This window comes from Pristiophorus japonicus, chromosome 3, assembly GCF_044704955.1.
Source record: "Pristiophorus japonicus isolate sPriJap1 chromosome 3, sPriJap1.hap1, whole genome shotgun sequence".
Taxonomy (NCBI): domain Eukaryota; kingdom Metazoa; phylum Chordata; class Chondrichthyes; family Pristiophoridae; genus Pristiophorus; species Pristiophorus japonicus.
The window spans coordinates 185,770,576-185,842,096 of record NC_091979.1 but is presented as its reverse complement, the minus strand read 5'-3'; the positions used below and the strand labels follow the sequence as shown (position 1 = coordinate 185,842,096).

Genomic DNA, 71,521 nt, shown 5'->3' with positions numbered 1-71,521 from the left:
AGGAGAGAGAGTGAACAGGAGAGAGAGAGAGTGAACAGCAGGGAGAGAGAGAGTGAGAGAGAGAGAGAGAGAGTGAACAGCAGAGAGAGAGAGTGAGTGAACAGCAGAGAGAGAAAGTGAGTGAACAGCAGAGAGAGAAAGTGAGTGAACAGCAGAGAGAGAGAGGGAGAGAGTGAGTGAACAGCAGAGAGAGAGAGAGAGTGTGAGAGGGTGAGCAGCAGAGAGAGAGAAAGACTGAAGAGCAGAAAGAGAGAGAGAGCAGCAGAGAGAGAGAGAGAGTGAACAGTAGAGAGAGAAAGAGTGTGAACAGCAGAGAGAGAGTGAGTGAACAGCAGAGAGAGAGAGAGTGAACAGCAGAGAGAGATAATGAGTGAACAGCAGAGAGAGAGAGAGTGAACAGCAGAGAGAGAGAGAGTGAACAGCAGAGAGAGAGAGAGAGTGAACAGCAGAGAGAGAGAGAGAGTGAACAGCAGAGAGAGAGAGTGAGTGAACAGCAGAGAGAGAGAGAGTGAACAGCAGAGAGAGAGAGAGTGAACAGCAGAGAGAGAGAGTGAACAGCAGAGAGAGAGAGTGAGTGAACAGCAGAGAGAGAGAGAGTGAGCAGCAGAGAGAGAGTGAGTGAACAGCAGAGAGAGAGAGAGAGTGAGCAGCAGAGAGAGAGAGAGTGAACAGCAGAGAGAGAGTGAACAGCAGAGAGAGAGAGAGTGAACAGCAGAGGGAGAGAGTGATTGAACAGCAGAGAGAGAGAGTGAGTGAACAGCAGAGAGAGAGAGTGAGTGAACAGCAGAGAGAGAGAGTGAGTGAACAGCAGAGAGAGAGAGAGAGTGAACAGCAGAGAGAGAGAGAGTGAACAGCAGAGAGTGAGAGAGAGTGAACAGCAAAGAGAGAGAGTGAGTGAACAGCAGAGAGAGAGAGAGAGTCAACAGCAGAGAGAGAGTGAGTGAACAGCAGAGAGAGAGAGTGAGTGAACAGCAGAGAGAGAGAGTGAGTGAACAGCAGAGAGAGAGAGAGTGAACAGCAAAGAGAGAGAGTGAGTGAACAGCAGAGAGAGAGAGAGAGTGAACAGCAGAGAGAGAGAGAGAGAGAGTGCAGCAGAGAGAGAGAGAGAGTGAACAGTAGAGAGAGAGAGAGAGTGAACAGCAGAGAGAGAGAGTGAGTGAACAGCAGAGAGAGAGAGTGAACAGCAGAGAGAGAGAGTGAACAGCAGAGAGAGAGAGTGAACGGCAGAGAGAGAGAGTGAGTGAACAGCAGAGAGAGAGAGAGTGAACAGCAGAGAGAGAGAGAGAGAGAGAGAGATAATGAGTGAACAGCAGAAAGAGAGAGAGTGAACAGCAGAGAGAGATAATGAGTGAACAGCAGAGAGAGAGAGAGTGAACAGCAGAGAGAGAGAGAGAGAGAGAGAGAGATAATGACTGAACAGCGGAGAGAGAGAGAGTGAACAGCAGAGAGGGAGAGAGAGAGAGGGAGAGAGAGAGAGTGAACAGCAGAGAGAGAGAGTGAGTGAACAGCAGAGAGAGAGAGAGTGAACAGCAAAGAGAGAGAGTGAGTGAACAGCAGAGAGAGTGAGAGAGAGAGATAATGAGTGAACAGCAGAAAGAGAGAGAGTGAACAGCAGAGAGAGATAATGAGTGAACAGCAGAGAGAGAGAGAGTGAACAGCAGAGAGAGAGAGAGAGAGAGAGAGAGATAATGAGTGAACAGCGGAGAGAGAGAGAGTGAACAGCAGAGAGGGAGAGAGAGAGAGGGAGAGAGAGAGAGTGAACAGCAGAGAGAGAGAGTGAGTGAACAGCAAAGAGAGAGAGTGAGTGAACAGCAGAGAGAGAGAGAGAGAGTGAACAGTAGAGAGAGAGAGAGAGAGTGCAGCAGAGAGAGAGAGAGTGAACAGCAGAGAGAGAGAGTGAACAGCAGAGAGAGAGAGAGAGAGTGAACAGCAGAGAGAGAGAGTGAGTGAACAGCAGAGAGAGAGAGTGAACAGCAGAGAGAGAGAGTGAACGGCAGAGAGAGAGAGTGAGTGAACAGCAGAGAGAGAGAGAGTGAACAGCAGAGAGAGAGAGAGAGAGAGATAATGAGTGAACAGCAGAAAGAGAGAGAGTGAACAGCAGAGAGAGATAATGAGTGAACAGCAGAGAGAGAGAGAGTGAACAGCAGAGAGAGAGAGAGAGAGAGAGAGAGAGATAATGAGTGAACAGCAGAGAGAGAGAGAGTGAACAGCAGAGAGAGAGAGAGAGTCAACAGCAGAGAGAGAGAGAGTGAACAGCAGAGAGAGAGAGAGAGGGAGGGAGAGAGAGAGAGTGAACAGCAGAGAGAGAGAGTGAACAGCAGAGAGAGAGTGAACAGCAGAGAGAGAGAGAGTGAACAGCAGAGAGAGAGAGAGAGTGAACAGCAGAGAGAGAGAGAGAGAGAGAGAGTGAACAGCAGAGAGAGAGAGAGAGAGTGAACAGCAGAGAGAGAGAGAGTGAACAGCAGAGAGATAATGAGTGAACAGCAGAGAGAGAGAGAGAGAGAGAGAGAGAGTAAACAGCAGAGAGAGAGAGAGTGAACAGCAGAGAGAGAGAGAGTGAACAGCAGAGAGAGAGAGTGAACAGCAGAGAGAGTGAGTGAACAGCAGAGAGAGAGAGAGTGAACAGCAGAGAGAGAGAGTGAGTGAACAGCAGAGAGAGAGAGAGTGAACAGCAGAGAGAGAGTGAGTGAACAGCAGAGAGAGAGAGTGAACAGCAGAGAGAGAGAGAGTGAACAGCAGAGAGAGAGAGAGTGAACAGCAGAGAGAGAGAGAGTGAACAGCAGAGAGAGAGAGAGAGAGAGAGAGTGAACAGCAGAGAGAGAGAGAGAGAGAGAGAGTGAACAGCAGAGAGAGAGAGAGTGAACAGCAGAGAGAGAGAGAGAGTGAACAGCAGAGAGAGAGAGAGTGAACAGCAGAGAGAGAGAGAGAGTGAACAGCAGAGAGAGAGTGAGTGAACAGCAGAGAGAGAGAGAGAGTGAACAGCAGAGCGAGAGAGAGTGAACAGCAGAGAGAGAGAGAGAGAGAGTGAACAGCAGAGAGAGAGAGAGAGTGAACAGCAGAGAGAGAGAGAGAGTGAACAGCAGAGAGAGAGAGTGAGTGAACAGCAGAGAGAGAGAGAGAGAGTGAACAGCAGAGAGAGAGAGAGAGTGAACAGCAGAGAGAGAGTGAACAGCAGAGAGAGAGTGAACAGCAGAGAGAGAGAGAGTGAACAGCAGAGAGAGAGAGTGAACAGCAGAGAGAGAGAGAGAGTGAACAGCAGAGAGAGAGAGAGTGAACAGCAGAGAGAGAGAGAGTGAACAGCAGAGAGTGAGAGAGTGAACAGCAGAGAGAGAGAGAGTGAACAGCAGAGAGAGAGAGAGAGAGAGTGAACAGCAGAGAGAGAGAGAGAGTGAACAGCAGAGAGAGAGTGAGTGAACAGCAGAGAGAGAGAGTGAACAGCAGAGAGAGAGAGAGAGAAAGAGAGAGAGAGAGAGTGAACAGCAGAGAGAGAGTGAGTGAACAGCAGAGAGAGAGAGAGAGTGAACAGCAGAGAGAGAGAGAGTGAACAGCAGAGAGAGAGAGAGAGTGAACAGCAGGAGAGAGAAGTGAACAGCAGAGAGAGAGAGAGAGAGAGAGTGAACAGCAGAGAGAGAGAGAGTGAACAGCAGAGAGAGAGTGAGTGAACAGCAGAGAGAGAGAGAGAGAGAGAGAGTGAACAGCAGAGAGAGAGAGAGTGAACAGCAGAGAGAGAGTGAGTGAACAGCAGAGAGTGAGTGAGTGAACAGCAGAGAGAGAGTGAGTGAACAGCAGAGAGAGAGAGAGTGAACAGCAGAGAGAGAGAGAGAGAGAGAGAGTGAACAGCAGAGAGAGAGAGTGAACAGCAGAGAGAGAGAGTGAACAGCAGAGAGAGCGAGAGTGAACAGCAGAGAGAGAGAGAGTGAACAGCAGAGAGAGAGAGAGAGAGAGAGAGTGAACAGCAGAGAGAGAGAGAGAGAGAGAGTGAACAGCAGAGAGAGAGTGAGTGAACAGCAGAGAGAGAGAGAGTGAACAGCAGAGAGAGAGTGAGTGAACAGCAGAGAGAGAGAGAGAGAGAGAGTGAACAGAGAGAGAGTGAGTGAACAGCAGAGAGAGAGAGAGTGAACAGCAGAGAGAGAGAGTGAACAGCAGAGAGAGAGAGAGTGAACAGCAGAGAGAGATAATGAGTGAACAGCAGAGAGAGAGTGAACAGCAGAGAGAGAGAGAGTGAACAGCAGAGAGAGAGAGAGAGTGAACAGCAGAGAGAGAGAGAGAGTGAACAGCAGAGAGAGAGAGTGAGTGAACAGCAGAGAGAGAGAGAGAGTGAACAGCAGAGAGAGAGTGAACAGCAGAGAGAGAGAGTGAACAGCAGAGAGAGTGTGAGTGAACAGCAGAGAGAGAGAGAGAGAGTGAGCAGCAGAGAGCGAGTGAGTGAACAGCAGAGAGAGAGAGTGAGCAGCAGAGAGAGAGAGAATGAACAGCAGAGAGAGAGAGAGAGTGAACAGCAGAGAGAGAGAGAGTGAACAGCAGAGAGAGAGAGTGAGTGAACAGCAGAGAGAGAGAGTGAACAGCAGAGAGAGTGAGTGAACAGCAGAGAGAGAGAGAGAGTGAACAGCAGAGAGAGAGAGAGTGAACAGCAGAGAGAGAGAGAGAGTGAACAGCAAAGAGAGAGAGTGAGTGAACAGCAGAGAGAGAGAGAGAGTGAACAGCAGAGAGAGAGAGAGTGAACAGCAGAGAGAGAGAGAGAGAGTGAACAGCAAAGAGAGAGAGTGAGTGAACAGCAGAGAGAGAGAGTGAGTGAACAGCAGAGAGAGAGAGTGAGTGAACAGCAGAGAGAGAGAGTGAACAGCAGAGAGAGAGAGAGTGAACAGCAGAGAGAGAGAGAGAGAGAGAGAGAGAGAGAGTGAACAGCAGAGAGAGAGAGAGAGAGAGTGAACAGCAGAGAGAGAGTGAACAGCAGAGAGAGAGAGTGAGTGAACAGCAGAGAGAGAGAGAGAGTGAACAGCAGAGAGAGAGAGAGAGTGAACAGCAGAGAGAGAGTGAACAGCAGAGAGAGAGAGAGAGTGAACAGCAGAGAGAGAGAGAGTGAACAGCAGAGAGAGAGACAGTGAACAGCAGAGAGAGAGAGAGAGTGAACAGCAGAGAGAGAGAGAGTGAACAGCAGAGAGTGAGAGAGTGAACAGCAGAGAGAGAGAGAGTGAACAGCAGAGAGAGAGAGAGAGAGAGAGTGAACAGCAGAGAGAGAGAGAGAGTGAACAGCAGAGAGAGAGTGAGTGAACAGCAGAGAGAGAGAGAGTGAACAGCAGAGAGAGAGAGAGAGAAAGAGAGAGAGAGAGAGTGAACAGCAGAGAGAGAGTGAGTGAACAGCAGAGAGAGACAGAGAGTGAACAGCAGAGAGAGAGTGAACAGCAGAGAGAGAGAGAGAGTGAACAGCAGAGAGAGAGAGAGAGTGAACAGCAGAGAGAGAGAGTGAACAGCAGAGAGAGAGAGAGAGTGAACAGCAGAGAGAGAGAGTGAACAGCAGAGAGAGAGAGAGAGAGAGTGAACAGCAGAGAGAGAGAGAGTGAACAGCAGAGAGAGAGTGAGTGAACAGCAGAGAGAGAGTGAGTGAACAGCAGAGAGAGAGAGAGAGAGAGAGAGAGAGAGAGTGAACAGCAGAGAGAGAGAGTGAACAGCAGAGAGAGAGTGAGTGAACAGCAGAGAGTGAGTGAGTGAACAGCAGAGAGAGAGTGAGTGAACAGCAGAGAGAGAGTGAGTGAACAGCAGAGAGAGAGAGAGAGAGAGAGAGAGTGAACAGCAGAGAGAGAGAGTGAACAGCAGAGAGAGAGAGAGTGAACAGCAGAGAGAGAGAGAGTGAACAGCAGAGAGAGAGAGAGTGAACAGCAGAGAGAGAGAGAGTGAACAGCAGAGAGGGAGAGAGAGAGAGAGAGTGAACAGCAGAGAGAGAGTGAGTGAACAGCAGAGAGAGAGAGAGAGAGTGAACAGCAGAGAGAGAGTGAACAGCAGAGAGAGAGAGAGAGAGAGAGAGTGAACAGCAGAGAGAGAGAGAGAGAGAGAGAGTGAACAGCAGAGAGAGAGTGAGTGAACAGCAGAGAGAGAGAGAGTGAACAGCAGAGAGAGAGTGAGTGAACAGCAGAGAGAGAGTGAGTGAACAGCAGAGAGAGAGAGAGAGAGAGAGTGAACAGCAGAGAGAGAGTGAGTGAACAGCAGAGAGAGAGAGAGTGAACAGCAGAGAGAGAGAGTGAACAGCAGAGAGAGAGAGAGTGAACAGCAGAGAGAGATAATGAGTGAACAGCAGAGAGAGAGAGAGTGAACAGCAGAGAGAGAGAGAGTGAACAGCAGAGAGAGAGAGAGAGTGAACAGCAGAGAGAGAGAGAGAGTGAACAGCAGAGAGAGAGAGTGAGTGAACAGCAGAGAGAGAGAGAGAGTGAACAGCAGAGAGAGAGTGAACAGCAGAGAGAGAGTGAACAGCAGAGAGAGAGAGTGAACAGCAGAGAGAGAGAGTGAACAGCAGAGAGAGAGAGTGAACAGCAGAGAGAGAGAGAGAGTGAGCAGCAGAGAGAGAGTGAGTGAACAGCAGAGAGAGAGAGTGAGCAGCAGAGAGAGAGAGAGTGAACAGCAGAGAGAGAGAGAGAGTGAACAGCAGAGAGAGAGAGAGTGAACAGCAGAGAGAGAGAGTGAGTGAACAGCAGAGAGAGAGAGTGAACAGCAGAGAGAGAGAGTGAGTGAACAGCAGAGAGAGAGAGAGTGAACAGCAGAGAGAGAGAGAGTGAACAGCAGAGAGAGAGAGAGAGTGAACAGCAAAGAGAGAGAGTGAGTGAACAGCAGAGAGAGAGAGAGAGTGAACAGCAGAGAGAGAGAGAGTGAACAGCAGAGAGAGAGAGAGTGAACAGCAAAGAGAGAGAGTGAGTGAACAGCAGAGAGAGAGTGAGTGAACAGCAGAGAGAGAGAGTGAGTGAACAGCAGAGAGAGAGAGAGAGAGAGAGAGAGAGAGAGAGAGAGAGAGAGTGAACAGCAGAGAGAGTGAGAGTGAACAGCAGAGAGAGAGAGAGAGAGAGAGTGAACAGCAGAGAGAGAGAGTGAACAGCAGAGAGAGAGAGAGAGAGTGAACAGCAGAGAGAGAGAGAGAGAGTGAACAGCAGAGAGAGAGAGAGTGAACAGCAGAGAGAGAGAGAGAGAGAGTGAACAGCAGAGAGAGTGAACAGCAGAGAGAGAGAGAGAGAGAGAGTGAACAGCAGAGAGAGAGAGAGAGTGAACAGCAGAGAGAGAGTGAGTGAACAGCAGAGAAAGAGAGAGAGAGAGAGAGATTGAACAGCAGAGAGAGAGAGTGAACAGCAGAGAGAGAGAGAGAGTGAACAGCAGAGAGAGAGAGTGAACAGCAGAGAGAGAGAGAGAGAGAGAGAGTGAACAGCAGAGAGAGAGAGAGTGAACAGCAGAGAGTGAGTGAGTGAACAGCAGAGAGAGAGTGAGTGAACAGCAGAGAGAGAGAGAGTGAACAGCAGAGAGAGAGAGTGAACAGCAGAGAGAGAGAGAGAGTGAACAGCAGAGAGAGAGAGAGAGTGAACAGCAGAGAGAGAGAGAGAGAGTGAACAGCAGAGAGAGAGAGAGAGTGAACAGCAGAGAGAGAGAGAGTGAACAGCAGAGAGAGAGAGAGAGAGTGAACAGCAGAGAGAGAGTGAGTGAACAGCAGAGAGAGAGAGAGTGAACAGCAGAGAGAGAGAGAGAGAGAGAGAGTGAACAGCAGAGAGAGAGAGAGAGAGAGAGTGAACAGCAGAGAGAGAGTGAGTGAACAGCAGAGAGAGAGAGAGTGAACAGCAGAGAGAGAGTGAGTGAACAGCAGAGAGAGAGAGAGAGTGAGTGAACAGCAGAGAGAGAGTGAGTGAACAGCAGAGAGAGAGAGAGTGAACAGCAGAGAGAGAGAGTGAACAGCAGAGAGAGATAATGAGTGAACAGCAGAGAGAGACAGAGTGAACAGCAGAGAGAGAGAGAGAGTGAACAGCAGAGAGAGAGAGAGAGTGAACAGCAGAGAGAGAGAGAGAGTGAACAGCAGAGAGAGAGAGTGAGTGAACAGCAGAGAGAGAGTGAACAGCAGAGAGAGAGAGTGAACAGCAGAGAGAGAGAGTGAGTGAACAGCAGAGAGAGAGAGAGTGAGCAGCAGAGAGAGAGTGAGTGAACAGCAGAGAGAGAGAGAGTGAACAGCAGAGAGAGAGAGAGTGAACAGCAGAGAGAGAGAGAGTGAACAGCAGAGAGAGTGAGTGAACAGCAGAGAGAGAGAGTGAGAGTGAACAGCAAAGAGAGAGAGTGAGTGAACAGCAGAGAGAGAGAGAGAGTGAACAGCAGAGAGAGAGAGAGTGAACAGCAGAGAGAGAGAGAGTGAAAAGCAGAGAGAGAGAGAGTGAACAGCAGAGAGAGAGAGAGAGAGTGAACAGCAGAGAGAGAGAGAGAGAGAGTGAACAGCAGAGAGAGAGAGAGTGAACAGCAGAGAGAGAGAGAGTGAACAGCAGAGAGAGAGAGAGTGAACAGCAGAGAGAGAGAGAGAGTAAACAGCAGAGAGAGAGTAAACAGCAGAGAGAGAGTGAACAGCAGAGAGAGAGTGAGTGAACAGCAGAGAGAGAGAGAGAGAGAGAGTGAACAGCAGAGAGAGAGAGAGTGAACAGCAGAAAGAGAGTGAGTGAACAGCAGAGAGTGAGTGAGTGAACAGCAGAGAGAGAGTGAGTGAACAGCAGAGAGAGAGAGAGAGTGAACAGCAGAGAGAGAGAGAGAGTGAACAGCAGAGAGAGAGAGTGAACAGCAGAGAGAGAGAGAGTGAGCAGCAGAGAGAGAGAGAGTGAACAGCAGAGAGAGAGAGAGTGAACAGCAGAGAGAGAGTGAGTGAACAGCAGAGAGAGAGAGAGAGTGAACAGCAGAGAGAGAGAGAGTGAACAGCAGAGAGAGAGAGAGTGAACAAGAGAGAGAGAGAGAGAGAGAGAGAGTGAACAGCAGAGAGAGAGTGAGTGAACAGCAGAGAGAGAGAGAGTGAATAGCAGAGAGAGAGTGAGTGAACAGCAGAGAGAGAGAGAGAGAGAGAGAGCGTGAACAGCAGAGAGAGAGAGAGTGAACAGCAGAGAGAGAGAGAGTGAACAGCAGAGAGAGAGAGTGAACAGCAGAGAGAGAGAATGAGTGAACAGCAGAGAGAGAGAGAGTGAACAGCAGAGAGACAGAGTGAACAGCAGAGAGAGAGAGTGAGTGAACAGCAGAGAGAGAGAGAGTGAGCAGCAGAGAGAGAGTGAGTGAACAGCAGAGAGAGAGAGAGAGTGAGCAGCAGAGAGAGAGAGAGTGAACAGCAGAGAGAGAGTGCAGCAGAGAGAGAGAGAGTGAACAGCAGAGAGAGAGAGAGAGTGAACAGCAGAGAGAGAGAGAGAGAGTGAACAGCAGAGAGAGAGAATGAGTGAACAGCAGAGAGAGAGAGTGAACAGCAGAAAGAGAGAGAGTGAACAGCAGAGAGAGATAATGAGTGAACAGCAGAGAGAGAGAGAGTGAACAGCAGAGATAGAGAGAGAGAGAGAGAGGGAGATAATGAGTGAACAGCAGAGAGAGAGAGAGTGAACAGCAGAGAGAGAGAGAGAGAGAGAGAGAGAGATAATGAGTGAACAGCAGAGAGAGAGAGAGTGAACAGCAGAGAGAGAGAGAGTGAACAGCAGAGATAGAGAGAGAGAGAGAGAGAGAGATAATGAGTGAACAGCAGAGAGAGAGAGAGTGAACAGCAGAGAGAGAGAGAGAGAGAGAGAGAGAGATAATGAGTGAACAGCAGAGAGAGAGAGAGTGAACAGCAGAGAGATAATGAGTGAACAGCAGAGAGAGAGAGAGAGAGAGAGAGTGAACAGCAGAGCGAGAGAGAGTGAACAGCAGAGAGAGAGAGAGTGAACAGCAGAGAGAGAGAGAGTGAACAGCAGAGAGAGAGAGAGTGAACAGCAGAGAGAGAGAGTGAGTGAACAGCAGAGAGAGAGAGTGAGTGAACAGCAGAGAGAGAGAGAGTGAACAGCAGAGAGAGAGTGAGTGAACAGCAGAGAGAGAGAGAGTGAACAGCAGAGAGAGAGAGAGTGAACAGCAGAGAGAGAGAGAGAGTGAACAGCAGAGAGAGAGTGAACAGCAGAGAGAGAGAGAGAGAGAGTGAACAGCAGAGAGAGAGAGGGGGGGGGAACAGGGGGGGAGACGAGATGTGAACAGCAGGAGAGAGAGAGAGTGAAACAGCAAGAGAGAGAGAGAGAGTGAAACAGCAAGAGAGAGAGAGAAAAGAGAGAGTGAGTGAACAGCAGAGAGAGAGAGAGTGAACAGCAGAGAGAGAGAGAGTGAACAGCAGAGAGAGAGAGAGAGTGAACCAGCAGAGAGAGAGAGAGAGTGAACAGCAGAGAGAGAGAGAGTGAACAGCAGAGAGAGAGAGAGTGAACAACAGAGAGAGAGAGAGAGAGAGAGAGAGAGAGTGAACAGCAGAGAGAGAGTGAACAGCAGAGAGAGAGTGAACAGCAGAGAGAGAGAGAGAGAGAGAGAGAGAGTGAACAGCAGAGAGAGAGAGAGAGTGAACAGCAGAGAGAGAGAGTGAGTGAACAGCAGAGAGAGAGAGAGAGTGAACAGCAGAGAGAGAGAGTGAACAGCAGAGAGAGAGAGAGTGAACAGCAGAGAGAGAGAGAGAGTGAACAGCAGAGAGAGAGAGAGTGAACAGCAGAGAGTGAGAGAGTGAACAGCAGAGAGAGAGAGAGTGAACAGCAGAGAGAGAGAGAGAGTGAACAGCAGAGAGAGAGAGAGAGTGAACAGCAGAGAGAGAGAGAGTGAACAGCAGAGAGAGAGTGAGTGAACAGCAGAGAGAGAGAGAGTGAACAGCAGAGAGAGAGAGAGAGAAAGAGAGAGAGAGTGAATGAACAGCAGAGAGAGAGAGTGAACAGCAGAGAGAGAGAGAGTGAACAGCAGAGAGAGAGAGAGAGAGAGTGAACAGCAGAGAGAGAGAGAGAGAGAGTGAACAGCAGAGAGAGAGAGAGTGAACAGCAGAGAGAGAGAGAGTGAACAGCAGAGAGAGAGAGAGTGAACAGCAGAGAGAGAGAGAGAGTGAACAGCAGAGAGAGAGAGAGTGAACAGCAGAGAGAGAGAGAGAGTGAACAGCAGAGAGAGAGAGTGAACAGCAGAGAGAGAGAGAGAGTGAACAGCAGAGAGAGAGAGAGAGTGAACAGCAGAGAGAGAGAGTGAACAGCAGAGAGAGAGAGAGAGAGAGTGAACAGCAGAGAGAGAGAGTGAACAGCAGAGAGAGAGTGAGTGAACAGCAGAGAAAGAGAGAGAGAGAGAGAGAGAGAGATTGAACAGCAGAGAGAGAGAGAGAGTGAACAGCAAAGAGAGAGAGTGAGTGAACAGCAGAGAGAGAGAGTGAGTGAACAGCAGAGAGAGAGTGAGTGAACAGCAGAGAGAGAGAGAGTGAACAGCAAAGAGAGAGAGTGATTGAACAGCAGAGAGAGAGAGTGAACAGCAGAGAGAGAGAGAGAGAGTGCAGCAGAGAGAGAGAGAGTGAACAGCAGAGAGAGAGAGAGAGTGAACAGCAGAGAGAGAGAGAGAGTGAACAGCAGAGAGAGAGAATGAGTGAACAGCAGAGAGAGAGAGTGAACAGCAGAGAGACAGAGAGTGAACGGCAGAGAGAGAGTGAGTGAACAGCAGAGAGAGAGAGAGTGAACAGCAGAGAGAGAGAGAGAGAGAGAGAGATAATGAGTGAACAGCAGAAAGAGAGAGAGTGAACAGCAGAGAGAGATAATGAGTGAACAGCAGAGAGAGAGAGAGTGAATAGCAGAGAGAGTGAACAGCAGAGAGAGAGAGAGAGAGAGAGAGAGATAATGAGTGAACAGCAGAGAGAGAGAGAGTGAACAGCAGAGAGAGAGAGAGAGACAGAGATAATGAGTGAACAGCAGAGAGAGAGAGAGAGTGAACAGCAGAGAGAGAGAGAGTGAACAGCAGAGAGAGAGAGAGTGAACAGCAGAGAGAGAGAGAGAGAGGGAGAGAGAGAGAGTGACCAGCAGAGAGAGAGAGTGAACAGCAGAGAGAGAGAGAGAGTGAACAGCAGAGAGAGAGAGAGTGAACAGCAGAGAGAGAGAGGGAGTGAACAGCAGAGAGAGAGAGGGAGTGAACAGCAGAGAGAGAGAGAGAGAGACTGAACAGCAGAGAGAGAGAGAGAGAGTGAACAGCAGAGAGAGAGAGAGAGAGTGAACAGCAGAGAGAGAGAGAGTGAACAGCAGAGAGATAATGAGTGAACAGCAGAGAGAGAGAGAGTGAACAGCAGAGAGAGAGAGAGAGAGAGAGATAATGAGTGAACAGCAGAGAGAGAGAGAGTGAACAGCAGAGAGAGACAGAGAGTGAACAGCAGAGAGAGAGAGAGTGAACAGCAGAGAGATAATGAGTGAACAGCAGAGAGAGAGAGAGAGAGAGTGAACAGCAGAGAGAGAGAGAGTGAACAGCAGAGAGAGAGAGAGTGAACAGCAGAGAGAGAGAGAGTGAACAGCAGAGAGAGAGAGTGAGTGAACAGCAGATAGAGAGAGTGAGTGAACAGCAGAGAGAGAGAGAGTGAACAGCAGAGAGAGAGTGAGTGAACAGCAGAGAGAGAGTGAGTGAACAGCAGAGAGAGAGAGAGAGAGAGAGAGAGAGTGAACAGCAGAGAGAGAGAGAGTGAACAGCAGAGAGAGAGAGAGAGAGTGAACTGCAGAGAGAGAGAGAGTGAACAGCAGAGAGAGAGAGAGAGTGAACAGCAGAGAGAGTGAGTGAACAGCAGAGAGAGAGTGAACAGCAGAGAGAGAGAGAGAGTGAACAGCAGAGAGAGAGAGAGAGTGAACAGCAGAGAGAGAGAGAGAGTGAACAGCAGAGAGAGAAAGTGAGTGAACAGCAGAGAGAGAGAGGGAGAGAGTGAGTGAACAGCAGAGAGAGAGAGAGAGTGTGAGAGGGTGAGCAGCAGAGAGAGAGAAAGACTGAAGAGCAGAAAGAGAGAGAGAGCAGCAGAGAGAGAGAGTGTGAACAGGAGAGAGAAAGAGAGTGAACAGCAGAGAGAGAGTGAGTGAACAGGAGAGAGAGAGAGTGAACAGCAGAGAGAGAGAGAGTGAACAGCAGAGAGAGAGAGAGAGTGAACAGCAGAGAGAGAGAGAGAGTGAACAGCAGAGAGAGAGAGAGTGAACAGCAGAGAGAGAGAGAGTGAACAGCAGAGAGTGAGAGAGTGAACAGCAGAGAGAGAGAGAGTGAACAGCAGAGAGAGAGAGAGAGTGAACAGCAGAGAGAGAGAGAGAGAGTGAACAGCAGAGAGAGAGAGAGAGTGAACAGCAGAGAGAGAGTGAGTGAACAGCAGAGAGAGAGAGAGTGAACAGCAGAGAGAGAGAGAGAGAAAGAGAGAGAGAGAGAGTGAACAGCAGAGAGAGAGTGAGTGAACAGCAGAGAGAGAGAGAGTGAACAGCAGAGAGAGAGTGAGTGAACAGCAGAGAGAGAGAGAGAGTGAACAGCAGAGAGAGAGAGAGAGTGAACAGCAGAGAGAGAGAGAGAGAGTGAACAGCAGAGAGAGAGAGAGAGTGAACAGCAGAGAGAGAGAGAGAGTGAACAGCAGAGAGAGAGAGAGAGTGAACAGCAGAGAGAGAGAGAGTGAACAGCAGAGAGAGAGAGAGAGAGAGTGAACAGCAGAGAGAGAGAGTGAACAGCAGAGAGAGAGTGAACAGCAGAGAGAGAGACAGTGAACAGCAGAGAGAGAGAGAGTGAACAGCAGAGAGAGAGAGAGAGAGAGAGTGAACAGCAGAGAGAGAGTGAGTGAACAGCAGAGAGAGAGAGAGAGAGTGAACAGCAGAGAGAGAGAGAGAGAGAGAGAGAGAGAGAGAGAGTGAACAGCAGAGAGAGAGAGAGAGAGAGAGTGAACAGCAGAGAGAGAGAGAGAGAGAGAGTGAACAGCAGAGAGAGAGTGAGTGAACAGCAGAGAGAGAGAGAGTGAACAGCAGAGAGAGAGTGAGTGAACAGCAGAGAGAGAGAGAGAGAGAGAGTGAACAGCAGAGAGAGAGTGAGTGAACAGCAGAGAGAGAGAGAGTGAACAGCAGAGAGAGAGAGAGTGAACAGCAGAGAGAGATAATGAGTGAACAGCAGAGAGAGAGAGAGTGAACAGCAGAGAGAGAGAGAGTGAACAGCAGAGAGAGAGAGAGTGAACAGCAGAGAGAGAGAGAGAGTGAACAGCAGAGAGAGAGAGAGAGAACAGCAGAGAGAGAGAGAGAGTGAACAGCAGAGAGAGAGAGTGAGTGAACAGCAGAGAGAGAGAGAGTGAGCAGCAGAGAGAGAGTGAACAGCAGAGAGAGAGAGAGAGTGAGCAGCAGAGAGAGAGAGAGTGAACAGCAGAGAGAGAGAGAGAGTGAACAGCAGAGAGAGAGAGAGTGAACAGCAGAGAGAGAGAGTGAGTGAACAGCAGAGAGAGAGAGTGAGTGAACAGCAGAGAGAGAGAGAGTGAACAGCAGAGAGAGAGAGAGTGAACAGCAGAGAGAGAGAGTGAACAGCAAAGAGAGAGAGTGAGTGCAGAGCAGAGAGAGAGAGAGAGAGTGAACAGCAGAGAGAGAGTGAACAGCAGAGAGAGAGAGAGTGAACAGCAAAGAGAGAGAGTGAGTGAACAGCAGAGAGAGAGAGTGAGTGAACAGCAGAGAGAGAGAGTGAGTGAACAGTAGAGAGAGAGAGAGTGAACAGCAGAGAGAGAGAGAGAGTGAACAGCAGAGAGAGAGAGAGTGAACAGCAGAGAGAGAGAGAGAGAGAGAGTGAGTGAACAGCAGAGAGAGAGAGTGAGTGAACAGCAGAGAGAGAGAGTGAGTGAACAGCAGAGAGAGAGAGTGAGTGAACAGCAGAGAGAGAGAGTGAGTGAACAGCAGAGAGAGAGAGTGAGTGAACAGCAGATAGAGTGAGTGAACAGCAGAGAGAGAGAGAGAGTGAACAGCAGAGAGAGAGAGTGAGTGAACAGCAGAGAGAGAGAGTGAGTGAACAGCAGAGAGAGAGAGTGAGTGAACAGCAGAGAGAGAGAGTGAGTGAACAGCAGAGAGAGAGAGAGAGTGAACAGCAGAGAGAGAGAGAGAGTGAACAGCAGAGAGAGTGAGTGAACAGCAGAGAGGGAAAGAAAGAGAGGGAGAGAGGGAGAGAGTGAGTGAACAGCAGAGAGAGAGAGTGATCAGAGCGAGAGAGAGTGTGTGAACAGAAGGAGAGAGAGAGAGAGAGAGAGAGAGAGAGAGAGAGAGAGAATAGCAGAGAGAGAATGAACAGGAGAGAGAGAGAATGAACAGGAGAGAGAGAGAATGAACAGGAGAGAGAGAGAGTGAACAGGAGAGAGTGAACAGGAGAGAGTGAACAGGAGAGAGAGAGTGAACAGGAGAGAGAGAGTGAACAGGAGAGAGATAGTGAACAGGAGAGAGAATGAGAGAGAGTGAACAGGAGAGAGAATGAGAGAGAGTGAACAGGAGAGAGAATGAGAGAGAGTGAACAGGAGAGAGAATGAGAGAGAATGAGAGAGAGTGAACAGGAGAGAGAATGAGAGAGAGTGAACAGGAGAGAGAATGAGAGAGAGTGAACAGGAGAGAGAATGAGAGAGAGTGAACAGGAGAGAGAGACAGAGAGTGAACAGGAGAGACAGAGAGAGAGTGAACAGCAGAGAGAGAGAGAGAGAGAGAGAGAGAGAGTGAACAGCAGAGAGAGAGTGAGTGAACAGCAGAGAGAGAGTGAGTGAGCAGCAGAGAGAGAGAGTGAACAGCAGAGGGAAGGAGAGAGAGTGAGTGAACAGCAGAGAGGGAGGGAGGGAGAGAGAGAAAGAGAGAGAGAGTGAGTGAACAGCAGAAAGAGAGAGAGAGAGAGATAGAGAGTAAACAGAGAGAGAGAGAGAGTGAACAGAGAGAGAGAGAACAGCAGAGAGAGAGAGAGAGAACAGCAGAGAGAGAGAGAGAGAGAGAGAGAGAGAACAGCAGAGTTGGTGAGGACAGGATAGCAAAGTAGAACAGGTCCCAGTGACCCAAAAGCCTGGGAAAAGAACAAGATCCTTGTTTCAATGACTAACATCTACCCACTTTGTGTACTGATCCAGAGTGAATCAGATATATAAAATAAATGATACAGTTTTAAAGGTGCAGGAACAGAGAGACCTGGAAGTGTACGTACACTTGCCGAATGGCCTCCTCCTGTGCTGTATCATTCTATGATGTGCACAATGCTCATTCACAATTGTTGCTCTGTTTATTGCTCATTTCACACTTTAAAAGATACAACCACAAATAAGCATTAAAAGTGAGAGAGTTACTTTCAAGATTTATTTTTGATCATTTACTGTCACTGAGGACTCGTGAGCAACTGAGTGTAAGCACAAGCTTAAAATCCAAGAACGTGAACAACACTAGAGGTCTCCAGTAATCAAGTGTTGAAGAGAATCACCCAAACTTTCGCCAGGTAATAAACTTATTCATTTAAAATTTACAAACCTCTTTTCATCTTTCTGTGCAAGGACTCAGCAAGCAACAACAGCACGAGATTATCTCACAACCACAGAGGGAAGAACAAAACCAGAGCAGGTGCAAAGAACCTTTAACAGAATAAAATACCTCACTCCAACCCCCTCCGACTTCATTTATATTTTCATTTATATAAAATATTTTAAAAATTTCTAGAAAATACTGCCAAGTTTTGATCGTAATCTGTGGAACGATGTAAAATATAAAGGGCCGAAATTGCCCACCACTGGGAATGGGGTGAATCTACCGTGTTTCGTCTGTTTTTACCGATGCAGTGGCTTCTTGAGCGAAATTCTGCTCTTTGGCTTTTGTTTTTCCAGCAGACACTCTCTCTCTGCTGTTCACACTCTGCTGCAGCAGGTCCTCCCCTTTAATGGCTGCCGCACCGCCATTTTAGAAGCACTGCAAGCACAGTGCACCGGAAGAAAAAGCTGTTGATGGCACCGGGCGGTGGCAGCAAGATTTTCTCGGCGGAATTGCGCTCTGATGACGCACTTAGGATGGATCGGCGGCAGCGGAGCAATAGTGGGGGGGAGCGGGTCACCGCCAGATACCACAGGAGTGGAATTTTCAAAATGGCGGCCATTCCACGAAAAATCGACGGCCATTCCACTCCGCAGCGTGGCCGCTGATTTCCATTGGGAATGGGCAATTTCGGCCACAAACTGTTCACTGTGGCTCAGAGCAGACCCAGACGCAGATCCCGGGATTAATGAGCAACATTCACATTGTAACAGAGGGTCCCTCAGACAGAGAGGATCACACAGCACCCCAGGGGCACTAGTAAACTACCCTGGCACCGCCCCACCCCCCATTCGCGACATCCAGCACCCCTGGGACCATCAGCACCCGAGACCCTGGTCCCCAGAACCCCCAGGACTCCAAGCACTCCCCGGGACCCCAGCAGTTGATACCTCCGTGACTGCCAATACTCCTGGGACCCCCGAGACACCCAGCACCTGAAACCCCTAGGACCCCTAGCAACTGAGACACCCAGCACCTGAGATCCCTGAGACACCCAGCACCTGAGACCCCTGGGACCCCTAGCACCTGAGACCCCTAGGATCTCCAGCCTCCCTCACCCCGGGACACCCAGCACCCGAGATCCCTGGGACCTCCAGCAGCTCCCACCACCCCCCTCTCACCCCGGGACCCCCCTCCCGGGACCATGGCTCCAGTGTGCAGACTTCATGAGGAATTATTGAACTCAGCGAAGCTTTGGGTCACGGGGAAGTAAAGCTTCTTCCTGAGGGTGTAACTGGGCTGCGGCATCTGCGTCTTGTCCTTCTTGTCCTTTTTCTCACTGACGTCTTTGTTGACGATGGTCAGAATGCTCAGGAGGTCTTCGCTGGAGAGGTGCAAAGAGACAAACCCGTCAGTTACAGTGGCTCTTATCAACACAGGCACGCCCAGCGCATCAAGGCCAAGCCTGGCGAGTGAGGGGGCCTGGAACTTGGGTTGTGAATAGCTGAAAACGACAGACCCCCTGTTCCCTTCAACCCCTCCCCCACCCCCACCAGTCCCATTCTCTCTCTACTGTTCCTACCCCCGTGTTCCCCACTTCCCCCCCCCCACCACATGTTCCCCTTCATGCCTGTGTTCGTCACTCATTCCTCCCCCCTCCATGTCCCACACTCCCCCCATCACCATGATCCTCCCCCACTTCGACGTGTTTCCCACTAGCCCCCCAATCCCCCTTCCCGTGTTCCCCCCGTGTCCCCCCCATGTCCCCCCATGTTCCCCCCCCTCCCGTGTTCCTCCCCGTGTGTCCCCCCCCCCAACCCCATGTTTCCCCACCTCCCGTGTTCCCACCATCACTCAGGGCGGAGTGCCTACCTGGCGCAGTATTTCTTCAGGTTCTCGCAGAGTGACTGAATGTACCAGGTGCCCTGTTCAACATGTCGGAACGAGACGTATCCCTCCACCGTCGCCATGCCCAGCAGGAAGTCCGCCTCGTCGGGGATGGTGGCACCGGTGGCACTGACCGCATCCTCCTCCAGTTCGGGGCTGATGCTCTCGGCCTCGATCCCAACGCTGTCCTGCTTCTTGGAGCCCTGGCACGCCTGGATGAAGAAGAGCTTGGGCTTCTGCCGGAGGGAACGACACCGCGAAGCTGAGAAGGCCGAGGTGATGTCGCGAATGGCGACCTGCTGATCGTCTGTGCCACACATCACGCCCTGCTTGCCATGGGTCAGGATGCAGCAGGTGAAGCAATCGTGGAGCGTGTGATCAGCCTGCTGATATTGCTCCATTGTTGCCCGCATTGCCGCAGCAGAAAGATCCTGGAACAGGGTCACCTTGAATCCCAGCCACCTGAAGGTCTCCTCCAGCCGCGCTGTGGGGACACAAGTTAAGCCGATGATGAAAGGGCTGTAGCCTCAATCACCGGGGCAGAGCTACACAAGGCTCAAAGATAAGTTAGTAATTCCAATAATTACCTGCGTCCACATTGGTTCCTCTGCGCTGCTGCATCTTTTGAAAGTTAAGGTTGTTAATTATGACACAGTCGCCCCTTGGAATGCTCTCCATTTTGTAGCTGTCCAGACTCTGTTACAGACAAACAAGGGATTGTGAGATACCTCATCGAACATTACCCGCTGCATCCAGTCCCCAACACTCTCCTTCATTCAGTATCAGTCACACACTGAGCGCGCCTCGCTTCCATATCCCTTAATACCCCTGCCTCACAAAAATCTGTCAATCTCAGTTTCGGTATTTTCGGCTGACCCCCAGCCTCAGCAGTTCTTTGAGGAAAGTTCCAGATTTCCACGATCCCTTGTGTGAAGAAGTGCTTCCTGACATCACCTCTGAATGGCTTAGCTCTAATTTTAAGGTTATTCCCCTTTGATCGAGACTCTCCCAACAGGGAAAATAGTTTCTCTCTATCTATCCCATCAAATCCTTTAATCATCTGAAAGACCTCAATTCGATCACCCCATAATCTTCTATACTTGGTAGAATCCAACCCAAGACTGTGCAACCTGCCCTCAGAATTTAACCCTTTTATCCCCGGTGTAATTCTGGTGAAGCTGCACTGCACCCCCTCCAAGGACAATATATCCTTCCTGAGGTGCCGTGCCCAGAACTGAATGCAATACACCAGATGGATCTAACAAGAGCTTTATATAACTGTAACGTAACTTCTATTCAGTTGTATTCCAGTCCTCTTAAGATAAAGACCAACATTCCATTAGTATTTTTAATTATGAGGACCCGACTGAAATACTGAAAAATCAACAACAACAACAACAACAACTTGTCTTTAAAATAGTAAAACATCCCAAGGTACTTCTCTGGAGTATTTTAAGAGTTTCTATAGATATATAAAAAGGAAAAGCGTAGCTAAAGTAAATGTTGGTCCCTTAGAGGACAAGACCGGGGAATTAGTAATGGGGAACATGGAGATGGCAGAAACTCCGAACAAATATTTTGTATCAGGCTTTACGGTAGAGAACACTAACAATATTCCAACAGTGGATAGTCAAGGGGCTGTGAGGGGGGGAGGGGGGAGGAACTTAACACTGAGGTGGTACTCAGTAAGATTCTGGGAATAAAGGCAGATAAATCCCCTGGACCTGATGCCTTGCATCCTAGGGTCTTAAGAGAAGTAGCGGCAGGGATTCTGGATGCATTGGTTGTAAATTCCCTAAATTCTGGGGAGGTCCCAGCAGATTGGAAAACTGCAAACGTAACGCCCCTATTTAAAAAAGGAGGCAGACAAAAAGCAGGAAACTATAGACCAGTTAGCCTAACATCTGTGGTTGGGAAAATGTTGGAGTCCATTATTAAAGAAGCAGTAGCAGGACATTTGGAAAAGCAAAATTCGGTCAGGCAGAGTCAGCATGGATTTATGAAGGGAAAGTCATGTTTGACAAATTTGCTGGAATTCTTTGAGGATGTAATGAACAGGGTGGATATAGGGGAACCAGTGGATGTGGTGTATTTGGACTTCCAGAAGGCATTTGACAAGGTGCCACATTAAAGGTTACTGCACAAGATAAAAGTTCACAGGGTTGGGGGTAATATATTAGCATGGATAGAGGATTGGCTAACTAAAAGAAAACAGAGAGTCGGGATAAATGGTTCATTCTCTGGTTGGCAATCAGTAACTAGTGGGGTGCCACAGGTAATATGTCCTTACTATACAGTATAAATGCACACGAGGCCCATACTTGAGAGAAGGTCACTCTGTGACCAGTTACCTTTATTACCAAGACCTCAAGTGATGAAGGTGGGTGGAGCTTCCCCTTTTGTACCTGAGAGTCCAGGTTAGGAATGTCTCCCACAAGTTCACCCCTTGTGGTCAATGTTCTCAAGGTGTACAACTTAGATCAGCTTATACATGGGTTACAATGATAGTTGAATACATGACATCACCTCCCCCCCCAAAGTCTTATTGGGATCACAGGTTAAGTCTCTCTGGTGGTTTACGCTCCCTTGTAGAGCGCCTGAGTTGGGGCTCCGGTTGTGGGGCGCTGGCCTGAGTGTCTGCTGTTTGCGGTGCCTCAGGCCTGTCCGGACTGCCCACAGTGACTGGGCTCTCCTCCACTTGGTTCCGGTGTTCGGCCACCTGTGGTGGAATAAACTCTACATCATGTTCTTCCTCTGCTTCTTCGATGGGGTTGCTGAACATCCTTTTAGTTTGATCCACGTGTTTGCGGCAGATTTGTCCATTGGTAAGTTTAACTACCAAAACCCTATTCCCCTCTTTGGCAATCACAGTGCCTGCAAGCCATTTGGACCCTGCAGCGTAATTAAGGACAAAAACAGGCCATTGACATCAATACATCGCGCCCTCGCATTTCTGTCATGGTAGTCACATTGTGACTGATGCCTGCTCTCAACAATTTCTTTGATAGTAGGGCGTATAAGGGATAACCTGGTTTTGAGCGTCCTTTTCATCAGCAGCTCTGCGGGTGGAACCCTGGTGAGCGAGTGTGGTCGGGATCCATTGACCAACAGGGGGCGTGATAAGCGGCTTTGTAGGGAACCCCCTTGGATTCTGAGCATCCCCTGTTTGATTATCTGCACTGCTCGTTCCGTCTGGCCGTTTGAGGCCGGCTTGAACGGTGCCGTTCTGACATGGTTGGTTCCATTGCCTGCCATGAAGTCCTGGAATTCAGTGCTTGCAAAGTACGGGCCATTGTCGCTGACCAAGCCATCCATTAGACCATGGGCGGCGAACATTACCCGTAGACTTTCTACCGTGGCAGAGGATGTGCTTGAATTTAAAATAGCACACTCGATCCATTTGGAGTTGGCGTCTACTACAACCAAAAACATTTTTCCCAAGAAAGGCCCTGCGTAGTCCACATGGATGCATGACCATGGCTTGGTGGGCCAGGGGCTAAGGGGGGCTTCCCTGGATGCGTTGCCCAGCTGAGCACACGTGTTGCACCTACGAACACAAAGTTCCAGTTCAACATCTATCCTTGGCCACCAGACGTGTGACCTGGCAATTGCCTTCAGCATGACAATGCCCGGGTGCTCATTGTGAAGTTCTCTGATAAACACCTCTCTGCCCCTCTGGGGCATGACTACTCGGTTTCCCCACAGTAGGCAATCGGCCTGAATTGAGAGTTCAGCCTTGTGCCTATGGAATGGTTTAAATTCCTCAGGGCATGCCCCGTACGTGGTTGCCCAGTCCCCATTCAGGACACATTTTTTAACTAAAGACAGTAGTGGGTCTTTATTTGTCCAGACTTTAATCTGATGGACTGTCACAGGTGAGCCTTCGCTTTCGAAAGCTTGAACAGCCGTGACCATTTCAGCATTATGCTCAGTTGCCCCCTCAGTGGTGGCTAGTGCATCGTGCATCGGCGCAGTTTTCAGTGCCCGGTCTGTGCCAAATAGTCATAGGTTGCTAACGTAAGTGCCCACTTCTGTATGCGGGCCGATGCATTCGCATTTATGGCCTTGTTGTCAGCCAAAAGGGACATTAGGGGTTTGTGATCTGTCTCCAGCTCAAATTTCCTGCTAAACAGGTACTGGTGCATTTTTTTTTACTGCATATACACATGCTAGCGCTTCCTTTTCTATCATTCCGTAGCCCCTTTCTGCCTGGGACAGACTTCTGGAGGCATAAAGCTACCGGCTGTAACTGACCATTGGTATTCACATGCTGCAACACACACCATCGGACAACGCATCGCACGTTAGAACAAGTTTCTTACACGGGTCACATAACGTTAAGAGTTTGTTGGAGCATAACAAATTGCGTGCTCTATCAAAAGCCCTTTCTTGGCTGCCCCCCAGACCCAATCGCGACCTTTGCATCGGAGCACGTGTAGCGGCTCTAACAGCGTGCTCAATTTGGGAAGAAAGTTACCAAAATAGTTCAGGAGCCCCAGGAACGAACGCAGCTCCGTCGTGTTACGGGGTCTGGATGCTCTCTGGATCGCTTCCATTTTGGACGCAGTCTGATCCCGTCCACAGCTACCCTCCTCCCCAGGAATTCTAACTCTGGAGCTAAGAAGACGCACTTCGCCTTTTTCAGTCGCAGCCCTACCCGGTCCATTCTGCGTAGCACCTCCTCCAGGTTGTGGAGGTGTTCTTCAGTATCGCGACCTGTAACGAGGATGTTGTCTTGAAAAACCACCGTCCTTGGAATCGACTTGAGGAGGCTTTCCATATTTTGCTGAAAGATCGCAGCGGCCGAACGAATCCCGAATGGACATCTATTATACTCAAACAACCCCTTGTGTGTCATGATGGTGGTCAGCTTCTTCGACTCACTCGCCAGCTCCTGGGTCATGTAAGCTGAGATCAGGTCCAATTTTGAAAAAGGATTGCCACCGGATAGCGTCGCAAAGAGGTCCTCCGCTCTCGGTAGTGGGTACTGGTCTTGGAGTGACACCCGATTGATGGTGGCCTTGTAATTGCCACATATCCTGACCGACCTATCCGCCTTGAGCACCGGCACGATCGGGCTTGCCCAGTCACTGAATTCGACTGGCGAGATGATGCCTTCCCTCAGCAGGCGGTCCAATTCGCATTCTATCTTTTCCCGCATCACGTACGGCACCGCTCTGGCCTTGTGGTGTACTAGCCAGGCGTCCGGCTTTATGTGGATCACTACCTTGGCCCCGATGCCGGGTTGAAATAATGAGTCAAATTTGTCCAGGACCTGTGAGCATGATACTCGCTCCACAGAAGAAATTGCATTGGCATCGCCCCATTTCCAGTTCATGACAGCAAGCCAACTCCTCCCCAGTAATGCGGGACCGTCCCCCGGGACAATCCAGAATGACAACCTGTTCTCCGAAACTTTGTGGGTCACAACTACCGTGGCGCTGCCTCGCACCGGAATGATCTCCTTTGTATATGTCCGTAGCTGTGCGTCAATCAACAATAATTTTGGCCTCCTGGCCTTGGACATCCACAACCGTTTGAACTGTTTGATACTCATCAGGGACTGGCTGGCCCCCGTGTCTAGCTCCATTAATACTGGGATGTCATTGAGGAGCACTTTCATCATTATCGGTGGCGTCCTGGTATATGAACTGTATATGTGCTCCACATGAACTCGCTGAACTTCAGCTTCCAGCGATTTCCCCCAGTATTCATTTGGCCTCGTAGGGCTTACATCGGGCCCATCCTCCTCGTACATCAACCTGGCTGCAGGCTTCCTGCAGATACGCGCCAAGTGACCGCTGACGTTGCAGTTTCTGCAGGTATATTGCTGATACCTGCAAGCTCTGGCTGGGTGTTTGCCTCCACATCTCCAGCATGAGCTGGAGGCCCCGTTGTTGGAAACAAAAGGTCCATTACCAGTCGATCGTCTCTGACTGTCTCTGTAACTGTCCTTAAGCGCACCATTAACAGGTGTTGATGGCCCCATTACTGGCCGCATTGTCCATTGCGATGACATGAATCGCCGTTCAGCTAGCCACTGTCTCTGTTGAATTCCCCCTTTGTGTTCGACTACATGCTGGTGCTTGTCCGACTGCCCTTGTCTGCCTAGAGAACTGTGTGCCACGTTAACAATGTTGACTCCCTGGTCGTTTGCCACATTTGAGCCAAGATTTTTGTCATACATCATTCTAGTCTCTTCCTCCCGAGATAAATGTCTGGGCTATCAGAGCCGCCGCTTCCAAGGTCAAGTCTTTGGTCTCAATCAGTTTCCTGAAAACCCCAGCGTGCCCGATGCCCTCAATAAAAAAGTCTCGCAGCATCTCCGCTCTGCATGCATCTGGGAACTTACATAGGCTCGCCAGTCGCCGGAGATCTGCCACAAAGTCTGGAACGCTTTGCCCTTCTCGCCGCCGGTGCGTGTAAAACCAGTGTCTCGCCATGTGCATGCTGCTCGCCGGTTTAAGGTGTTCCCCGATCAACTTACTGAGCTCTTCGAACGTCTTGTCTGCTGGCTTCTCTAGCGCTAGAAGGTCTTTCATCAGGGAGTACGTTTTGGATCCACAAACCGTCAGGAGATGAGCCCTGTGTTTGTCGGCCGAATCCTATCCCAACCATTCCTTAGTGACAAAACTTTGCTGTAGTCTCTCAATAAAGTCATCCCAATCATCACCAACACAGTACCTCTCTTCTGTGCTGCTAGTGGCCATGCTCGCGTGGTTTAAGTCCCAGTTTCTCGTCGCCAATAATATGTCCTTACTATACAGTATAAATGCACATGAGGCCCATACTTGAGAGAAGGTCACTCTGTGACCAGTTACCTTTATTACAAGACCTCAAGTGATGAAGGTGGGTGGAGCTTCCCCTTTTATACTTGAGAGTCCAGGTTAGGAGTGTCTCCCACAAGTTCACCCCCTTGTGGTCAATGTTCTCAAGGTGTACAACTTAGGTCAGCTTATCTATGGGTTCCACTGATAGTTGAATCCATGACAGCAGGGATCAGAGCTGGGACCACAACTATTTACAATCTATATTAACGACTTGGAAGAAGGGACTGAGTGTAACGTAGCCAAGTTTGCTGACAATACAAAGATGGGAGGAAAAGCAATATGTGAGGAGGACACAAAAAATCTTCAAAAGGACATAGACAGGCTAAGTGAGTGGGCAAAAATTTGGCAAATGGAGTATAATGTTGGAAAGTGTGAGGTCATGCACTTAGGCAGAAAAAAATCAAAGAGCAAGTTATTATTTAAATGGAGAAAGATTGCAAAGTGCTGCAGTACAGCAGGACCTGGGGATACTTGTGCATGAAACACAAAAGGATAGTATGCAGGTACAGCAGGTGATCAGGAAGGCCATTGGTATCTTGGCCTTTATTGCAAAGGGAATGGAGTATAAAAGCAGGAAAGTCTTGCTACAGCTATACAGGGTATTGGTGAGGCCACACCTGGAATACTGCGTGCAGTTTTCATTTCCATATTTACGAAAGGATATACTTGCTTTGGAGGCAATTCAGAGAAGGTTCACTAGGTTGATTCCGGAGATGAGGGGGTTAACTTATGAGGAAAGGTTGAGTAGGTTGAGCCTCTACTCATTGGAATTCAGAAGAATGAGAGGTGATCTTATCGAAACGTATAAGATTATGAGGGGGCTTGACAAGGTGGATGCAGAGAGGATGTTTCCACTGATAGGGGAGACTAGAACTAGGGGGCATAATCTTAGAATAAAGAGCCACCTGTTTAAAACTGAGATGAGGAGGAATTTCTTCTTTCAGAGGGTTGTAAATCTGTGGAATTCGCTGCCTCAGAGAGCTGTGGAAGCTGGGACATTGAATAAATTTAAGACAGAAATAGACAATTTCTTAAATGATAAGGGGATAAGGGGTTATGGGGAACGGGCGGGGAAGTGGACCTGAGTCCATGATCAGATCAGCCATGATCTTATTGAATGGCAGAGCAGGCTCGAGGGGCTGTATGGCTTACTCCTGTTCCTATTTCTTATGTTCTTGTGTTCTTATGTAAAACATTTGACACTGAGACATTCAAGGAGAAATTAGGGCAGATGACCAAATGCTTGGTCAAAGACATAGGTTTTAAGGAGTGTCCTTAAGGAAGAAAGAGAGACGGAGGAAATTCCAGAGCTTAGGGCCTAGGCAGCTGAAGGCACGGCCACCAATGGTGGAGCGATTATAATCAGGGATGTTTAAGAGGGCAGAATTAGAGGAGCGCAGATATCTCAGAGGGTTGTAGGGCTGGAGGAGATAACAGAGATAGGGAGGGGCGAGGCCATGGAAGGATTTGAAAACAAGGATGAGAATTTTGAAATCGAGGCGTTACTTAACCGGGAGCCAATGTAGGTCAACGAGCACAGGGGTGATTGGTGAACAGGGCTTGGTGCGAGTTAGGACACGGGCAGCTGAGTTTTGGATGACCTCAAGTTTATGTAGGGTAGAACATGGGAGGCCGGCCAGGAGTGCGTTGGAGTAGTCAAATCTAGAGGTAACAAAGGCATAGATGAGGGCTTCAGCAGCGGATGAGCTGAGGCGGAGACGGGCGATGTTACGGAGGTGGAAATAGGCGGTTTTAGTTATGCTGTGGATGTGCGACCGGAAGCTCATTTCAGGGTCAAATATGACACCTAGGTTGCGAACAGTCTGGTTCAGCCTCAGACAGATGTTAGGGAGAGGGATGGAGTCGGTGGCTAGGGAACATAGTTTGTGGCGGGGACCGAACACAATGGCTTCTGTCTTACAAATATTTAGTTGGAGAAAATTTCTGCTCATCCAGAACTGGATATCAGACAAGCAGTCTAACAATTTAGAGACCGTGGAGGGTTTGAGAGAAGTGGTGGTGAGGTAGAGCTGGGTGTCGTTAGCATACATGTAGAAATTGACGCTGTGTTTTCGGATGATGTCGCCGAGGGGCAACATGTAGATGAGAAATAGGAGGGACTAAGGATAGATCCTTGAGGGACTCCTGAGGTAATGGTGTGGGAGCGGGAAGAAAATACATTGCAGGTGATTCCCTGGCTACGATTAGATAGATAAGAATGGAACCATGCGAGTGCAGTCCCATCCAGCTGGACAACGGTGGAGAGGCATTGGAGGACGATGCAAAAACAAAACATAAAAATATTGACAAGAACAGAGAATTGGCAAACTGTGCAGGTGAGTGAATCGCTCTCACGTGGAATTCAGAATCCAACCGAATACTCTGGCTGTAGGAAGTATTGCCATCCTGCTCCTTCATATCTACAGAAACACAAACGGACAGATTATCAATAAATGCTGCACCTCCGACTAGATTAACAGCGCTGCAATATAAAGTCAATGTTACAATTTTAAAGGGAATGCAGGAAAATAGAGACCTGGGGGTTCATAGACATAAATCTTTGAAAATGGCAGCACAAGTTGCTATTAAAAAAAGCATATGGGATCCTGGACTTTATAAATTCCCTATTTACCTTTGGCAACTTTAACTTTAATCTCTGTCTCGAGTCCTTGTGCCTGCAATCAATAGAACTTTCCTGGATCCGAATTATCCAGACCCATGAAAACTTTAAATCCCTCTGTGGGGCACTGCATGCAATTTGGAGTCACCCACAATCAGCGGAAAATATTCCAGCCTCTCTGTCACTTTATAGAAATTATAATCAGCACCCATTCCAAGAAGACGCCACTGGCAGCTGGTTTCCACTTTGATACCTCCCCACACACTATTGTTTACATAGGAGCAGGAATAGGCCATTCAGCCCCTTGAGCCTGTTCCGCCATTCAATGAGATCATGGCTGATCTGTAGCCTAACTCCATCCACCCGCCTTGGTTCCATATCCTTTAATACGCTTGCCTAGCAAAAATCTATCAATCTCAGATTTAAAATTATAATTAAGCTAGCATCTACTGCTTTTTGTGGGAGTTCCACACTTCTACCTTTGCGTGAAGAAGTGTTTCCTTACTTCTCTCCTGAAAGGCCTGGCTCTGATTTTAAGATTATGTCCCCTTGTCTTAGACTCCCTCACCAGCAGAAAATGTTTTACTCCATCTATCCTATCAATTTATTTCAAAATCCTAAAATCCTCAATCAAATCTATATTCCACAGAAAGGAAACCTAGTTTATGTAATGTCTCCTCATAAATTAATCCTTGGAGCCCTAATAACATTCTGGTTATCTGCACTGCACTCCTTCCAAGGTGTCTAATCAGACAAATATTGCGCCATCTATCCTAGGGCCATGCACTCTGTCAATCAGTCAGTTACGTGGCAATGTATCTTCCTGAAACCTAACTGATACCATCCATTGCCTCACCCACCAGCTCTGCATACTCCAGTATACTGGGGAGACCTGACCTGACCCTCCTGAACCCAAGCTGTCTCTCGTTAATCACACGCTGCCCTTCCCAATATTCCCTCATTGATCCCTCATCATATTCTCAAACACCTTCCGCAGCCAGGGCAAGACTTCGGTCCGTAATTTGAGGACACTTCGCTTGTCTTTTTTTAGAAATGGGAGTCATATTCGTTACTTTCCAACAAATCTCCCACTCTCTGTCTGCCTTTCTCTCTCCTTCCCGCTGCTTCTCGCCTTTCTCTTTCCCCATTTCTCACTACATCTCCTCTATCTTCCACGATTTCAATCTCTCCCACTGTCTTCCTCTTTCGTTCAATCTCGTTCTCACCAACTGTTTTCTCTCGCTCACACTCCTCCATCTCTCACTTGCTCATCTCCTCACCCCCAACATTTCTCTAACTCTCTGTTCCTTCACTCTTTTTTCTCCGCTCGTTATCAAGTCTCTCTTTCTCTCCATCACTATCCATCTCCCTTCCCTCTTCAGATGTAGATGGTTACCTTGAATCACCATGTGGCTGACACTTGCATCCTGTACAGGAGTTTGCTGATCTTGTGAGACTGAAATATGAACATAAAACAGAGGGAAGTTTAGAGGCAGAGTCTGCAGACCAAGGCTGTCACTGTCAGCTAACCGGGGTAGGGGTCAGAAGGACAACTCGTTCAAGTGATTTTCAGTTACCACTGCACAGTGTTACAGTGACAAACCTGTCCCCACCAGTACTGTACCACAATGTTATACAGTGACAGACCTGTACCCACCGGTCCTGTACCCCAGTGTTATACAGTGACAGACCTGTACTGACCAGTACTGTACCCCAGTGTTATACAGTGACAGACCTGTACCCACCTGTACTGTACCCCAGTGTTATACAGGGACATACCTGTACCAACCAGTACTGTAACCCACTGTTACAGAGACAGATCTGAACCCTCGAGTACCGTACTCCAGTGTTAGTGACAGACCTGTATGCACCAGTACTGTACCCCAGTGTTATACAGTGAGGTTTTATACAGTGACAGACCTGTACCCACCGGTACTATACCCCAGTGTTATACAATGACAGACCTGTATTGACCAGTACTGTACCCCAGTGTTATACAGTGACAGACCTGTACCCACCAGTACTGTACCCCAGTGTTATAGAGACAGACATGTACCCACCAGTACTGTATCTCAATGTTATACAGTGACAGACCTATTACGACCAGTGCTGTACCCCAGTGTTACACAGTGACAGATCTGTACCCACCAGTACATTACGCCAGTGTTACACAGTGACAGATCTGTACCCACCGGTACTGTACCCCAGTGTTATAGAGACAGACATGTACCCACCAGTACTGTATCTCAGTGTTATACAGTGACAGACCTGTACCCACCAGTACTGTACTCCAATGTTATACAGTGACAGACCTGTACCCACCAGTACTGTATCTCAATGTTATACAGTGACAGACATGTATCCACCAGTACTGTACCCCTGTGTTATACAGGGACAGACCTGTCCCCACCGGTACTGTACCCCAATGTTATACAGTGACAGACCTGTACTCACCGGTACTGTACCGCAATGTTATAGTGACAGACTTGTACCCACCAGTACTGTACCCCAGTGTTATACAGTGACAGACCTGTACTGACCAGTACTGTACCCCAGTGTTGTACAGGGACACATCTGTACCCACCAGTCCTGTACCTTAGTGTTATACAGTGACAGGCCTGTACTGACCAGTATTATACCCATGTTATACAGTGACAGACCTGTACCCACCAGTACTGTACACCAGTGTTATACAGTGACAGACCTGTACCAACCAGTACTGTACCCCAATGTTAGTGACAGACCTGTACCCACCAGTCCTGTACCCCAGTGTTATGCAGTGACAGACCTGTACCCACTGGTACTGTACCCCAATGCTATACAGTGACAGACCTATTACGACCAGTGCTGTACCCCAGTGTTATACAGTGACAGATCTGTACCCACCAGTATTGTATCCCAGTGTTATACCGTGACAGACTTATTCCGACCAGTACTGTATCTCAGTGTTATACAGTAACAGACCTGTACCCACCAGTACTGTACCCCAATGTTATACAGTGACAGACCTGTACCCACCAGTACTGTACCCCAGTGTTATACAGGGACAGACCTGTCCCCACCGGTACTGTACCCCAATGTTATACAGTGACAGACCTGTACTCACCGGTACTGTACCGCAATGTTATAGTGACAGACCTCTACCCACCAGTACTGTACCCCAGTGTTGTACAGTGACACACCTGTACCCACCAGTCCTGTACCTTTGTGTTATACAGTGACAGGCCTGTACTGACCAGTACCATACCCATGTTATACAGTGACAGGCCTGTACCCACTGGTACTGTACCCCAATGCTATACAGTGACAGACCTATAACGACCAGTGCTGTACCCCAGTGTTATACAGTGACAGATCTGTACCCACCAGTATTGTATCCCAGTGTTATACCGTGACAGACTTATTCCGACCAGTACTGTATCTCAGTGTTATACAGTAACAGACCTGTACCCACCAGTACTGTACCCCAATGTTATACAGTGACAGACCTGTACCCACCAGTACTGTACCCCAGTGTTATACAGGGACAGACCTGTCCCCACCGGTACTGTACCCCAATGTTATACAGTGACAGACCTGTACTCACCGGTACTGTACCGCAATGTTATAGTGACAGACCTCTACCCACCAGTACTGTACCCCAGTGTTGTACAGTGACACACCTGTACCCACCAGTCCTGTACCTTTGTGTTATACAGTGACAGGCCTGTACTGACCAGTACCATACCCATGTTATACAGTGACAGGCCTGTACCCACTGGTACTGTACCCCAATGCTATACAGTGACAGACCTATAACGACCAGTGCTGTACCCCAGTGTTATACAGTGACAGATCTGTACCCACCAGTACTGTATCCCAGTGTTATACAGTGTCAGATCTGTACCCACCAGTACTGTAGCCCAGTGTTATACAGTGACAGACCTGTACCCGCCAGTACTGTATCCCAGTGTTATACAGTGACAGACCTGTACCCACCAGTACTGTACCCCAGTGTTATACAGTGACAAACCTGTACCCACCAGTGCTGTGCAACAGTGTTATACAGTGACAGACCTGTACCCACCAGTACTGTACCCCAGTGTCATAGTGACAGACCTGTACCCACCAGTACTGTACCCCAATGTTATAGTGACAGACCTGTACCCACCAGTACTGTACCCCAATGTTATACAGTGACAGACCTGTACCCACCAGTACTGTATTTCAATGTTATACAGTAACAGACCTGTCCCCACCAGTACTGTACCGCAATGTTACAGTGACAGACCTGTACCCACCAGTACTGTACCCCAATGTTATACAGTGGCAGACCTGTACCCACCAGTATTGTACCCCAGTGTTATACAGTGACAGACTTGTACTCACCAGTACTGTACCCCAGTATTATACAGGAACAGACCTGTACCCACCAGTGCTATACCCCAGTGTTATACAGTGACAGACCTGTACCCACCAGTACTGTACCCCAGTGTTATACAGGGACAGACCTGTCCCCACCGGTACTGTACCCCAATGTTATAGTGACAGACCTCTACCCACCAGTACTGTACCCCAGTGTTGTACAGTGACACACCTGTACCCACCAGTCCTGTACCTTTGTGTTATACAGTGACAGGCCTGTACTGACCAGTACCATACCCATGTTATACAGTGACAGGCCTGTACCCACTGGTACTGTACCCCAATGCTATACAGTGACAGACCTATAACGACCAGTGCTGTACCCCAGTGTTATACAGTGACAGATCTGTACCCACCAGTACTGTATCCCAGTGTTATACAGTGTCAGATCTGTACCCACCAGTACTGTAGCCCAGTGTTATACAGTGACAGACCTGTACCCGCCAGTACTGTATCCCAGTGTTATACAGTGACAGACCTGTACCCACCAGTACTGTACTCCAGTGTTATACAGTGACAAACCTGTACCCACCAGTACTGTACCCCAGTGTTATACAGTGTCAGATCTGTACCCACCAGTACTGTACCCCAGTGTTATACAGTGACAAACCTGTACCCACCAGTACTGTACCACAATGTTATACAGTGACAGACTTGTACCCACCAGCACTGTACCCCAATGTTATACAGTGACAGACCTATAACGACCAGTGCTGTGCAACAGTGTTACAGTGACAGACCTGTACCCACCAGTACTGTACCCCAGTGTCATAGTGACAGACCTGTACCCACCAGTACTGTACCCCAAAGTTATAGTGACAGACCTGTACCCACCAGTACTGTACTCCAATGTTATACAGTGACAGACCTGTACCCACCAGTACTGTATTTCAATGGTATACAGTAACAGACCTGTCCCCACCAGTACTGTACCGCAATGTTACAGTGACAGACCTGTACCCACCAGTACTGTACCCCAATATTATACAGTGGCAGACCTGTACCCACCAGTATTGTACCCCAGTGTTATACAGTGACAGACTTGTACCCACCAGTACTGTACCCCAGTATTATACAGGAACAGACCTGTACCCACCAGTACTGTATCCCAGTGTTGTACAGTGACAGACCTGTACCCACCAGTACTGTACCCCAATGCTATACAGTGACAGACCTGTACCCACCAGTACTGTACCCCAGTGTTATACAGTGACAGACCTGTACCCACCAGTACTGTACCCCAGTGTTATACAGTGACAGACCTGTACCCACCAGTACTGTATTTCAATGTTATACAGTGACAGACCTGTACCCACCAGTACTGTACCCCAGTATTATACAGGAACAGACCTGTACCCACCAGTACTGTACCCCAGTGTTGTACAGTGACAGACCTGTACCCACCAGTACTGTATCTCAATGTTAGTGACAGACCTGTACCCACCAGTACTGTACCCCAGTGTTATACAGTGACAAACCTGTACCCACCAGTACTGTACCACAATGTTATACAGTGACAGACTTGTATCCACTGATACTGTACCCCAATGTTATACAGTGGCACACCTATAACGACCAGTGCTGTACAACAGTGTTATACAGTGACAGACCTGTACCCACCAGTACTGTACCCACCAGTACTGTACCCTAGTGTCATAGTGACAGACCTGTACCCACCAGTACTGTACCCCAATGTTATACAGTGATAGACCTGTACCCATCAGTACTGTACCCCAATGTTATACAGTGACAGACCTGTACCCACCAGTACTGTATTTCAATGTTATACAGTAACAGACTTGTCCCCACCAGTACTGTACCGCAATGTTACAGTGACAGACCTGTACCCACCAGTACTGTATCCCAATGTTATACAGTGGCAGACCTGTACCCACCAGTATTGTACCCCAGTGTTATACAGTGACAGACTTGTACCCACCAGTACTGTACCCCAGTATTATACAGGAACAGACCTGTACCCACCAGTGCTATACCCCAGTGTTGTAGTGACAGACCTGTACCCACCAGTACTGTACCCCAAAGCTATACAGTGACAGACCTGTACCCACCAGTACTGTACCCCAATGTTATACAGTGACAGACTTGTACCCACTGATATTGTACCCCAATGTTATACAGTGACAGACCTATAACGACCAGTGCTGTGCAACAGTGTTATACAGTGACAGACCTGTACCCACCAGTACTGTATCCCAGTGTTGTACAGTGACAGACCTGTACCCACCAGTACTGTACCCCAGTGTCATACAGTGACAGACATGTACCCACCAGTACTGTACCCCAGTGTTGTACAGTGACAGACCTGTACCCACCAGTACTGTACCCGTGTCATACAGTGACAGACCTGTACCCACCAGTACTGTACCCCAATGTTATACAGTGACAGATCTGTACCCACCAGTACTGTACCCCAATGTTATACAGTGACAGACCTGTACCCACCAGTACTGTATTTCAATGTTATACAGTGACAGACCTGTCCCCACCAGTACTGTACCACAATGTTAGTGACAGACCTGTACCCACCAGTACTGTACCCCAATGTTATACAGTGGCAGTCCTGTACCAACAGTATTGTACCCCAGTGCTATACTGTGACAGACTTGTACCCACCAGTACTGTACCCCAGTATTATACAGGAACAGACCTGTACCCACCAGTACTGTACCCCAATGTTATAGTGACAGACCTATAACGACCAGTGCTGTGCAACAGTGTTATACAGTGACAGACCTGTACCCACCAGTACTGTACCCCAGTGTTATACAGTGACAGACCTGTACCCACCAGTACTGTACCCCAGTGTTGTACAGTGACAGACCTGTACCCCACCAGTACAATGACAGACCTGTACCCACCAGTACTGTACCCGTGTTATACAGTGACAGATCTGTCCCCACCAGTACTGTATCCCAGTGTTACAATGACAGACCTGTACCAACCAGTATTGTACCCCAATGTGATAGTGACAGACCTGTACCCACCAGTACTTACCCCAGTGTTATACAATGACAGACCTGTACCGACCAGTACTGTACCCCAGTGCTCTGCTGAGCTGACCAGATACTTTAGATTGATTCAATCCAATCAGAGGGAAGATAAAAGCTTCCAAGCTACTAAGTGAATACCGGCAGTGTAATTATACGCACCAGAAAGTTGCTCCAACAACATGAGGGGTCCCAAATGTTCCTGCATTGAAGAGAAAGCAAGTACGTTTGAGGATATGATGAGTGTCAAATTTAAAATATAAACTTAAAACATTGGATACACAGAGCGGGACAGTGCACAGATGAAAGCACAAAGGGCATGCTAACACTTCAGAACTCTCTGTGCGCCCAAAGTCTTTGGGTCCTCTGACTACTCCAGCACGTATCACTCGGACCTGAATATGGGCCATAGTCTCGACAACACCCTATCCCCCAGGGGACGCGCTGTTCCATGGGCCAGGGTCTCTCCACGGCCCACCTCCCCAACACCCTGTCCCTCCGGGGTTAGACACTGCTCCATGGGCCAGGGTCTCTCCTCGGCCCACCTCCCCAACACCCTGTCCCTCCGGGGGTGGACACTGCTCCATGGGCCAGGGTCTTTCCTCGGCCCACCTCCCCAACACCCTGTCCCTCCGGAGTTAGACACTGCTCCATGGGCCAGGGTCTCTCCTCTGCCCACCTCCCCAACACCCTGTCCCTCCAGGGGTGGACACTGCTCCATGGGCCAGGGTCTCTCCTCGGCCCACCTCTCCAACACCCTGTCCCTCCGGGGGTGGACACTGCTCCATGGGCCAGGGTCTCTCCTCGGCCCTCCTCCCCAACACCCTGTCCCTCCAGGGTTAGACACTGCTCCATGGGCCAGGGTCTTTCCTCGGCCCACCTACCCAAAACCCTATATACCCCCCAGGGGAAACTGCTCCATGGGCCAGGGTCTCTCCTCGGCCCACCTACCCAAACTCTGTCCCCCAGGGGACTCTGCTCCATGTGCCTCTGTATCTCCACTCATGGACTGTCCAGCCCAAGGATGGTGACTGAGCTGGGATTATTCGGGGTAAAGTTACCGCAGCTCCCATACAGTGAGCGGGAGGGCCTGTCATTAACAGCAGGGTTATCCCAGTTTCCATTCAGTGAATGGGAAGAACATGTTATTAGGGAACACTCCCCTTCCCTCCCTCGCAACCCTTACCAACCCCTTCCTCCCGTAACCTACCACTCCCTCCACCTCCTACACATCACCTCCCCCAACCACTTAACTTCTCTTACTGTCCCCTCCTCTCATTGAACTCACGGCTGGTGCCTGTCCACCATATTCCCTTCATCAGATTATGCACACTGAACAGGAGGCGTACTTACAGCAGGTGGCAGCTCTCGAGCCAAACACTCAGCTACGGGCTCCGCACTTCGTGCAACTAAGATCCCAGAATGATAGAGGGTCTCGGGAGTCGGAGCCAGCACCAGAGCAGATTCCTCACCCTGCCCGCTTCCTAAATTAACAAAGGAACAAATCAGCAGAGTAACGGTAATGGGTCACAGAGCCACGGGGTCACAGTTTAAAAGGGTCGTAGCGTCACGAGTTTTGGAATAAACCGCCCATTTGTGCTGGGGTAGCTGATCTCTGATGGGAGCAGTTGTCTCGACAGTTAGACTCAGCATCCATTGACTTTCAAAAGTCAAAAACGGTGTAGACACAGGCGGAATGGCCCCTTTATCCAGCACATCTGGGCCCTGATGAGAGGACAGGAAAGGAATGCCTGCTCTGACTTGGGCTATCACCGGATCTTCGCTGCTCCAATCTCACCCATTTTGAATGGAGGGTTGGACCGCTATCAGGCCTGTAGATGACCTGCTCACTGACCACCACCCATGCATTGGTATGAGGGGCACGCTAACTAAGGTAGATTGGGAAACTACATTAAAAGCTTTGATGGTAGACAAGCAATGGCTAGCAGTTAAAGAATTAATACATAATTTACAACAAATATACATTCCTTTAAGGCACAAAAACCACACAGGAAAAATGGTTGAAAAGTGACTTACAAGATAAGTTAAAGATGGTATTATATCAAAAGAAAAGATTTATAATGTTGCCAAAAAGTGTAGTGAGCCTGAAGATTGGGAGGGTTTTAGAATTTCAGGACCAAGAAATTGATAAAGAAAGGGAAAATAGAATATGAGAGTAAACTAGCGAGAGACATAAAAACAGACTGTAAAAGCTTCTGTAGGTTTGTCAAAAGGAAAAGATTAGCGAAAGTAAATGTGAGTCCCTTACAGGCTGAGACAGGAGAAATTATCATGGGGAATAAGGAAAAGGCGGAGAAATAAAAAAATACTTTGTGTCTGTCTTCATGGAAGAAGACGCAAGAAACTTCCTGGAAATAGTGGCATCCCAAGGATCTAGCAAGAATGAGGAACTGAAAGAAATTAGTATTAGTGAAAAAATAGTACTTGAGAAATTAATAGGACTGAAAGCTGATAAATCCCCTGGACCTGATGGCCTACATCCTTGGGTTTTGAAAAAATTGGCTATAAAGATAGTGGATGCATTGGTTGTTCCAAATTCCATTGATTCTCGAACGGTTCTCGCAGATTGGAAGGTAGCAAATGCAACCCTGATATTTAAGAAAGGAGGGAAAGAGAAAACGGTGAACTACAGACCAGTTAGCCTGACATCAGTAGTAGCGAAAATTCTAGAATCTATTATTAAGGATGTGGTAACAGGACACTTAGAAAATAATAATAGGATTGGGCAGAGTCAACACGAATTTATAAAAGGGAAATCATGTTTGACAAATCTGTTACAAGTTTTTTCAGTTGTACCTAGCAGAATAGATAAGGGGGAACCAGTGGGTGTGGTGTATTTGGATTTTCAGAAGACATTCGATAAGGTGTCACAGAAGAGGTTATTAAACTAAATTAGGGTTCATAGAAACATAGAAAATAGGTGCAGGAGTAGGCCATTCGGCCCTTCTAGCCTGCACCGCCATTCAATGAGTTCATGGCTGAACATTCAACTTCAGTACCCCATTCCTGCTTTCTCGCCATACCCCTTGATCCCCCTAGTAGTAAGGACCTCATCTAACTCCTTTTTGAATATATTTAGTGAATTGGCCTCAACAACTTTCTGTGGTAGAGAATTCCACAGGTTCACCACTCTCTGGGTGAAGAAGTTCCTCCGCATCTCGGTCCTAAATGGCTTACCCCTTATCCTTAGACTGTGACCTCTGGTTCTGGACTTCCCCAACATTGGGAACATTCTTCCTGCATCTAACCTGTCTAACCCCGTCAGAATTTTAAATGTTTCTATGAGGTCCCCTCTCATTCTTCTGAACTCCAGTGAATACAAGCCCAGTTGATCCAGTCTTTCTTGATAGGTCAGTCCCGCCATCCCGGGAATCAGTCTGGTGAACCTTCGCTGCACTCCCTCAATAGCAAGAATGTCCTTCCTCAGATTGTCCTTCATCGGATTGGAGGTATTTTACTAGTATGGATTGGGGATTCATTATCAGACAGAAACCAGAGAGTAAGAATAACTTTCGTGTTGGTAAGCTGTAACTAATTGGGTACCGCAAGGATTGGTGCTTGGGCCTCAGCCATTCATAATCTATATCAATGATTTGGATGAGGGAACCAAATGTAATATATCCAAGTTTGCTGATACAAAGCTAGGTGGGAATGTAAGTTGTGAGGAGGATGCAAAGAAGCTTCAAAGCTGGAGTCCATTATTAAGGAAGCAGTAGCAGGACATTTGGAAAAGCATAATTCAATCAAGCAGAGTCAGCATGGTTTTATGAAAGGGAAATCATGTTTGACAAATTTGCTGGAGTTCTTTGATGATGTAACGAGCAGGGTGGATATGGTGTATTGGAATTTCCAGAAAGGCATTCGATAAGTTGCCACATAAAACATTATTGCGCAAGATAAAAGTTCACGGGGTTAGGGGTAATATATTAGCACGGATAGAGGATTGGCTAACTAACAGAAAACAGAGAGTTGTGATAAATGGGTCATTTTCCGATTGGCAAACAGTAACTAGTGGGATGCCGCAGGGATTGGTGCTGGGGCCTCAACTATTCACAATCTATATTAATGACTTGGATGAAGGGACCGAGTATAATGTAACCAAGTTTGCTGATGATACAAAAATGGGTGGGAGTATAATGTGGGAAAATGTGAGGTTATCCACTTTGGCAGACAAAATAGAAAAGCAAATTATAATTTAAATGGAGAAAAATGGCAAAGTGCTACAGTACAGAGGGACCTGGGGGTCCTTGTGCATGAAATACAAAAAGTTACTATGCAGGTACAGCAAGTAATCAGGAAGGCGAATGGAATGTTGGCCTTTATTGCAAGGGGGATAGAGTATAAAAGCAGAGAAGTCCTGCTGCAACTGTACAGGGTATTGGTGAGGCCACACCTGGAGTACTGCGTACAGTTTTGGTCTTTGTATTTAAGGAAGGATATACTTTCATTGGATTCTGTTTAGAGATTCCAGAGATGAGGGGGTTGACTTATGAAGATAGGTTGAGTAGGTTGGGGTTCGGAAGAATGAGAGGTGATCTTATCGAAACATAGAAGATAATGAGGGAGTTCGACAAGGTAGATGCAGAGAGGATATTTCCACTGAGGGGAAACTAAAACTAAGGGACATAGTCTCAAAATAAGGGACCACCCATTTAAAACTGAGATGAGGAGGAATTTCTTCTCTCAGAGGATTGTAAATTTATGGAATTCTCTGCCTCAGAGAGCTGTGGAGGTTGGGTCATTGAATATATTTAAGGTGGAAATAGACAAATTTTTGAGTGATAAGGGAATAAGGGGTTATGGGGACTGGGCAAGGAAGTGGAGCTGAGTCCATGATCAGATCAGCCATGATCTTATTAAATGGTGGAGCAGGCTCGAGGGGACAAATGGCCTGCTCTTGCTCTGATTTCTTATGTTCTTAAAGGGGATATAGACAGGTTAAATGAGTGGGCAAGAACATGGCAAGTGGAATATAGGGCTCAATCTTCCCCAAAGCTTTTTTGGCGTACTTGAAGAGTTCCTCTGTTTTTTGGGAGCCCTAGCCCTGGCCGAGTGGCCTCCCGGTCTATTCCCCCGCCCAGGCCGAACGGCTTCCCGGTCCGCTCCCCTGCACCTATCCTTGGCTGAATGGCCTCCTCCCTCCCGGTCCCTGCACCTAACAATACCCGAAAGACTTCCCCCCCCAGCCCTCTCTCCCCCTCTCTCTTACCTCTCCTGCTGCTGCTGTCCAGGCATCTGCTGCACTTACCTGCACGATTTCCTTAACTCTCCAGAAGGTTTTTCTACAGAGGCCACATACACTGGCCTAAGAAGAACTGGAGTAACTCTCAGCTGGCCAAATTTGCCTACTTGGCCAAAATTGGCGCAGGTGACAGGTTACACCCCCTTTGACTGAAAAAAAAAATTACCTAAAAAAATCGTAACTAACTATGTTACACTGGTGCAAATTGATCTGGGAAACTGAGGGTTTTTAAAACTTAGGCCAAAAAAGCGGCCTGCATCAAAAAAATGCCGTATGTCACTGGAGAAAATTGAGCCCATTATGTGGAGAAATGTGAAGTTATCCACTTTGGTAGGAAAAATAGAAAAGCAGAGTATTTTTTAAATGATGAGAGATTGGGAAGTGTTGGTGTTCAGAGGGACCAAGGTGTCCTTGGACACAAATCACTGAAAGTTAACATGCAGGGTCAGCAAGCAATTAAGAAAGCAAGTGGCCTTTATTACAAGAGGATTTGAGTATAAGAGTCAAGACGTCTTTCTGCAATTATATAGGGCCTGGTGAGACCAAACCTGGAGTACTGTGTACAGTTTTGGTCTCCTTATCTAAGGAAGGATATACTTGCCATAGAAGAAGTGCAACGAAGGTTCACCAGACTGATTCCTAGGATGGGGGGATTGTCCTATGAGGAGAGATTGAATAGACTAGGCCTTTATTCTTTAGAGTTTAGAAGAATGAAAGGTGGTCTCATTGAAACATACAAAATTCTTACAGGGCTTGACAAGGTAGATGCAGGGAGCATGTTTCCCCTGGCTGGGGAGTCTAGAACCAAGGGTCACAGTCTCAGAATAAGGGGTCGGTCATTTAGAACTGAGATTAGCATTTTTCTTCACACACGAGGGTGGTGAATCTTTGGAATTCTGTACTGCAGAGGGCTGTGGAGGCTCAGTCGTTGAGTATATTCAAGACAAAGATTGATAGATTTTTCGATATTAAGAGAATCAAAGGATACGGGGATAGTGCAGGAAAGTGGAGTTGAGGTAGAAGAGAGCCATGATTTTACTGAGTGGTGGATCAGGTTTGAGGGGCTGAATGGCCTACTCCTATTCCTATTTCTTATGTTCACTGCCTGCCGCCCACTGCCTACCAACCACCGAGCACCACACACTGCCCATTGCCCACCACCCATCACCAACTACCCCTCCCTGCCCTTCCCACTGACCAACACCCACTGCCCGCTGCCCCTCCCTGCTCAATACCCGCTGACCAACAATCACTGTCCGCTGCCCCATGACCGCCTCTCCTGCCCTAACCTGCCAGCTGCCCAATGCCCACCACCCACTGTCCCAGCCCACTGACCACTGCCAGGCTTGGAACTGAGACCAATTGGGAAGTCCCCTGGAGAATTCGGACTCCAGGGTCAAGGGGGCGGGAGCAGGCGCCAGAGTCAATCAGAGCTGGTGGATTCGCTGAAATCCCCGATCTATATCACCCAGCAGAAAGGGGGCTCATCTTTAAAGCAGCAAATCGGAAAGTTGTAATTTGCATCGTAATGGCCCCAGACTCACTATCACCGACCATTTCTGTGTTTCTCCCAGTACATCACTCGGCTGAGGTCAATGGCCATTACCTTCCCATCTGTAATGGTCAAATTTCTTCACTAAATCCTCCCCAAGATGTTTGCAGATGGACTCCAGAAACTTCATATTATCAACTTCCAGCAATCCCACCTTCTCCATTTCAATGAGGGCATCCAGCATCGTCTGAGGAAGAAGTGAAATGTCAGAGTTATACAACAACTGTTGGTGAAGAGTAGATCAGATGGGACTACTATTGATTTAGCTATACATTTCTCCAAGTTCACTGTGTCCAGTAACTTTCTGATGGTACAAAAGAAAAATACAGCAAATGCTGCAAATCTGAACTAAAAACATCAGTGGCGAGACAGTTAACACTTCAGGTCAATGACCCTTCGTCAGAAACAGGTTTGAAGCAAGTACAAAGGCAGGGAAAGGGGGAGGGGAGGAAAGAACAAAAGGGAAGGTCAGTAATAGGGTGGAAAGCAAAAGGGATGATGGCGCAAGGAAAAAGGAGATGGTAATGGGACAAATAAAAAAAGATGGGTCTGGAGGAGATGTAAATGGAACTGGCAGCATTATTACCAAAAGCTGCAGTTCTAAAAAATGGCAGCAGTGTTATGATTTGAAATTAGTGATCTCAACGTTGAGTCCAGAAGGCTGTACAGCTTGATAGATTTTTGTTAATCAAAGGTATTAAGGAATATGGGACAATGGAGTGAGGTCACAGATCAGCTATGATCTCACTGAATGGCAGATCAGGCTCGAGGGGCTAAATGACCTACTCCTGTTCCTATGCTCCTCTAACCTAAAACGTTAACTGTGTTTCTCTCTCCACAGATGCTGCCTGACATAACATAAGAACATAAGAAATAGGAACAGGTATAGGTCATATGGCCCTCGAGCCTGCTCCGCCATTCAATAAGATCATGGTTGATCTAATCATGGACTCAGCTCCACTTCCCCGCCCACTCCCCATAACCCCTTATCGCTCAAGAAACTGTCTATTTCTGTCTTAAATTTATTCAATGATCCAGCTTCCACAGCTCTCCCGAGGCAGCAAATTCCACTGATTTACAATTCTCTGAGAGAAGAAATTCCTCCTCATCTCTGTTTTAAATGCGCGACCCCTTATTCTAAGATCATGCCCTCTAGTTCTAGTCTCCCCTATCAGTGGAAACATCCTCTCTGCATCCACCTTGTCAAGTTCCCTCATAATCTTATACGTTTCGATAAGATCACCTCTCATTCTTCTAAATTCCAATGAGTAGAGGCCCAACCTACTCAACCTTTCCTCATAAGTCAACCCCCTCATCCCCGGAATCAACCTAGTGAACCTTCTCTGAAATGCCTCCAAAGCAACTATATCCTTTCGTAAATATAGAAACCAAAACTGCACGCAGTATTCCAGGTGTGGCCTCACCAATATCTTATATAGCTGTAGCAAGACTTCCCTGCTTTTATACTCCATCCCTTTTGCAATAAAGGCCAAGATACCATTGGCCTTTGTGATCACTTGCTGTATCTACATACTATCCTTTTGTGTTTCATGGATAAGGTGGTCCCTTATTTTGAGACTATGTCCCTTAGTTTTAGTTTCCCCTCAGTGGAAATATCCTCTCTGCATCTACCTTGTCGAACTCCCTCATTATCTTCTATGTTTCGATAAGATCACCTCTCATTCTTCCGAACCCCAACCTACTCAACCTATCTTCATAAGTCAACCCCCTCATCTCTGGAATCTCTAAACAGAATCCAATGAAAGTATATCCTTCCTTAAATACAAAGACCAAAACTGTACGCAGTACTCCAGGTGTGGCCTCACCAATACCCTGTACAGTTGTAGCAGGACTTCTCTGCTTTTATACTCTATCCCCCTTGCAATAAAGGCCAACATTCCATTCGCCTTCCTGATTACTTGCTGTACCTGCATAGTAACTTTTTGTATTTCATGCACAAGGACCCCCAGGTCCCGCTGTACTGCGGCACTTTGCAATTTTTCTCCATTTAAATAATAACTTGCCCGTTGATTTTTTTCTGCCTAAGTGCATGACCTCACACTTTCCAACATTATACTCCATGTGCCAAATTTTTGCCCAATCATTTAGCCTGTCTATGTCCTTTTGAAGATTTTTTGTGTCCTCCTCACAAATTGCTTTTCCTCCCATCTTTGTATCGTCAGCAAACTTGGCTACGTTAAACTCAGTCCCTTCTTCCAAGTCGTTAATATAGATTGTAAATAGTTGGGGTCCCAGCACTGATCCCTGCGGCACCCCACTTGTTACTGATTGCCAACCAGAGAATGAACCATTTATCCCGACTCTCTGTTTTCTGTTAGTTAGCCAATCCTCTATCCATGCTAATATATTACCCCCAACCCCGTGAACTTTTATCTTGTGCAGTAACCTTTAATGTGGCACCTTGTCAAATGCCTTCTGGAAGTCCAAATACACCACATCCACTGGTTCCCCTTGATCCACCCTGTTCGTTACATCCTCAAAGAACTCCAGCAAATTTTTCAAACATGACTTCCCCTTCATAAATCCATGCTGACTCTGCCTGACCGAATTTTGCTTTTCCAAATGTCCTGCTATTGCTTCTTTAATAATGGACTCCAACATTTTCCCAACCACAGATGTTAGGCTAACTGGTCGATAGTTTCCTGCTTTTTGTCTGTCTCCTTTTTTAAATAGGGGCGTTACATTTGCAGTTTTTCAATCTGCTGGGACCTCCCCAGAATCCAGGGAATTTTGGTAAATTACAACCAATGCATCCACAATCCCTTTCACTATTTCTCTTAAGACCCTAGGATACAAGTATTTCCTGCTGAGTATTTCCAGCATTTTCAACTTATTGATTCTGGCTGACTTCACCACCAGTTTAATTATCCCTCTAATATGGACAAATCCTGTAACAAGATCTTGGGAGGATTGTAGATGGAATGGCGTCTTCAAGTGTTTTGTCTTTTAATCTCACAGGGACACAGGAGAGATATGATTAGGTGACTGTTGAGGGTGGTGTACTGATACATAAACAGCTAGGGTGATGGAAAACTAACACGTGCACAGGAATGTTAGAAAGCCTTTGATAATTCATGAATTTCTGTCATTGTCTTCAGCCTAAAGGTTTGATTGACAGATCAATCAGGATGTGTAAAACTGAAGTCATTGATAAGAAACAGGAAATGAAGATTAGGTAATGCTGAAATATAAAATACATGAAAAGGTGGATGCTTGATGAGATAGCTCAGAATTTGGTGAGGCCTGATCAGCCTTGAACCTACAACTTTGTGTTGGTGTGTGTGAATTCTCCAGTGAACTCACAAGGTTTTGCCATAAATGCTGCTGTTAAGTGTATGTTTAATTGTTGTCAGTAATAGTTATCATATGCTTAATAAATCTGTGACTATCTACCTGTAAGGCTGTAAACCCTATTATTTTGAAGAATAACTTACAAGAACATCCATCCTCTATCAGAACTAACAGAGAATGTCCTATATGGGTTCATTGCCCATGTTCAGTAAGACCCTTCATAACTTTATGCAACTTCTGTATCTAATGTATTACAAGCCTCACATAAGTGCACACTTTCAGTCAATGTTTCCCACTATAAATCTGTATGCAGTGCCTCCACTGACAGGAGGGTGTAATTACAGCATGATATATTTACATAGGCAGTTTCCATTAAAAATATGGTCATAGTAAGTCTTTTTTTAACCTCACAAGTGATAGATTTTTAATTTAAAAGTTGAAAAAGATGTGGGCTTCCCTAAATTCAACAGAAAAATCAGTCAATGCCCTAAAGGTATCTTAAAGGCACTCTACTCTGCCCCCATTACACATACACTCCCTCCCTCTCATAACTCCCCATTTCACAGACCCTCCCTCTAACATCTCTCCCCATTTCACAGACCCTCCCTCCCTCCAGCATCTCTCCCCAATTCATAGATGCACCTCCCACTATCCATGTCACCCAATCATAGATAGTCCCTCCCTCTAATCATCTCCCCAATCCAGTGTAACACACTCTAACCTGCGTGTTAAATACAAGGTAACACACAGGGTGGAGTCTGTTAGGATGACAACAGGAACAACTTGCATTTATATAACACCTGTAAAAAGATCACAAAACAAACTTCTATGGAAAATGGGCGAAAGAGGAGCTATTAGGTGAGGTGACCGAAAGCTTGGTCCAAAGAATGGATTTTGAGAAAGGTCTTAAAGGAGGAGAGGGAGGTGGAGAAGTAGAAAGGTTTAGGGAGGGAATTCCTGAGCTTAGGGCCTAGATAGCTGAAGGCACGGCCGCCAATGGTGGAGCGAAGGGGAGGGGAGATGCAGAAGTGGGCAGCGTTTGGTGTGATGCGAATTGTAAGACTGGAGGAGGTTACAGGGATAGCCGGGGGGAGGGGGGGGGTGGCAAGATCATGGAAGGATTTGAACACAAGGATGAATATTTTAAATTAGAGACTTTGGGGCACCAGAATCAGATGCAATGGTCTCTGCCCATCAACCACTCCTTGGGGCAAAGCAGTTCGTGCTCCAACAACCCTCTGTGTAAAGAAATTTCTCTTAAACAATCTCCTCACTCTGAGTCACAGTTTTAAATTGATGACCCCTTGTCTCTGACTCCCCAATCAGAGGAAATTGCCTTTCCCTATTCACACCAACAAAACCCTTCATTATTTTAAAAAGCTCAATGAAATCTCCTCTTAACTTTCTCCAGTGGAAACAGTCCCAGTATCTCCAGTCTCTCCTCATAACTATAGTTTCCCATCCCTGGCAGCAACCTGGGGAATCTGTGCTGTGCGCTGCCTATGGCTTTAATGTCCTTTCTATGCAGACAGTACTCAAAATGTGGTCTAAACAATGATTAGTATAAATTTAACATTACTGCTCAACTCTTCTACTCTCCACCCCTATTTGAAAAACCCCAACTGCTTTTGCCCTTTTTATGGCTTTATCTCCCTGCACTTTCGAGGAATTATGTATTTGAACTCTTAGGTCTCTGTTCATCCTTCAGTCTCTTTCTATTTAATGTACACTCTCATTCTTTGTTTTTACTCCTACATGTATTACCTCACATTTCACATTAAACTGCATCTGTTACCTGACTCTCCCATGCCACGAACCCGTCTGTCTTCCCCAAATCTTCCATAATCCTCCCCACTGTTGACATTAGTGTCATCAGCTAATTTTAAAATTACAGAAGAGTTTCACTGAAATGATCCCATGATCCCGGGAAGTGTGTCCAGCTGCAGCTCCTGTCAGACCGCATTGCGGCACTGGAGCTGCGCATGGATTCACTCTGGAGCATCCGCGATGCTGAGGATGTCATGGATAGCACGTTTAGTGAGCTGGTCACACCGCAGGATAAAGGTTACACAGAGAGATAGGGAATGGGTGACCGTCAGGAAGAGCAAGGGAAGGAAGGTAGTGCAGGGGTCCCCTGCGGTCACCTCCCTCCAAAACAGATATACCGTTCTGAATACTGTTGAGGGAGGTGGCTCATCAGGGGAAGGCAGCAGCAACCAAGTTCATGGCACCAGGGGTTACTCTGCGACACAGGAGAGCAGGAAAAAGAGTGGGAGAGCTATAGTGATAGGGGATTCTATTGTAAGGAGAATAGATAGGCGTTTCTAAGGCCACAAAGGAGACTCCAAGATGGTATGTTGCCTCCCTGGTGCAAGGGTCAAGGATGTCTCGGAGCGACTGCAGGGCATTCTGGAGGGGGAGGGTGAACAGCCAGCAGTCGTGGTGCATATAGGTACCAACAATATAGGTAAAAAATAGGATGAGGTCCAACAAGCTGAATTTAGGGAGCTAGGAGCTAAATTAAATAGTAGGACCTCAAAGGTAGTAATTTCAGGATTGCTACCAGTGCCACATGCTAGTCAGAGTAGGAATAACAGGATAGTTCAGATGAATACGTGGCTTGAGGAATGGTGCAAGGAGGAGAGATTCAAATTCCTGGGACATTGGAACCGGTTCTGGGGGAGATGGGACCAGTACAAACCAGACGGTCTGGTCTGCACCTGGCCAGGACTGGAACCAATGTCCGAGATGGAGTGTTTGATAGTGCTGTTGGGGAGGGTTTAAACTAAAATGGCAGGGGAATGGGAATCTATGCAGGAGGCAAAGGGAAGTAAAAAGGGGGCAGAAGCAAAAGATACGAAGGAGAAAAGTAAGACTGGAGGGCAGAGAAATCAAGGGCAAAATTCAAAAAGGCCCACATTACAACATAATTCTAAAAGGACAAAGAGTGCTAAAAAAAACAAGCCTGAAGGCTCTGAGTCTCAATGCGAAGAGCATTCGTGAATTAACTGCACAGATAGCAGTTAACGGATATGATGTAATTGGGATTACGGAGACATGGCTCCAGGGTGACCAAGGCTGGGAACTCAACATCCAGGGTATTCAATATTCAGGAAGGATAGACAGAAAGGAAAAGGAGGTGGGGTAGCGTTACTGGTTAAAGCGATCAATGCAATAGTAAGGAAGGACATTAGCTTGGATGATGTGGAATCTATATGGGTAGAGCTGCGAAACACCAAAGGGCAGAAAATGTTAGTGGGAGTTGTGTACAGACCACCAAACAGTAGTAGTGAGGTTGGGGATGGCATCAAACAGGAAATGAGGAATGCGTGCAATAAAGGTACAGCAATTATCATGGGTGACTTTAATCTACAGATGAACAGGACCCCAAGAAAGAATGCAAAAGGCAGGAGGCAACAGAGCAGAGTAGCACTGGGGTAAGTGTAAACCACAAGGTGATAGGAAGAGACAATATAAAGGGGCTGCAGGAGGGGTCAAAACTAAAAATCATGGTTTAAAAACTAGTATTAAAACACTCTACCTAAACGCATGCAGCATTCGAAATAAAGTAAATGAGTTGACGGCACAAAACATTACAAATGGGTGGCCATTACAGAAACGTGGTTGCAGAGTGGCCAAAACTGGGAATTAAACATACAGGGGTATCTGACAATTTGGAAAAATAGACAAGAAGGGAAAGGAGGTGGGGTAGCTCTGTTAATAAAGGATGATATCAGGGCAGTTGTGAGAGACGATATTGGCTCTAATGAACAAAATGTTGAATCATTGTCGGTGGAGATTAGAGATAGTAAGGGTAAAAAGTCACTGGTGGGCGTAGTTTATATTGTCCACCCCTAAATAATAACTTCACGGTGGGGCGGACAATAATCAAGGGAATAATGTAGGCATGTGAAAAAGGCAGTAATCATGGGGGATTTTAACCGACATATCGATTGGTCAAATCAAATCGCACGGGGTAACCTTGAGGAGGAATTCATAGAATGCATACGGGATTGTTTCTTAGAACAGTATGTTACAGAACCTACAAGGGAGCAAGCTATCTTAGATCTTGTCCTGTGTAATGAGACAGGAAGAATAAACGATCTCCTAGTAAAAGATCCTCTCGGAATGAGTGATCACAGTTTGGTTGAATTTGTAATACAGATTGAGGGTGAGGAAGTAGTGTCTCAAACAAGCGTACTATGTTTAAACAAAGGGGATTACAGTGGGATGAAGGCAGAGTTGGCTAAAGTAGACTGGGAACACAGACTAAACGGTGGCACAATTGAGGAACAGTGGAGGACTCTTAAGGAGCTCTTTCATAGTGCTCAACAAAAATATATTCCAGTGAAAAAGAAGGGCGGTAAGAGAAGGGATAACCAGCCGTGGATAACCAAGGAAATAAAGGAGAGTATCAAATTAAAAACCAATGCGTATAAGGTGGCCAAGGTTAGTGGGAAAATAGAAGATTGGGAAAATTTTAAACGACAGCAAAGAGTGACTAAGAAAGCAATAAAGAAAGGAAAGATAGATTACGAAAGTAAACTTGCGCAAAACATAAAAACGGATAGTAAAAGCTTTTACCGATATATAAAACGGAAAAGAGTGACTAAAGTAAACGTTGGTCCCTTAGAAGATGAGAAGGGGGATTTAATAATGGGAAATGTGGAAATGGCTGAGACCTTAAACAATTATTTTGCTTCGGTCTTCACAGTGGAAGACACAAAAACCATGCCAAAAATTGCTGGTCACGGGAACGTGGGAAGGGAGGACCTTGAGATAATCACTATCACTAGGGGGGTAGTGCTGGACAAGCTAATGGATCTCAAGGTAGACAAGTCACTTGGTCCTGATGAAATGCATCCCAGGGTATTAAAAGAGATGGCGGAAGTTATAGCAGATGCATTCATTATAATCTACCAAAATTCTCTGGACTCTGGGGAGGTACCAGCGGATTGGAAAGCAGCCAATGTAACGCCTCGGTTTAAAAAAAGGGGCAGACAAAATGCAGGTAACTATAGGCCGGTTAGTTTAACATCTGTAGTGGGGAAAATGCTTGAAGCTATCATTAAGGAAGAAATAGTGGGACATCTAGATTGGAATAGTGCAATCAGGCAGACGCAGCATGGATTCATAAAGGGGAAATCACGTTTAACTAATTTACTAGAAAATTCTTTGAGGATATAACGAGCATGGTGGATAGAGGTGTACCGATGGAAGTGGTGTATTTAGATTTCCAAAAGGCGATAAGGTACCACACAAAAGGTTACTGCAGAAGATAAAGGTACGCGGAGTCAGGAAATGTCTTCGCATGGATCGAGAATTGGCTGGCTAATAGAAAGCAGAGAGTCGGGATAAATGGGTCCTTTTTGGGTTGGAAATCAATGGTTAGTGGTGCGCCACAGGGATCGGTGCTGGGACCACAACTGTTTACAATATACATAGATGACCTGGAAGAGGGGACAGAGTGTAGTGTAACAAAATTTGCAGATGACACAAAGATTAGTGGGAAAGCGGGTTGTGTAGAGGACACCGAGAGGCTGCAAAGAGATTTAGATAGGTTAAGCGAATGGGCTAAGGTTTGGCAGATGGAATACAATGTCGGAAAATGTGAGGTCATCCACCTTGGAAAAAAAAACAATAAAAGGGAATATTATTTGAATGGGGAGAAATTGCAACATGCTGCGGTGCAGAGGGACCTGGGGGTCCTTGTGCATGAATCCCAAAAAGTTAGTTTGCAGGTGCAGCAGGTAATCAGGAAGGCGAATGGAATGTTGGCCTTCATTGCGAGAGGGATGGAGTACAAAAGCAGGGAGGTCCTGCTGCAACTGTACAGGGTATTGGTGAGGCCGCACCTGGAGTACTGTGTGCAGTTTGGGTCACCTTACTTAAGGAAGGATATACTAGTCTTGGCGGGGGTACAGAGACGATTCACTAGGCTGATACCGGAGTTGAGGGGGTTACCTTAGATTGAGTAGACTGGGTCTTTACTCGTTGGAGTTCAGAAGGATGAGGGGTGATCTTATAGAAACATTTAAAATAATGAAAGGGATAGACAAGATAGAGGCAGAGAGGTTGTTTCCACTGGTCGGGGAGACTAGAACTAGGGGGCACAGCCTCAAAATACGGGGGAGCCAATTTAAAACCGAGTTGAGAAGGAATTTCTTCTCCCAGAGGTGTGAATCTGTGGAATTCTCTGCCCAAGGAAGCAGTTGAGGCTAGCTCATTGAATGTATTCAAGTCACAGATAGATAGATTTTTAACCAATAAGGGAATTAAGGGTTACGGGGAGCGGGCAGGTAAGTGGAGCTGAGTCCACGGCCAGATCAGCCATGATCTTGTTGAATGGCGGAGCAGGCTCGAGGGGCTAGATGGCCTACTCCTGTTCCTAATTCTTATGTTCTTATGTTCTTATATAGATTGGGCTAACCAAACTGGTAGCAATACTGTGGAGGAGGATTTCCTGGAGTGTATAAGGGATGGTTTTCTCGAACCAATTAGAGAGCAGGCCATCCTAGACTAGGTCTTGTGTAATGAGAGAGGATTAATTATCAATCTTATCATGCGAGGCCCCTTGGGGAAGAGTGACCATAATATGGTAGAATTCTTCATTAAGATGGAGAGTGACACAGTTAATTCAGGGACCAGGGTCCTGAACTTAAATAAAGGTAACTTCAATGGTATGAGACGTGAATTGGCCAAGATAGACTGGCGAATGGTACTTAAAAGTTGCCGGTCATCATCATAGGCAGTCCCTCGGAATCGAGGAAGACTTGCTTCCACTCCTGAAGTGAGTTCTTTGTTGGCTGAACAGTCCAATACGAGAGCCACAGACTCTGTCACAGGTGGGACAGATAGTCGTTGAGGAAAGGGGTGGGTGGGATTGGTTTGCCACACGCTCTTTCCGCTGTCTGCGCTTGATTTCTGTATGCTCTCGGCGTTGAGACTCGAGGTGCTCAGCGCCCTCTCGGATGCACTTCCTCCACTTAGGGCAGTCTTGGGCCAGGGACTCCCAGGTGTCAGTGGGGATGTTGCACTTCATCAGGGAGGCTTTGAGGGTGTCTTTGTAATGTTTCCGCTGCCCACCTTTGGCTCGTTTGCCATGAAGGAGCTCCGAGTAGAGCACTTGCTTTGGGAGTCTCGTGTCTGATATGCGGACTATGTGGCCTGCCCAGCGGAGCTGATCGAGCGTGGTCAGTGCTTCAATGCTGGGGATGTTAGCCTGAGTGAGGACGCTGATGTTGGTGCGCCTGTCCTCCCAGGAGATTTGTAGGATCTTGCAGAGACATCGTTGGTGATATTTCTCTTGAAATGGTCCATGGTACTGTACATGGTTCATGTCTCTGAGCCATACAGGAGACCATGAGCTTCGTGGCAGTTTGGAGGGACTGGTCTTCAAACATTCTTTTCCTCAGGCGACCGAAGGCTGCACTGGTGCACTGGAGGTGGTGTTGGATCTCGTCGTCAATGCCTGCTCTTGTTGATAGGAGGCTCCCAAGATATGGGAAGTGGTCCATGGTGTCCAGGGCCGCGCTGTGGATCTTGATGACGGGGGGGGCAGTGCTGTGCGGTGAAGACAGGCTGGTGGAGGGCCTTTGTCTTACGGATGTTTAGCGTAAGGCCCATGCTTTCGTATGCCTCAGTAAATACATTGGCTATGTCCTGGAGTGCAGCCTCCATATGTGCGCAGATGCAGGCGTCATCCACGTACTGTAGCTCGACGACAGAGGTTGGGGTTGTCTCGGATCTGGCCTGGAGATGGCGAAGTTGAACAGGTTCCCACTGGTTCTGCAGTTTAGTTCCACTCCAGCAGGGAGCTTGTTGAATGTGAGGTGGAGCATGGCAGCGAGAAAGATTGAGAAGAGGGTTGGGGCGATGACGCAGCCCTGCTTGACCCCAGTCCGGATGTGAATTGGGTCTGTGATGGATCCGTTGGTAAGGATCACGGCCTGCATGTCGTCATGGAGCAGGCGGAGAATGGTGATGAACTTTTGGGGGCATCCGAAACTCCATATACCTTCACGTTTGACAGTGTCAAAGGCCTTTGTAAAGTCGAAAAAGGCCATGTATAAAGGCTGCGCTGATCTCTGCATTTTTCCTGTAGCTGTCGCGCTGCAAAAATCATGTCCGTTGTGCCCAAGTAGGGGATGAAATCCGCACTGTGACACCGGGAGGAGCTCCTCAGACACAGGGAGTAGACGATTGAGGAGGACTCTAGCGACGACTTTCCCAGTGGCTGATAGCAGGGAGATTCCTCTGTAGTTGCCGCAGTCAGACTTGTCCCTTTTTTAAGATGGTTATGCTTACTGCATCTCTGAGATCTCCCGGCATGCTCTCCTCCCTCCAGATGAGAGAGATGAGGTCGTGTATTCGTACCAGCAGTGCCTCTCCGCCATACTTCAATGCCTCAGCAGGGAGTCCGTCTGTCGTAGCCTTGTTGTTTTTGAGCTGTCATATGGCTTTTTCTACCTCGTGCAGTGTTGGGGTCTCACTGAGGTGGTGGCGGGTCGCATGCTGCGGGATGGAGTTGAGAACACTCAAGTCAAAGGCAGAGTCTCGATTGAGGAGATCTTCAAAGTGCTCCTTCCAGCGGGCCCCGACTGCCGCGGTGTCCTTGATGAGTGTTTCCCCGTTCTTGGCCAGCAGTGGGGTGGGGTCTTGGGAGTTTGGTTGACGGTAGATAGGCAATGGTAGACATTTAAAGCTCACATGGATGAACTACAACAATTGTACATCCCTGTCTGGTGTAAAAATAAAACGGGGAAGGTGGCTCAACCATGGCTAACAATGGAAATTAGGAATAGTGTTAAATCTAAGGAAGAGGCATATAAATTGGCCAGAAAAAGCAGCAAACCTGAGGACTGGGAGAAATTTAGAATTCAGCAGAGGAGGACAAAGGGTTTAATTAGGAGGGGGAAAATAGAGTATGAGAGTAAGCTTGCAGAGAACATAAAAACTGACTGCAAAAGCTTCCATAGATATATGAAGAGAAAAAGATTCGTGAAGACAAACTTAGGTCCCTTGAAGTCAGAATCAGATGAATTCATAATGGGGAACAAAGAAATGGCAGACCAATTGAACAAATACTTTGGTTCTGTCGTCACAAAGGAAGACACAAATAACCTTCCGAATGTACGAGGGGACAGTGGGTCGACTGAGAAGGAGGAACTGAAGAATATCCTTATTCGGCGGGAAATTGTGCTCGGGAAATTGATGGGATTGAAGACCGATAAATCCCCGGGGCCTGATAGTCTGCATCCCAGACTACTTAAGGAAGTGGCCCTAGAAATAGTGGGTGCATTGGTGATCATTTTCCAACAGTCTTTCGACTCTGGATCAGTTCCTATGGACTGGAGGGTAGCTAATGTAACACCACATTTTAAAAAAGGAGGGAGAGAGAAAACGGGTAAGCGGTTAGCCTGACATCAGTAGTGGGGTAAATGTTGGAATCAATCATTAAGGATGAAATAGCAGCGCATTTGGAAAGCAGTGACAGGGTCGGTCCAAGTCAGCATGGATTTATGAAAGGGAAATCATACTTGACGAATCTTCTGGAATTTTTTGAGGATGTAACTAGTAGAGTGGACAAGGGAGAACCAGTAGATGTGGTGTATTTGGACTTTCAAAAGGCCTTTGGCAAGATCCCGCACAAGAGATTGGTGTGCAAAATCAAAGCGCATGGTATTGGGGGTAATGTACTGATGTGGTTAGAGAACTGGTTGGCAGACAGAAAGCAGAGGGTCGGGATAAACGGGTCCTTTTCAGAATGGCAGGCAGTGACTAGTGGGGTGCCGCAGGGCTCAGTGCTGGGACCTCAGCTCTTTACAATATACATTAACGATTTAGATGAAGGAATTGAGTGTAATATCTCCAAGTTTGCAGATGACACTAAACTGGGTGGCGGTGTGAGCTGTGAGCAGGACGCTAAGAGGCTGCAGGGTGACTTGGACAGGTTAAGTGAGTGGGCAAATGCATGGCAGAGACAGTATAATGTGGATAAATGTGAGGTTATCCATTTTGGGGGCAAAAACACGAAGGCAGAATATTATCTGAATTGCGGCAGATTAGGAAAAGGGGAGGTGGAACGAGACCTGGGTGTCATGGTTCATCAGTCATTGAAAGTTGGCATGCAGGTACAGCAGGCGGTGAAGGCAGCAAATGGTATGTTAGAAACATAGAAACATAGAAAATAGGTGCAGGAGTAGGCCATTCGGCCCTTCGAGCCTGCAATGCCATTCAATGAGTTCATGGCTCAACATGCAACTTCAGTACCCCATTCCTGTTTTCTCGCCATATCCCTTGATCCCCCGAGTAGTAAGGACTACATCTAACTCCTTTTTGAATATATTTAGTGAATTGGCCTCAACAACTTTCTGTGGTAGAGAATTCCACAGGTTCACCACTCTCTGGGTGAAGAAGTTTCTCCTCATCTCGGTCCTAAATGGCTTACCCCTTATCCTTCGACTGTGACCCCTGGTTCTGGACTTCCCCAACATTGGGAACATTCTTCCTGCATCTAACCTGTTTAAACCCGTCAGAATTTTAAACGTTTCTCATTCTTCTGAACTCCAGTGAATACAAGCCCAGTTGATCCAGTCTTTCTTGATATGTCAGTCCCGCCATCCCGGGAATCAGTCTGGTGAACCTTCACTGCACTCCCTCAATAGCAAGAACATCCTTCCTCAAGTTAAGAGACCAAAACTGTACACAATACTCCAGGTGTGGCCTCACCAAGGCCCTGTACAACTGTAGCAACACCTCCCTGCCCCTGTACTCAAACCCCCTCGCTATGAAGGCCAACATGCCATTTGCTTTCTTAACCGCCTGCTGTACCTGCATGCCAACCTTCAATGACTGATGTACCATGACACCCAGGTCTCGTTGCACCTCCCCTTTTCCTAATCTGTCACCATTCAGATCATAGTCTGTCTCTCTGTTTTTACCACCAAAGTGGATAACCTCACATTTATCCACATTATACTTCATCTGCCATGTATTTGCCCACTCACCTAACCTATCCAAGTCAATCTGCAGCCTCATAGCATCCTCCTCGCAGCTCACACTGCCACCCAACTTAGTGTCATCCGCAAATTTGGAGATACTACATTTAATCCCCTCGTCTAAATCATTAATGTACAATGTAAACAGCTGGGGCCCCAGCACAGAACCTTGCGGTACCCCACTAGTCACTGCCTGCCATTCTGAAAAGTACCCATTTACTCCTACTCTTTGCTTCCTGTCTGACAACCAGTTCTCAATCCATGTTGGCCTTCATAGCTAGGGGATTTGAATATACGAGCAGGGAGGTCTTACTGCAGTTGTACAGGGCCTTAGTGAGGCCTCACCTGGAATATTGTGTTCAGTTTTGGTCTCCTAATCTGAGGAAGGATGTTCTTGCTATTGAGCGAGTGCAGCAAAGGTTCACCAGACTGATTCCAGGGATGGCTGGACTATGAGGAGAGACTGGTTCAACTGGGCCTTTTTATTCACTGGAGTTTCGAAGGATGAGAGGGGATCTCATCGAAACGTATAAGATTCTGACGGGACTGGACAGGTTAGATGCGGGAAGAATGTTCCCGATGTTGGGGAAGTCCAAAACCAGGGGACATAGTCTTAGGATAAGGGGCAGCCCATGTAGGACTGCGATGAGGAGAAACTTCTTCACTCAGAGAGTTGTTCACCTGTGGAATTCCCTGCCGCAAAGAGTTGTTGATGCCAGTTCATTGGATATATTCAAGAGGGAGTTAGATATGGCCCTTACGGCTAAGGGGATCAAGGGGTATGGAGAGAAAGCAGGAAAGGGGTACTGAGGGAATGATCAGCCATGATCTTATTGAATGGCGGTGCAGGCTCGAAGGGCCGAGTGGCCTACTCCTGCACCTATTTTCTATGTTTCTATGTTTCTATGAAATAAGGAGAAACTTTTTCACCCAGAGAATTGTGAACCTATGGAATTCTCTACCAGAGAGTTGTTGATGCCAGTTCATTGGATATATTCAAAAGGAAGTTAGATGTGGCCCTTACGGCTAAAGGGATCAAGGGGTATGGAGAGAAAGCAGGGGTGGGGTACTGAAGTCACATGATCAGCCATAATCATACTGAATGGTGGTGCAGGCTCGAAGGGCCGAATGGCCTGCTCCTGCACCTATTTTCTATGTTTCTATGTTTCTATGAGGGGAGACTAGAGGAACAGGTGCTCTTTGCATTAGAGTAGGTAAATCAGGATTAAACTACTTCCACTGTTTGGTGAGTCAATAACTAAATGGCATCAATTTATGATCACCTCCAAAAGCTCAAAGGGAGAGTTAGGAGAATTGTTATGTATACAGAGAGATTAGCGACGAGCAGCGGCCTGGGAGACCCCGACCTGCGTGAGAACACCAGTGGCAGGTCGGGGCCATAAAAGGAGTGACGAGCAGCGTCCTGGGAACAGCGTGGAGGCATATCAATTCAGGGAGCAGCGTGAGCTGTGATGGCAGCAAAGAGTGACATCATCAAAGTCCAGGTCGGTGATTGGAGCATGGGCAGACACAGCAGGAGCGGCGAGGTCGGGGCGAAGGAGTGGCGAGAGATTGTAGAGGGACGTGAGCGGGGCCCAGAGGAGGCATGATTTCAGGGCCAGGGTCCCAGGACCAGCACGGACCAGCCCACACTGCGATATGAGTGCGCACTAGGTCCATGCAGCAGAGCTGGTCTCCAATCATCTTGGGTAATCCTTGCCACTGGACCAAGACCTAGCTCTGTCAAGCTTGTTTGGTGGCTGGTGGGCAACATTAAAACATTAAAACATTAAAACATCCATGCACAGGCATCTTCCACCCTTCAGGATGTAGTTCAGGACCTGGAATTTTAGGTGCTTCATTGGAACATCTGTGAACTTATCCTTTTTTGACATGGAAGCAAGTCATCCTCGTTTCAAGGGACTGCCTATGATGATATGAGGACATGGAACACCCGACCAGAAACAGTGAGACAAGCAGAATCCATCAATGCCTTTAAAAGGGAAGTGGATAAATTTTTTTTTTTTAAAGAAAAAAAATGGATATTGGGAAACAGGGAAATAAGACTAAGGGGATAGCTATATCAGAAAGAGGGCAGAGCAGCGATAGGCTGAACAGCCTCCTTCTGTGCTATAAAATGCTATGTTGTACACAAGATATCACAGGCTGGAGCAAGTCAGACACCAAATACAGCACAACCATTGTACTCACCGTGATGTTCTCCAGCTTAGATTTGGACAGGTAGTTGTGCAATAAAAGTTTCACAGTCTCCAAGTCATTCATTGTGATATCCTCTGATAACTCGAACAAAAGCTGTCTGCAATTAGAAACAAGTTTATGACATAAAAGATGTCTCAGATGCAGATATAAGTCAGGAGCAGGCTGAATTGAATGGAATCCTCTCCAATTCTCCAGAGGAGGTGTTAATTCAACGCTAAACTACTGAACCATTAGAAACACATTTCAAAAATAAAAGTGAAGGTATATGTTCAAAACTTTGCATAGCATGCTCAATGTCCCACCAAACAATTGCAGGGAAGGTACAGCACATATTAGATACAGAGTAAAGCTCCCTCTACACAGTTCCATCAAAGACTCCCAGCGCAGGTAAAACACAGATTAGATACGGAGTAATGCTTCCTATTCACTGTCCCATCAAACACTCCCAGGGCAGATATAACATGGGTTAGATAGATACAGAGTAAAGCCCACTCTACAGTGTCTGATGAAACACACCCAGGGCAGGTACAGCATGGGTTAGGTACAGACTAAATCTCCCTCTACACATAAGGGAGATAAAACTTATCCAGGGAACTATAGACCAGTCAGCTTATCAGTGGTGGGAAAAATAATGGCATCCTTACTAAAGGAGAAAATAGAAAAACATCTAGAAACCAAAAATATAATAATGAATAATCAACATGGATTTCAAAAGGGAATGTCTTGCTTTCCAACCTCACTGAATTCTTTGCAGAGGCAACAGAGAAAATAGACAAGGGTAATGTAGTCGATGTAATTTATCTAGATTTCCAAATGGCCTTTGATAAGGTACCACATATTAGACGAATGAATAAGGTCAGAGCAGGCGCACTCAGGGGTCAAGTAGCAGAATGGATAGCTAGCTGGCATGCTGAAAGTCAGAAAGCAGAGAGTAGGGGTAAAAGGGAGTTATTCAGAGAAGGCGGGAAATGGGGTCCCACAAGAAACAGTGCTGGGACCACAGTTGTTGATAATTTATATTAACGATTTAGACTTTGGAATCAAAAACACAATTTCTAAATTTGCAGATGTCACCAAATTGGGGGGCATAATCAATACTGAGGAGGACTGTAGCAAATTACAAGACGACATTACTAAACTTGCAGAATGAGCATATAGAAACATAGAAAATAGGTGCAGGAGTAGGCCATTCGGCCCTTCGAACCTGCACCACCATTCAATAAGATCATGGCTGATCATTCACCTTAGTACCCCTTTCCTGCTTTCTTTCCATACACCTTGATCCCTTTAGCCGTAAGGGCTATATCTAACTTCCTCTTGAATATATCCAACGAACTGGCATCAACAACTCTCTGCGGAAGAGAATTCCACAAGTTAACAACTCTCTGAGTGAAGAGGTTTCTCCCTATCTCAGTCCTTAATGGCTTACTCCTTATCCTCAGACTGTGTCTCCTGATTCTGGACTTCCCCAACATTGGGAACATTATTTCTGCATCTAACCTTGTCCAGCCCCGTCAGAATTTTCTATGTTTCTATGAGATCCCCCCTCATCCTTCTAAACTTCAGTGAATACAGGCCCAGTCGATCCAGTCTCTCCTCATTTGTTAGTCCTGCCATCCTGGGAATCAGTCTGGTGAACCTTCACGGCACTCCCTCAATAGCAAGAACGTCCTTCCTCAGATTAGGAGACCAAAACTGAACACAATATTCCGGGTGAGGCCTCACCAAGGCCCTGTACAACTGCAGTAAGACCTCCCTACTCCTAAAAGAACATAAGAATTAGGAACAGGAGTAGGCCATCTAGCCCCTCGAGCCTGCTCCGCCATTCAACAAGATCATGGCTGATCTGGCCGTGGACTCAGCTCCACTTACCGGCCCATCCCCGTAACCCTTAATTCCCTTATTGGTTAAAACTCTATCTATCTGTGATTTGAATACATTCAATGAGCTAGCCTCAACTGCTTCCTTGGGCAGAGAATTCCACAGATTCACAACCCTCTAGGAGAAGAAATTCCTTCTCAACTCGGTTTTAAATTGGCTTCTCCGTATTTTGAGGCTGTGCCCCCTAGTTCTAGTCTCCCCGACCAGTGGAAACAACCTCTCTGCCTCGATCTTGTCTATCCCTTTCATTATTTTAAATGTTTCTATAAGATCACCACTCATCCTTCTGAACTCCAACGAGTAAAGACCCAGTCTACTCAATCTATCATCATAAGGTAACCCCCTCATCTCCAGAATCAGCCTAGTGAATCGTCTCTGTACCCACTCCAAAGCTAGTATATCCTTCCTTAAGAAAGGTGACCAAAATTGCACGCAGTACTCCAGGTGCGGCCTCACAAATACCCTATACAGTTGCAGCAGGACCTCTCTGCTTTTGTACTCCATCCCTCTCGCAATGCAGGCCAACATTCCATTTGCCTTCCTGATTACCTGCTGCACCTGCAAAATAACTTTTTGGGATTCATGCACAAGGATCCCCAGATCCCTCTGCACCGCAGCATGTTGTAATTTCTCCCCATTCAAATAATATTCCTTTTTACTGTTTTTTTTCCCCCAAGGTGGATGACCTCACATTTTCCGACATTGTATTCCATCTGCCAAACCTTAGCCCATTCGCTTAACCTATCTAAATCTCTTTGCAGTCTCTCGGTGTCCTCTACACAACCTGCTTTCCCACTAATCTTTGTGCCATCTGCAAATTATGTTGCACTACACTTTGTCCCCTCTTCCAGGTCATCTATGTATATTATAAACAGTTGTGGTCCCAGCACCGATCCCTGTGGCACACCACTAACCACCGATTTCCAACCCGAAAAGGACCCATTTATCCCGACTCTCTGCTTTCTGTTAGCCAGCCAATTCTCGATCCATGCTAATACATTTCCTCTGACTCCGCGTACCTTTATCTTCTGCAGTAACCTTTTGTGTGGCACCTTATCGAATGCCTTTTGGAAATATAAATACACCACATCCATCGGTACACCTCTATCCACCATGCTCGTTATATCCTCAAAGAATTCCAGTAAATTAGTTAAACATGATTTCCCCTTCATCAATCCATGTTGGGAGTCTGCTTGATTGCACTATTCCTATCTAGATGTCCTGCTATTTCTTCCTTAATGATAGCTTCAAGCATTTTCCCCACTACAGATGTTAAACTAACCGGCCTATAGTTACCTGCCTTTTGTCTGTCCCCTTTTTTAAACAGAGGCGTTACATTAGCTGCTTTCCAATCCGCTGGTACCTCCCCAGAGTCGAGAGAATTTTGGTAGATTATAACGAATGCATCTGCTATAACTTCCGCCATCTCTTTTAATACCCTGGGATGCATTTCATCAGGACCAGGGGACTTGTCTACCTTGAGTCCCATTAGCCTGTCCAGCACTACCTCCCTAGTGATAGTGATTATCTCAAGGTCCTCCCTTCCCACATTCCCGTGATCAGCAATTTTTGGCATGGTTTATGTGTCTTCCACTGTGAAGACCGAAGCAAAATAATTGTTTACGGTCTCAGCCATTTCCACATTTCCCATTATTAAATCCCCCTTCTCATCTTCTAAGGGACGAACATTTACTTTAGTCACTCTTTTCCATTTTATATATCGGTAAAAGCTTTTACTATCTGTTTTTATGTTTTGCGCAAGTTTACTTTCGTAATCTATCTTTCCTTTCTTTATTGCTTTCTTAGTCATTCTTTGCTGTCGTTTAAAATTTTCCCAATCTGCCAGTTTCCCACTAACCTTGGCCACCTTATACGCATTGGTTTTTAATTTGATACTCTCCTTTATTTCCTTGGTTATCCACGGCTGGTTATCCCTTCTCTTACCGCCCTTCTTTTTCACTGGACTATATTTTGGTTGATTTATACTCAAATCCCCTAGCTATGAAGGCCAACATGCCATTTGCCTTCTTCACCAACTGCTGTACCTGCATGGCAACTTTAAATGATTGATGTACCATGACACCCAGGTCTCGTTGCACCTCCCCTTTTCCAAATCTGCTGCCATTCAGATAATATTCTACCTTTGTGTTTTTGCCACCAAAGTGGCACATTTATCCACATTGTACTGCATCTGCCATGCATTTGCCCACTCACCTAACCTGTGCAATTCACCCTGCAGCCTCTTAGCATCCTCCTCACAGCTCACACCGCCACCCAGCTTAGTGTCATCTGCAAACTTGGAGATATTACATTCAATTCCTTCATCTAAATCATTGATGTATAGTGTAAATAGCTGGGGTCCCAGCACTGAGCCCTGCGGCACCCCACTAGTCACTGCCTGCCATGCTGAAAAGGATCAGTTTAACCCGACTCTCTGCTTCCTGTATGCCAACCAGTTCTCTATCCACGGCAATACATTACCCCAATACCATGTGCTTTAATTTTGCACACCAATCTCTTGTGTGGGACCTTGTCAAAAGCCTTTTGACAGTCCAAATACACCACATCCACTGGTTCTCCCCTGTCCACTCTACTAGTTACATCCTCAAAAAATTCTAGAATATTTGTCAAGCATGATTTCCCTTTCATAAATCCATGCTGACTTGGACTGATCCTGTCACTGCTTTCCAAATGCGCTGCTATTTCATCTTTAATAATTGATTCCAACATCTTCCCCACTACTGATATCAGGCTAACCGGTCTATAATTCCCCGTTTTCTCTCTCCTTCCTTTCTTAAAAAGTGGTGTTACATTAGCTACCCTCCAGTCCATAGGAACTGATCCAGAGTCGATAGACTGCTGGAAAATGATCATCAATGCATCCATTATTTCTAGGGCCACTTCCTTAAGTACTCTGGGATGCAGACTATCAGGCCCTGGGCATTTATCGGCCTTCAATCCTATCAATTTCCCTAACACAATTTCCTGACTAATAAGGATTTCCTTCAGTTCTTCCTTCTCACTAGACCCTCGATCCCCTAGTATTTCCAGAAGGTTAATTGTGTCTTCCTTCGTGAAGACAGAACCAAAGTATTTGTTCAAGTGGTCTGTCATTTCTTTGTTCTCCATTATAAATTCACCTGATTCTGACTGCAAGGGACCTACGTTTGTCTTCACTAATCTTTTTCTCTTCATATATCTATAGAAGCTTTTGCAGTCAGTTTTTATGTTCCCAGCAAGCTTCCTCGCATACTCTATTTTCCTCCTCCTAATTAAACCCTTTGTCCTCCTCTGCTGAATTCTAAAGATCTCCCAGTCTCGAGGTTTGCTGCTTTTCTAGCCAATGTATATGCCTCTTCCTTTGATTTAACACTATTCCTAATTTCCCTTGTTAGCCATGGTTGAGCCACCTTCCACGTTTTATTTTTACACCAGACCGGGATGTACAATTGTTGAAGTTCATCTATGTGATCTTTAAATGTTTGCCATTGCCTATCCACTGTCAACCCTTTAAGTATCGTTCGCCAGTCTATTCTAGCCAATTCACGTCTCATGCCATCAAAGTTACCTTTCCCTAAGTTTAGGACCCTTGTCTCTGAATTAACTGTGTCACTCTCCATCTTAATGAAGAATTCTACCATATTATGGTCACTCTTTCCCAAGGGGCCTCGCACAACAAGATTGCTCATTAGTCCTTTCTCATTACACATCACCCAGTCTAGGATGGCCAGCTCTCTAGTTGGTTCCTCGACATATTGGTCTAGAAAACCATCCCTAATACACTCCAGGAAATCCTCCTCCACCGTATTGCTACCAGTTTGGTTAGCCCAATCTATATGTAGATTCAAGTCACCCATGATAACTGCTGTACCATTATTGCATGCATTCCTAATTTCTTGTTTGATGCTGTCACCAACCTCACTACTACTGTTTGGTGGTCTATACACAACTCCCACTCGTGTTTTCTGCCCTTTGGTATTCCGCAGCTCTACCCATACAGATTCCACATCATCCAAGCCAATGTCCTTCCTTACTATTGCATTAATTTCCTCTTTAACCAGTAACGCTACCCCATTTCCTTTTCCTTTCTGTCTATCCTTCCTGAATGTTGAATACCCCTGGATGTTGAGTTCCTAGCCTTGGTCACCCTGGAGCCATGTCTCCGTAATGCCAATTATAACATATTCATTAATAGCTGCCTACGCAGTTAATTTGTCCACCTTATTACAAATACTCCTTGCATTGAGGCACGGAACCTTCAAGCTTGTCTTTTTAACACCCTTTGCCCCTTTAGAATTTTGCTGTAATGTGGCCTTGTTTGATTTTTGCCTTGGGTTTCTCTGCCCTGCACTTTTACTTTTCTTCTTTCTATCTTTTGCTTCTGCCCCCATTCTACTTCCCTCTGTCTCCCTGCATAGGTTCCCATCCCCCTGCCATATTAGTTTAACCCCTCCCCAACAGCACTAGCAAACACTCCCCCTAAGACATTGGTTCCGGTCCTGGCCAGGTGCAGACCGTCCGGTTTGTACTGGTCCCACCTCCCCTAGAACCGGTTCATTGGCAAATTTATTTCAATACAGATAAGTGTGAACTGTTACAATTTGGTAAGAAAAATAAGTTCTCATATTCATTGGAAAATAAGAATCTAAATGGGATCGAGAATCAAAGGGATCTCGGAGTACAAATACACAAATCACTGAAAGTAGCGACACAGGTTACCAAGGCCATAAAAAAAGCCAACCAAGCACTAGGGTTTATTTCTAGAGGGATTGAATTGAAAAGTAGAGAAGTCATGTTAAACTTGTATCGAATCTTGGTTCGACCATACTTGGAGTACTGCATACAGGTCTGGTCGCCATATTATAAAAAGGATATAGAGACACTGAAGGAGGTGCAGAGAAGATTTACAAGTTTGATACCAGAACTGCGAGGGTGTACATATTAGGAAAGGATTAACAAGCTGGGTGGGGGGGAGGGGGTTCTCTTGAAAAGAGAAGGCTAAAAGGTGACCTAATAGAGGTCTTTTAAATTATGAAAGTTTTTCGTAGAGTAGACACAGAGAGAGTGTTTTCACTTGTGGGGAAGAGCATAACTAGAGGCCATCAATATAAGATAGTCACCATGAAATCAAATAGGGAATTCAGAAGAAATTTCTTTATCAAGAGAGTGGTGAGAATGTGGAACTCACTACCACAGCAGTAGTTGAGGTAAAAAGTATAGATGCATTTAAGTGGAAGCTAGATAAGCATGTGAGGGAGAAGGGAAAAGAGGGTTGTGCTGATAGAGTTAGATAAGGAAGGATGGGTGATGGCACGAGTGAAACATAAACATTGGCATGGACTGGCTGGATCGAATACAAGTTTCTGTGCTGTACATTTTATGTAATTCTATGTAAGAGTAAGATACAGATTAGCACTTCCCACTCACTGTCCTGAACATGCCCAGGGCAGATATAGCATGGGTTAGATCGACAGTAACGCTCACTCTACATTGTCTGATGAAGCATAGGCAGGGCAGGTGCAGCACGGGTTAGATACAGAGGTAAAGCTCCATCTACACTGTCTCATCAAACACTTCCAGGGCTGGCACACATGGATTAGATACACATTAAAGCTCTCTACACTGTTCCATCAAACACTCCCAGGGTAGGTACAAATATATTTAAATATTGTAATTCTTTATATAAATACCCGGATTTATCCTGTTAATCGGTTTCGACAGTGGTCCTTCTCTCCTACTCTCGTCCCCCAATCCGCAGCCCCATTGGGAGCCTGGTGGGATCAGCTCATTTGAAAATGCTTCATGGAATAGCCACTGTTGCTAGCCTTGTGATTGAAAGCTCTACTGTGAACCAGCTGGGAGCACTTAACCCCACATAGCTTAGTCGACGTATTTACCGACGTATTAAGCATGGGCCTTACGCTAAACATTAGTAAGACAAAGATCCTACGAATGTCCTCACCGCACAGCACTGCCCCCCAAACATCAAGATCCACGGCGTGGCCCTGGTCAAAGTGGATCACCTCCCCTATCTCGGGAGCCTCCTATCAACAAGAGCAGGCATTGATGATGAGATCTAACACCGCCTCCACTGCGCCAGTGCAGCCTTCGGCCGCCTGAGGAAAAGAGTGTTTGAAGATCAGTCCCTCAACACTGTCACCAAGCTCATGGTCTACAGGGCCGTAGTAATTCCCGCCCTCCTGTATGGCTCAGAGACGTGGACCATGTACAGTAGACACCTCAAGTCGCTGGAGAAATACCACCAGCGATGTCTCCGCAAGATCCTGCAAATCCCCTGGGAAGACAGATGCACAAACATTAGCGTCCTCATCCAGACCAACATCCCCAGCATTGAAGCACTGACCACATTTGATCAGCTCTGCTGGGCAGGCCACATTGTCCGCATGCCAGACACGAGACTCCCAAAGCAAGCGCTCTACTCGGAACTCGTCCACGGCAAGCGAGCCAAAGGCGGGCAGAGGAAACGTTACAAGTACACCCTCAAAGCCTCCCTGATAAAGTGCGACATCTCCACTGACACCTGGGAGTCCTTGGCTATAAACCGCCCTAAGTGGAGGAAGTGCACCCGGGAGGGCGCTGAGCTCGAGTATCGTCGCCGAGAGCATGCAGAAATCAAGCGCAGGCAGCGGAAGGAGCGTGTGGCAAACCAGGCTCCCTGCCCACCCTTTCCCTCAACGATTATCTGTCCGACCTGTGACAGAAAATGTGGTTCTCGTATTGGACTGTACAGCCACCTAAGAACTCGTGCTAAGAGTGAAAGCAAGTCTTCCTCGATCCCGAGGGACTGCCTATGAATGAGGATGAATGAATAGGCTGCCCCAGCATCTCCCCATATTACAAACCTCCTGAGATGAATATAAAGGAGGGTTGGTGCCAAAAGGCCTTGCTCACCTATACGATGAGATCCTTGCCTTTCCAGGAACCTTCAGCTCGTTGCAGACCTGGCATTTGTCGCAATTCATTCTTTTCAGGAGCCTGAACTGTTTGATCCGGTACAGGAGCTCCACGACAATGAAGCTGTCGCTCGCTTCAAGGAGTCCGTGCTCCTGCAGATTGCTGAAGAGCTTGTGCCCAGAATCAGCCCTGCCAAGCTGGTTACCGTTCAACAAATCTCGGCAAAGGAACTTCATCGCCTTCAGCTCGTCGGAACCCAGGTTGTCGCTGATGTCATTGAGAAGGGCTTGGAATTTCAAGTTGGTGAAATCCATCCCCCTTCGAATGCCTGCATGTGCAGAGAGTAGATGGGTGTCAGAAAACCACTGCAAACTGTGTAAACTCCTCCCTCCACAAAACTCCCTACCCCATTCTCCCCTCCTCTATTCACCCCACCCCATTCTCTCCCTTCACTGATTGCCCCGCTCTCTAAACCAGGGGCCATTAGGTTGTGATCAGGAGCAGCGACCATGGCTGATTTCTCTCTCTCTCGAACACAGGGGTCACTGGACAGTGATCAGCAGCAGGAATCCTGGCTGATTTCCCCTATTTCTAATTCATGGGTCACTGCGCAGTGATCAGGAGCAGGACCCTGGCTGATTTCCCCTCTCCCTAACCCAGGGATCACCGGACAGTGATCAGGATCAGGACCCTGGCTGATTTCCCCTCTCCCTAACCCAGGGATCACTGGACAGTGATCAGGATCAGGACCCTGGCTGATTTCCCCTCTCCCTAACCCAGGGATCACTGGACAGTGATCAGGAGCAGGACCCTAGCTGATTTCCCCTCTCCCGAACCCAGGGATCACCGGACAGTGATCAGGAGCAGGACCCTGGCTGATTTCCCCTCTCCCTAACCCAGGGATCACTGGGCAGTAATCAGGAGCAGGACCCTAGCTGATTTCCCCTCTCCCGAACCCAGGGATCAATGGACAGTGATCAGGATCAGGACCCTGGCTGATTTCCCCTCTCCCGAATCCAGGGATCACTGGGCAGTGATCAGGAGCAGGACCCTAGCTGATTTCCCCTCTCCCGAACCCAGGGATCACCGGACAGTGATCAGGAGCAGGACCCTGGCTGATTTCCCCTCTCCCTAACCCAGGGATCACTGGGCAGTGATCAGGAGCAGGACCCTAGCTGATTTTCCCTCTCCCGAACCCAGGGATCACTGGACAGTGATCAGGATCAGGACCCTGGCTGATTTCCCCTCTCCCGAATCCAGGGATCACTGGGCAGTGATCAGGAGCAGGACCCTAGCTGATTTCCCCTCTCCCGAACCCAGGGATCACTGGACAGTGATCAGGAGCAGGACCCTGGCTGATTTCCCCTCTCCCGAATCCAGGGATCACTGGGCAGTGATCAGGAGCAGGACCCTAGCTGATTTCCCCTCTCCCGAACCCAGGGATCACCGGACAGTGATCAGGAGCAGGACCCTGGCTGATTTCCCCTCTCCCTAACCCAGGGATCACTGGGCAGTGATCAGGAGCAGGACCCTGGCTGATTTCCCCTCTCCCGAACCCAGGGATCACCGGACAGTGATCAGGAGCAGGACCCTGGCTGATTTCCCCTCTCCCGAACCCAGGGATCACCGGACAGTGATCAGGAGCAGGACCCTGGCTGATTTCCCCTCTCCCTAACCCAGGGATCACTGGACAGTGACGAGCAGCAGGATCTGCTCGATTCCCCGTCTCTCTCCGCCTGTTACACTGTTGCCGGGTTGGTTTGGTTTCAACACCGAGGATACAGTGTGTCGCTGTGGGGCAAGTTACAAGGCCACTGGCGCCGGCCCCAGCCCTTGGAACTGGCTAAGAGAGTGGAGGCCCCGGCCCGGCGCCTGTGTTTGTGTGGCGGCGGCGGGCGGATGGCACTAACCTGGTAGCGGGACGGGCTGACTGCGGCCCCAGAACTCCGCAGATGCGGAAGTGTGCTCGGTGACGGAGCTGAGTCACTGCGGCACCGGCGTGTTCTGGGAACCGGGGAAATAACCGGACCAACACCCGGAAAACACTGGGCAAATACCCTGGAATACACTGGGCAAATATCCCGGAAGACATTGGGCAAATACCCTGGAAAACACTGGGCAATTACCCAAGAAAATACTGGGCAAATACCCCAGAAAGCATTGGGCAAATACCCGGAAAATACAGGGCAAATACGCTGGAAAACACACGGCAAATACCCCAGAAAACACAGTGCAAATACTTCGGAAAGCACAGGGCAAAGGCAAATACACCGGAAAACAGAGGACAATACTCCGGAAAACACGGGGCAAATATCCCGAAAAATACTGGGCAAATACCCTGTAATACACTGGGCAAATACCCCGGAAAACACTGGGCAAATATCCAGGAAACCACAGGGCAAATATTCCCGGAAAATACTGAGCAAATACCCTGGAAACCACAATGCAAATACCCCGGAAAACATTGGGCGAATACCTCGGAAAACACTGGAAGAATAGACCGGAAACCACAGGTCAAATACCCCGGAAAACACTGGGCAAATACCCCGGAAACAACAGTGCAACTACCACAGAAAGCACTGGGCAAATACCCCGGAAAACACTGGGCAAATACACGGGAAAACACAGTGCAAATACCCCGGAAACCACAGGGCAAATACCCTTGAACACACAGGGAAAATACCCCGGACAACACTGGGCAAATAACCTGGAAACCACAGAGCAAATACCCCGGAAATCACAGGGCAAATACCCCTGAAAGCACTGGGCAAATACCCTAGAAAACACTGGGCAAATACCCTGGAAAACACAGTGCAAATACCCTGGAAAAGACAGGGCAAAGGCAAATACACCGGAAAACAGAGGACAATACCCCGGAAAACACGGGGCAAATATCCCGAAAAATACTGGGCAAATACACTGGGCAAATACCCCGGAAAACACTGGGCAAATATCCAGGAAACCACAGGGCAAATATCCCGGAAAATACTGAGCAAATACCCCGGAAACCACAATGCAAATACCCCGGAAAACATTGGGCGAATACCTCGGAAAACACTGGAAGAATAGACCGGAAACCACAGGGCAAATACCCCGGAAACCACAGGTCAAATACCCCGGAAAACACTAGGCAAATACCCCGGAAACAACAGTGCAACTACCACAGAAAGCACTGGGCAAATACCCCGGAAAACACTGGGCAAATACACGGGAAAACACAGTGCAAATACCCCGGAAACCACAGGGCAAATACACGGGAAAACACAGGGCAAATACCCCGGAAATCACAGGGCAAATACCCCTGAAAGCACTGGGCAAATAACCTAGAAAACACTGGGCAAATACCCTGGAAAACACAGTGCAAATACCCTGGAAAACACAGGGCAAAGGCAAATACACCGGAAAACAGAGAACAATACCCCGGAAACCACGGGGCAAATAACCTAGAAAACACAGGGCGAATACCCAGCAAAACACTGGGAAAATATCCCGGAAAACATTGGGCAAATACCCCAGAAAACACTGGGCAAATATCCCAGAAAATAATGGGAAAATACCCTGGAAAACACTGGGCAAATATCCAGGAAACCACAGGGCAAATACCCCGGAAAATACAGGGCAAATACCTCGGAAAACACTGGGAAAATACCCCGGAAACCACAGAGCAAATACTCCGGAAAACACTGGGCAAATACACGGGAAAACACAGGGCAAATACCCTGGAACACACAGGGCAAATACCCCAGAGCACACTGGAAACCACAGAGCAAATACCCCAGAGATCACAGGGAAAATACCCCTGAAAGCACTGGGCAAATACACCGGAAACCACAGTGCAAATACCCTGGAAAACACTGGGCAAATACCCCGGAAAACACTGGGCAAATACCCTGGAAACCATAGAGCAAATACTCCGGAAAACACTGGGCAAATACACGGGAAAACACAGGGCAAATACCCTGGAACACACAGGGCAAATACCCCAGAGCACACTGGAAGCCACAGGGCAAATACCCCGGAGATCACAGGGCAAATACCCCTGAAAGCACTGGGCAAATAACCCGGAAACCACAGGGCAAATACCCCGGAAAACACTGGGCAAATACCTTGGAAACCACAGAGCAAATACCCTGGAAATCACAGGGCAAATACCCCTGAAAGCACAGGGCAAA

At 47.4% G+C, this 71,521-nt stretch overlaps 1 protein-coding gene across 4 annotated transcripts; it reads right to left on the bottom strand.

Moving 5' to 3' along the window:
- Positions 1 to 16,266: 16,266 nt before the first annotated feature.
- LOC139260031 (caspase-8-like) lies at positions 16,267 to 69,875 on the bottom strand. 4 transcript variants are annotated; one of them, XM_070876100.1, is made up of 11 exons: positions 69,826 to 69,875; positions 67,347 to 67,677; positions 58,545 to 58,650; positions 42,076 to 42,208; positions 36,560 to 36,690; positions 35,369 to 35,408; positions 29,191 to 29,250; positions 27,530 to 27,594; positions 18,932 to 19,040; positions 18,330 to 18,828; positions 16,267 to 17,841 (listed from the first exon to the last, which is right to left on the bottom strand). In XM_070876100.1, exons 2-11 carry the CDS (start codon positions 67,661 to 67,663, stop codon positions 17,682 to 17,684), a joined length of 1,620 nt encoding a protein of 539 aa, XP_070732201.1. In that variant the 5' UTR covers positions 67,664 to 67,677; positions 69,826 to 69,875; the 3' UTR covers positions 16,267 to 17,681. The 4 variants fall into 4 exon arrangements, with proteins under 4 accessions (XP_070732201.1, XP_070732202.1, XP_070732203.1 ...); XM_070876101.1 differs by lacking the exon at positions 69,826 to 69,875 and adding an exon at positions 69,780 to 69,818; XM_070876102.1 differs by lacking the exon at positions 69,826 to 69,875 and adding an exon at positions 69,567 to 69,603.
- Between the last annotated feature and the right edge of the window lie 1,646 nt (positions 69,876 to 71,521).

Coding starts and splice junctions, on each gene's coding strand:
- LOC139260031 (XM_070876100.1), bottom strand. CDS start 67,663: ATGGATTTCACCAACTTGAAATTCCAAGCCCTTCTCAATGACATCAGC. Junction 29,251..35,368: donor GTTGTTGGAGCAACTTTCTG/GTGCGTATAATT, acceptor TTCATATTTCAG/TCTCACAAGATCAGCAAACT. Junction 27,595..29,190: donor CAGCCACATGGTGATTCAAG/GTAACCATCTAC, acceptor GTGTTTCTGTAG/ATATGAAGGAGCAGGATGGC.